Raw genomic sequence first — 72,089 nt, forward strand, 5'->3', positions numbered from 1 at the left:
TTTTATACATCAGAAGGAATGTAAAAATTGGTGGAAATATTAACCTCTGAATCCTGATTACAAATTTCTCTTGCTTTTTTGTGTAATAGGTTACCAAATTGGGGTATAATTTTCATTAACTCTATTACCAATATGAGTTAAATATGGCATCAGAACCAGAGTCATTATCTGTCTCGTTAAAATCTGAAGAGGATTTTCATTCTTGGGTATTGAAAGCTGTATCATATTCAGATACAGGACGGACATCACATTTACTGGAGTCACTTTTATTTAGGCAGTAATTCTGAGAGTGGTATAATCCTCTTCATCTAATGCTGTTCTCCGTCTATGTTTCTTTGATACCGGCAGTGGGGAAGCAGATGGATCCAATTCTAGTTAAATATACAATGTAATATGATAACAACTGGTGCCTAACCATAATTACTACAGGAGGTAAACAAATAGGTCATAACTATAAATAACATTTTTCTTCATACCTTAAAGCAGCTATTCGTGACCGCTAGCACTGACAAATGGTAGTGTGTGTATTTTAAAGCAGCTATTCTTGCCTTGAAACACTAAAAAATGACAGTATGTCTGTTTTTATATCGAAAAGTATGTGCTCTGTTTTTTGTAGCGTTTGGTGCTAAAAGAGCAAAGCAAAACAATTGGGTCACAGGATGATCTTAACAACCGAAACCCAGCACGAAAATATGTTACCAGGTCACTAGTTGGCCACACAGAAGCAATAACAAATTTGAATTATTTCTCAAATAGCTAGCCTTTTACAGCAGAGAACTTGTAATAATCGTTTCTGCCATTTCAGGGAGTCTCGAAATCCATGCCAATGACGTGGCGCAGCGGTTAGCACACTGGACGCACATTCGGGAGGACGACGGTTCAGTCCCGTGTCCGGCCGTCTTCATTTAGGTTTTCCGTGATTTCTCTAAATCGTTCCAGGCAAATGCCTGGATGATTCATTTGCAAGAGCTCGGCCGACTTCCTTCCACGCCTTCTCTAATTCGATGAGACTAATGACCTCACTGTTTGGTCTCTTCCCCCAAACAACCCCATCCCCCCTCGAAATTCATGCTGATAGAGTGCAAAGAATTGTGTTGGGACATATGGTGGGCCAAGCTGCAGGGAACACATTAAAATACTTATGCTTAGCATTCTGAAGAAAAATATCAGCTATTGTACCAGAAAGACAATTTCCTTATTGCTAATTGCTTATTGTATCTATAGTTCTTGAACATATAACAGTTATGGGATAGTGTTCATTCTAATAATGTAATTAATTCTTCCATTTTAATCGCGCACATTTTAGCATGTGTATGCAAATGACGTTTGATAATTTCAATAGTTTCATTAACTAGGACATTAGTGTACATGTTAGTCATATACAAGAAAATAAATTTTGCATTCCTCATTACGTGAACATCTTTAACTTTTTGATCAGATCACATGAGTCCGCTGCGTGGAGGTTCCGTGCGGTTTGAGGCGCCATGTCACAGACTGCGCGGCCCTCCTGCCGAAGGTTCGAGTCCTTCCTCGGGCATGGGTGTGTGTGTTGTTCTTAGTATAAGTTCTTAGTATAGATTATTTAGTAGTGTGTAAGTCTAGGTACCGCTGACCACAGCAATTTGGTCTCGTAAGAATTCACACACATTCGAACATTTGAACACATGAGTTCTTTACTGTGTATAGATTACCATATACGTAGTTTTCAGAAAGAATGAAATTTAATTTTTCCCTAAATCAGTATGGAGGATTGCCACAAGTTAATTATTCGTCTGACAGGGATATGTGCTTTTTGAATAATTTGTTTGGATTGTAATTTGGGTGCAGATGGGTTCATCATGTTATGGTACAAGTTTGCTATTTTTTGAGTAATGAAATCATTTTTATTCATGACACTTTTAATTAGGGATTGGAACTTAATGGTTATGGCTTTTTCTATATTAGTAATGTAGTTTTTGCTGAATATTTCCAAGGTTTCGTTAATGTAGTCTGTTTGGGGCATGATCACAACCGTGTTCCCCTACCTTCTATGTTTGTTTTTATTTGCACAAATGTTCAACATTAACTAAAAACGAATAACTACAATCTGTATGAAACACAGTAGCTCTTGATATCAGAAAACATTTAAAGAATCGTATTTTCTAACCTGTATACGGAGACTAATGAAATATCCATTGACTAAAGGAAATATAAAGAAGAATAGCTAAAACTAATCATAATCAGCAACACTTATGTCTGAGAGCAACACACAAATTAAAATGAAATAATATGGCAACTTTACCTTAACAAGGACATACAGCGAAAACACAGTTCGTGATCATACAAAGTTTGAGGAAAATGTCAGATAAAACGAGACTTCAGAAAAACAAACTAAATATTGGTTAAAAAAAACACCTTCTGATCACAAATTCGTTATAACAGAAAACATCCTGCAAAAGTAGACGAAAATTCAAAACGGTATTTATCTGCATCTGACTGGCGCATAATTGTCTTCATTTGATACACACTTAAAAGTAGTAAACCACACAACCAGTGTCATGACACAACGAATATCAGCTCTGCATATGGCGGAAAAAGGCAGCTTACGAAATATGTTGGAAGAGACAGACCTTTCCACATACACTCCTGGAAATGGAAAAAAGAACACATTGACACCAGTGTGTCAGACCCACCATACTTGCTCCGGACACTGCGAGAGGGCTGTACAAGCAATGATCACACGCACGGCACAGGGGACACACTTCGAACCGCGGTGTTAGCCGTCGAATGGCGCTAGCTGCGCAGCATTTGTGCACCGCCGCCGTCAGTGTCAGCAGTTTGCCGTGGCATACGGAGCTCCATCGTAGTCTTTGACACTGGTAGCATGCCACGACAGCGTGGACGTGAACCGTATGTGCAGTTACGGACTTTGAGCGAGGGTGTATAGTGGGCATGCGGGAGGCCGGGTGGACGTACCGCCGAATTGCTCAACACGTGGGGCGTGAGGTCTCCACAGTACATCGATGTTGTCGCCAGTGGTCGGCGGAAGGTGCACGTGCCCATCGACCTGGGACCGGACCGCAGCGACGCACGGATGCACGCCAAGACCGTAGGATCCTACGCAGTGCCGTAGGGGACCGCACCGCCACTTCCCAGCAAATTAGGGACACTGTTGCTCCTGGGGTATCGGCGAGGACCATTCGCAACCGTCTCCATGAAGCTGGGCTACGGTCCCGCACACCGTTAGGCCGTCTTCCGCTCACGCCCCAACATCGTGCAGCCCGCCTCCAGTGGTGTCGCGACAGGCGTGAATGGAGGGACGAATGGAGACGTGTCGTCTTCAGCGATGAGAGTCGCTTCTGCCTTGGTGCCAATGATGGTCGTATGCGTGTTTGGCGCCGTGCAGGTGAGCACCACAATCAGGACTGCATACGACCGAGGCACACAGGGCCAACACCCGGCATCATGGTGTGGGGAGCGATCTCCTACACTGGCCGTACACCACTGGTGATCGTCGAGGGGACACTGAATACTGCACGGTACATCCAAACCGTCATCAAACCCATCGTTCTACCATTCCTAGACCGGCAAGGGAACTTGCTGTTCCAACAGGACAATGCACGTCCGCATGTATCCCGTGCCACCCAACGTGCTCTAGAAGGTGTAAGTCAACTACCCTGGCGAGCAAGATCTCCGGATCTGTCCCCCATTGAGCATGTTTGGGACTGGATGAAGCGTCGTCTCACGCGGTCTGCACGTCCAGCACGAACGCTGGTCCAACTGAGGCGCCAGGTGGAAATGGCATGGCAAGCCGTTCCACAGGACTACATCCAGCATCTCTACGATCGTCTCCGTGGGAGAATAGCAGCCTGCATTGCTGCGAAAGGTGGATATACTCTGTACTAGTGCCGACATTGTGCTCTGTTGCCTGTGTCTATGTGCCTGTGGTTCTGTCAGTGCGATCATGTGATGTATCTGACCCCAGGATTGTGTCAATAAAGTTTCCCCTTCCTGGGACAATGAATTCACGGTGTTCTTATTTCAATTTCCAGGAGTGTATTTAAGGGAACAACTTGACATTGTTTTAAATGAACTGACTGATCTTTAAAAAAAGTCTAAAATTTCTCTAGCATTCATTAGTGATAACACAAATCTTTTTTCTGCTAACAGAGACAGTGGAAACCAGAGGTAGCATTAAATACATTATATGATGAAGAAAAATTACGTTTGCATATACAGCAATTGCTGTATACTTTTCTAAAACTACCTTACGCTGATTTTATATATATTCACACAAGATAGTATTATCGTATGATTATTACCAGTTATCGTCATATATATATAATAAAAAGCATTGCATGTATGGCAAGTCATACTACAATGATATTGAAAAACGCATAAGCAATACGCATAAAAACGCTACTGTGTATACTATCAACGAAACGTTTAAAGGAATATGTGTCTTTTGTAATACAGATACTTCTGATGATTGGAAACACCCAAAACTAGTTTCACAGAGTAAACAGCTTCCAGCAAGTGGCTTATGTCTAGGTTAATTAACAATGTGACACAACTATGATTACTACAAGTTGCGAAGTACCAGATGTACAAAGTAGAATTTATGGAAGCCCTTTCAGAAATCTTTGAAATAAAGTCAGAAGTAAGATAGGGAGTGGGCTTGTTGCTACTACTTTTTAGTTGTGCATTAGGGAAAGTGGTTAGATAATCGAAGAAGATCATAAGTCCGAAGGATGTACAACTAGGACGAATGATGAACAAACTTACTGTAGATATTATACCACTGCATATAATATGGCACTCCTTACAGTCTCTCTTGCAAATGCACAAGAAAAAACTCACAGAGCTGTTGTGTCAAGAAACAAAAGTGGAAATACAAGCTATAATTTCAAAAAACACGGTCCTTGACAAATATCAGTAATTCACTTTCCAAACTTAAAATAAATAACAACACAATATCTAAAGTAGACTGCTTTAAATTTGTAGGAGAATGGTGGTCAAAGAACATGAAGGAAAAGAGAGCAGAAGATTCTAGACCACATAAATTGGAGAGGTTCTTTCAGATAAGAAGGAACATCTATGATAAAAGACTTTATTGTTGAACACAAAACTGAAACATTTTGATACAATGCAAACACAATAAATACTCCATGCATCATAAACCTTTAAACTGCCTATGAAGGAGCAGATTTAACAATTAGGATAAACTAAAAGAAGAATCCCAAGAAAAATACTGTGTCTCAAAAGCAGGAATGAACCAGAATACAGATTACGTCCTAAAATAAAGTTGTATCTGAAAATTCAAAAACTACCAGATGCAATAAGAAAAAGGAGATTACTATTCTTTGAACACATATACAGGATGAATACTGACAGAGTAACAATCCAATTTGACTTACAAAACAATTACAAATCCAAAATCACTGTGCTAGAGATTTAGGATAAAATGTGAAAAATGTGGGTGTCGACTTGGGTACAGTTGTGTTGTTATTGTTGCTGTGGTCTTCAGTCCTGAGACTGGTTTGATGCAGCTCTCCATCCTACTCTATCCTGTGCAAGTTTCTTCATCTCCCAGTTCCTACAGCAACCTACATCCTTCTGTATCTGTTTGGTGTATTCATCCCTTGGATCACTCTACGATTTTTACCCTCCACGCTTCCCTCCAATACCAAATTGGTGATCCCTTGATGCCTCAGAACATGTCCTACCAACCGATCCCTTCTTCTAGTCAAGTTGTGCCACAAGCTTCTTTCTCCCCAATCCTATCAAGTACTTCCTCATTACTTATGTGATTTACCCATCTAATCTTCAGCATTCTTCTGTAGCCCCACATTTCGAAAGCGTCTATACTCTTCTTGTCCAAACTATTTATCGTCCATGTTTCACTTCCATACATGGCTACACTCCATACAAATACTTTCAGAAATGACTTCCTGACACTTAAATAAATACTCGATGTTAACAAAATTATCTTCTTCAGAAACGCTTTCCTTGCCATTGCCAGTCTACATTTTATATCCCCTCTACTTCGACCATCATCAGTTATTTTGCTCCCCAAATAGCTAAACTCCTTTACTACTTTAAATGTCTCATTTCCTAATCTAATTCCCTCAGCATCACCCGACTTAAATCGACTACATTCCATTATCCTCGTTTTGCTTTTGTTCATGTTCATCTTATATCCTCGTTTCATGACACTGTCCATTCCGTTTAACTGCTCTTCCAAGTCCTTTGCTGTCTCCGACAGAATTACAGTGTTATCGGCGAACCTCAAAGGTATTTTTTTTCCTTCTCCATGGATTTTAATACCTGCTCCGAACTTTTGTTTCCATCACTGCTTGCTCAATATACAGGTTAAATAGCATCGGGGAGAGGCTACAACCCTGTCTCACTTCCTTCCCAACCACTGTTTCCCTTTCATGTCCCTCGACTCTTACAACTGCCATATGGTTCCTGAACAAATTGTAAATATCCTTTGGCTCCATGTATTTTACCCCTGCCACCATCAGAATTTGAAATTGAGTATTCCAGTCAACATTGTCAAAAGCTTTCTCTAAGTCTACAAATGCTAGACACGTAGGTTTGCCTTTCCTTAAACTCGGGCGCTGAAGACTACACTGTTGAGCGCCCATAACACCAAATCCATCCCATTTCCTTAAACTAGCTTCTAAGATAAGTTGCAGGGTCAGTTTTGCTTCACGTGTTCCAATATTTCTACGGAATCCAAATTGATCTTCCCCGAGGTCGGCTTCTACCGGTTTATCCATCCGTTGTCAAGAATTCGCGTTAGTATTTTGCAACCGTGACTTAGTAAACTGATAGTTCGGTAATTTTCACATATGTCAACACCTGCTTTCTTTGGTATTGGAATTATTATATTCTTCTTGAAGTCTGAGGGTATTTCACTTGTCTCATACATCTTGCTCACCAGATGGTAGAGTTTTGACAAGCCTGGCTCTCCCAACGCTGTCAGTAGTTCTAAGGGAATGTTGTCTACTCTCGGGGCGTTGTTTCGATTCAGGTCTTTCAGTGCTCTGTCAAACACTTCACGCGGTATCATATCTCCCATTTCATCTTCATCTACATCCTGTTCCATTTCCATAATATTGTCCTCAAGTACATCACCCTTGTATAGACCCTCTATATACTCCTTCCTCCTTTCTGCTTTCCCTTCTTTGCTTAGAACTGGGTTTCCATCTGAGCTCTTGATATTCATGCAAGTGGTTCTCTTTTCCCCAAAGGTCTCTTTAATTTTCCTGTAGGCAGTATCTATATTACCCCTAGTGAGATAAGCCTCAACATCCTTACATTTGTCCGCTAGCCATCCCTGCTTAGCCATTTTGCACTTCCTGTCGATCTCATTTTTGAAACGTTTGTATTCCTTTTTGCCTGCTTCATTTACTGCGTTTTTATATTTTCTCCTTTCATCAATTAAATTCAATATTTCTTCTGTTACCCTAGGATTTCTACTAGCCCTCGTCTTTTTACCTACTTGATCCTCTGCTGCCTTCACTACTTCATCCCTCAAAGCTACCCGTTCATCTTCTACTGCATTTCTTTCCCCCATTCTTGTCAATTGTGTTTTGGTTGGCAGGAGAGCCAACACCGTGTTACTAGAAGGAGGCCGAAAGGCACGCGTTTTTGCTCAGGCAGGCTGGCGTGAGGTTTGGAACAGGACAAGGAAATTATAATTTAGAAAAACGGACGTAGCTGGTGGAATACTTAACTTTAATCCATTAATGAAGAACGTCGGTCTTGACGGTAAATGAATCAATATCAATAGTAACTGATAATGGCGCCTTACTAGGTTGTAGCAAAAGACGTAGCTGAAGGCTATGCTAAACTATCGTCTCGGCAAATGAGAGCGTATTTTGTCAGTGAACCATCGCTAGCAATGTCGGTTGTACAACTGGGGCGAGTGCTAGGAAGTCTCTCTAGGCCTGCCGTGTGGCGGCGCTCGGTCTACAATCACTGATAGTGGCGACGCGCGGGTCCGACGTATACTAACGGATCGCGGCCGATTTAAAGGCTACCACCTAGCAAGTGTGGTGTCTGGCGGTGACAACACAAATTGTTCCCTTATGCTCTCCCTGAAACTCTGTACAACCTCTGGTTTAGTGGGTTTATACAGGTCCCATCTCCTTAAATTACCACCTTTTTGTTGTTTCTTCAGTTTTAATCTTCAGATCTTAACCAACAGATTGTGGTCAGAGTCCACATCTGCCCCTGGAAATGTCTCAAAATTTAGAACCTGGTTCCTAAATCTCTGTTTTACCATTATATAATCTATCTGAAACCTGTCAGTATCTCTAGGCTTCTACCATGTATACAACCTTCTTTTACGATTCTTGAACCAAGTGTTAGCTATGATTAAGTTATGCTCTGTGCAAAATTCTACTAGGCGTGTTCCTCTTTCATTCCTTACCCCCCAATCCATATTCACCTACTACGTTTCCTTCTCTCCCTTTTCCTACTGACGAAATCCAGTCACTATCTGAATAATTTCTTTTATTTCATCATACATTACTTCAATTTCTTCGTCATCTGCAGAGCTAGTCGGCATATAAACCTGTACTACTGTCGTAGGCTTGGTCTTTGTGTCTAACCTGGCTACAATAATGCGTTCACTATGCTGTTTGTAGTAGCTTACCCGTATTCCTATTTTCCTATTCATTATTAAACCTACTCCTGCATTACCCCTATTTGATTTTGTGTTTATAACCCTGCAGTCACCTGACCAGAGGTCTTGTTAGTCCTGCCACCGAACTTCACTAATTTCCACTATATCTAACTTTAACCTATCCATTTCCCTTTTTAAATATTGTGACCTACCTGCCCGATTAAGGGATGTGATCAGTAGAACCCCAGTTTTCTTTCTCCTGATAACGACGTCCTCTTGAGTGGTCCCCGCCCGGAGATCCAAATGGGGGACTATTTTACCTCCGGAATATTTTACCCAAGAGGACGCCATCATCATTTAACCATACAGCAAAACAACATGCCCTCGGGAAAAATTACGGGTGTAGTTTCCCCTTGCATTCAGCCGTTCGCAGTATCAGCACAGCAAGGCGGTTTTGGTTAGTGTTACAAGGCCATATCAGTCAATCATCCAGACTGTTGCCCCTGCAACTACTGAAAAGGCTGCTGCCCCTCTTCAGGAAGCACACGTTTGTCTGGCCTCTCAACAGATACACCTCCATTGTGGTTGCACCTACAGTACGGCTATCTGTATCGCTGAGACAAGCAAGCCTCCCCACCAAATGGCAGGGTCCATGGTTCAGGGGGGGGGGGGGTACAGTAAGAAACCGAAACACATTTTAATAAAAGCTGTCGAAATTTAGGCTTTCACAACACACTATACATCAAAAACTGGAAGAACAACATTCTCAAAGAATGAAAGAAATACGGGCGCTAAGGAAACTGCAATTGAAAACAAAGAAGCAGAAATAATACTGATTTATCGTTCCTTCTAAATGGTTATTCCAAATGAAAAAAAAAGAAAGGGAAGTACACTCCTGGAAATGGAAATAAGAACACCGTGAATTCATTGTCCCAGGAAGGGGAAACTTTAGTGACACATTCGTGGGGTCAGATACATCACATGATCACACTGACAGAACCACAGGCACATAGACACAGGCAACAGAGCATGCACAATGTCGGCACTAGTACAGTGTATATCCACCTTTCGCAGCAATGCAGGCTGCTATTCTCCCATGGAGACGATCGTAGAGATGCTGGATGTAGTGCTGTGGAATGGCTTGCCATGCCATTTCCACCTGGCGCCTCAGTTGGACCAGCGTTCGTGCTGGACGTGCAGACCGCGTGAGACGACGCTTCATCCAGTCCCAAACATGTTCAATGGGGAACAGATCCGGAGATCTTGCTGGCCAGGGTAGTTGACTTACACCTTCTAGAGCACGTTGGGTGGCACGGGATACATGCGGACGTGCATTGTCCTGTTGGAACAGCAAGTTCCCTTGCCGGTCTAGGAATGGTAGAACAATGGGTTCGATGACGGTTTGGATGTACCGTGCACTATTCAGTGTCCCCTCGACGATCACCAGTGGTGTACGGCCAGTGTAGGAGATCCCGGGTGTAGGCCCTGTGTGCCTCGGTCGTATGCAATCCTGATTGTGGCGCTCACCTGCACGGCGCCAAACACGCATACGACCATCATTGGCACCAAGGCAGAAGCGACTCTCATCGCTGAAGACGACACGTCTCCATTCGTCCCTCCATTCACGCCTGTCGCGACACCACTGGTGGCGGGCTGCACGATGTTGGGGTGTGAGCGGAAGACGGCCTAACGGTGTGCGGGACCGTAGCCCAGCTTCATGGAGACGGTTGCGAATGGTCCTCGCCGATACCCCAGGAGCAACAGTGTCCCTAATTTGCTGGGAAGTGGCGGTGCGGTCCCCTACGGCACTGCGTAGGATCCTACGGTCTTGGCGTGCATCCGTGCGTCGCTGCGGTCCGGTCCCAGGTCGACGGGCACGTGCACCTTCCGCCGACCACTGGCGACAACATCGATGTACTGTGGAGACCTCACGCCCCACGTGTTGAGCAATTCGGCGGTACGTCCACCCGGCCTCCCGCATGCCCACTATACGCCCTTGCTCAAAGTCCGTCAACTGCACATACGGTTCACCTCCACGCTGTCGCGGCATGCTACCAGTGTTAAAGACTGCGATGGAGCTCCGTATACCACGGCAAACTAGCTGACACTGACGGCGGCGGTGCACAAATGCTGCGCAGCTAGCGCCGTTCGACGGCCAACACCGCGGTTCCTGGTGTGTCCGCTGTGCCGTGCGTGTGATCATTGCTTGTACAGGCCTCTCGCAGTGTCCGGAGCAAGTATGGTGGGTCTGACACACCGATGTCAATGTGTTCTTTTTTCCATTTCCAGGAGTGTATATGGGAGTTTCATCTAATTACTGAATTAAAGTTATAATCCTTAATTAACCCAATTAATTACAATCGTTATTAATAAGCAGTTAGACTCTCAAGGAAGTGACAATTAATTACACATTAGTGTGAGCTATAAATTTCAAAACTACCAGTTATGGACACTGGAGCACACTTTAATCATAGGTACATTGGTTTGGCAAAGCCCACAAGGAACAAGCAAGGTGGAAGTGATCCGTGTTATGTCATTCTCGAAATATATACCCACGGATGGGGGTCCTGTGGGAAGCTCAATCATGCCAAGAAAAGAAATATCGAAACCACACGCAACGGACTAATGGACGAAACAATGAATCCCTAGATAGGTTGTAGGCCCCAGAACCTAATCAAGTTGCCTAGGCAAGGGCATACCCGTGGCTTAGGGTTAGCGTCTTTGATTTATAATCGAAACGTCCTCGGTCTCGTGTTCGATCCCCGCCACTGCCTAAACTTTGATAAATAATCAGCATTGGCGACCGAAGACTTACGGCATAAGAAGTCAGCCTCATTCTGCCAACGGCCTTATCAATGAGGGCGGAAAAGCGGATAGAGGTTCAGGGCACTCTCTTGCCTTAGGCGTGGGAAATTGCCCCTAAAGGCAGAAGAATCAGCAATGATCAACGACAAGAGGATGCAGAAGGCAATGGAAACCACTGCATTAAAGACACGTAACGTGTATCCACAGGACATGTGGCCTGTAATGGAAGAAGTGTCATGATGATCTCTCCATTGGCAAAAGATTCCGGAATAGTCCCCCGTTCGGATCTCCGGGAGGGGACTGCCAAGGGGGAGGTTACCATGAGAAAAAGATTGTATAATCAACGAAAGGATAACGTTCTAAGAGTTGGGGCATGGAATGTCAGAAGCTTGAACGTGGTACGGAAACTAGAAAATCTGAAAAGGGAAATGCAAAGGCTCAATCTAGATTTAGTAGGGGTCAGTGAAGTGAAGTGGAAGGAAGACAAGGATTTCTGGTCAGATGAGTATCAGGTAATATCAACAGCAGCAGAAAATGGTATAACAGGTGTAGGATTCGTTATGAATAGGAAGGTAGAGCAGAGGATGTGTTACTGTGAACAGTTCAGTGACCGGGTTGTTCTAATCAGAATCGACAGCAGACCAACATCGACAACAATAGTTCAGGTATACATGCCGACGTCGCAAGCTGAAGATGAACAGATAGAGAAAGTGTAAGAGGGTATTGAAAGGGTAATGCAGTATGTAAAGGGGGACGAAAATCTAATAGTCATGGGCGACTGGAATGCAGTTGTAGGGGAAGGAGTAGAAGAAAAGCTTACAGGAGAATATGGGCTTGGGACAAGGAATGAAAGAGGAGAAAGACTAATTGAGTTCTGTAACAAGTTTCAGCTAGTAATAGCGAATACCCTGTTCAAGAATCACAAGAGGAGGAGGTATACTTGGAAAAGGCCGGGAGATACGGGAAGATTTCAATTAGATTACATCATGGTCAGACAGAAATTCCGAAATCAGATACTGGACTGTAAGGCGTACCCAGGAGCAGATATAGACTCAGATCACAATATAGTAGTGATGAAGAGTATGTCGCAGTTCAAGACGCTAGTCAGGAAGAATCAATACGCAAGGAAGTGGAACACGGAAGTACTAAGGAATGACGAGATACGTTTGAAGTTCTCTAACGCTATAGATACAGCAATAAGGAATAGCGCAGTAGGCAGTACAGTTGAAGAGGAATGGACATCTCTAAAAAGGGCCATCACAGAAGTTGGGAAGGAAAACATAGGTACAAAGAAGGTAGCTGCGAAGAAACCATGGGTAACAGAAGAAATACTTCAGTTGATTGATGAAAGGAGGAGGTACAAACATGTTCCGGGAAAATCAGGAATACAGAAATATAAGTCGCTGAGGAATGAAATGAATAGGAAGTGCAGGGAGGCTAAGTTAAATTGGCTGCAGGAAAAATGTGAAGATATCGAAAAAGATATGTCGGAAGGACAGACTCAGCATACAGGAAAGTCAAAACAACCTTTGGTGACATTAAAAGCAACGGTGGTAACATTAAGAGTGCAACGGGAATTCCACTGTTAAATGCTGAGGAGAGAGCAGATAGGTGGAAAGAATACATTGAAAGCCTCTATGAGGGTGAAGATTTGTCTGATGTGATAGAAGAAGAAACAGGAGTCGATTTAAAAGAGATAGGGGATCCAGTATTAGAATCGGAATTTAAAAGAGCTTTGGAGGACTTACGGTCAAATAAGGCAGAATATATAGATAACATTCCATCAGAATTTCTAAAATCATTGGGGGAAGTGGCAACAAAACGACTATTCACGTTGGTGTGTAGAATATATGAGTCTGGCGATATACCATCTGACTTTCGGAAAAGCATCATCCACACAATTCCGAAGACGGCAAGAGCTGACAAATGCGAGAATTATCGCACAATCAGCTTAACAGCTCATGCATCGAAGCTGCTTACAAGAATATAATACAGAAGAATGGAAAACAAAATTGGGAATGCGATAGGTGACGATCAGTTTGGCTTTAGGAGAAGTAAAGGGACGAGAGAGGCAATTCTGACGTTACGGCTGATAATGGAAGCAAGGTTAAAGAAAAATCAAGACACTTTCCTAGGATTTGTCGACCTGGAAAAAGCGTTCGACAATATAAAATGGTGCAAGCTGTTCGAGATTCTGAAAAAAGTAGGGGTAAGCTATAGGGAGAGGCGGGTCATATACAATATGTACAACAACCAAGAGGGAATAATAAGAGTGGACGATCAAGAACGAAGTGCTCGTATTAAGAAGGGTGTAAGACAAGGCTGTAGCCTGTCGCCCCTACTCTTCAATCTGTACATCGAGGAAGCAATGATGGAAATAAAAGAAAGGTTCAGGAGTGGAATTAAAATACAAGGTGAAAGGATATCAATGATACGATTCGCTGATGACATTGCTATCCTGAGTGAAAGTGAAGAAGAATTAAATGATCAGCTGAACGGTATGAACAGTCTAATGAGTACACAGTATGGTTTGAGAGTAAATCGGAGAAAGACGAAGGTAATGAGAAGTAGCAGAAATGAGAACAGCGAGAAACTTAACATCAGGATTGATGGACACGAAGTCAATGAAGGTAAGGAATTCTGCTACCTAGGCAGTAAAATAACCAATGACGGACGGAGCAAGGAGGACATCAAAAGCAGACTCGCTATGGCAAAAAAGGCATTTCTGGCCAAGAGAAGTCTACTAATATCAAATACCGGCCTTAATTTGAGGAAGAAATTTCTGAGGATGTACGTCTGGAGTACAGCATTGTATGGCAGTGAAACATGGACTGTGGGAAAACCGGAACAGAAGAGAATCGAAACATTTGAGATGTGGTGCTATAGACGAATGTTGAAAATTAGGTGGACTGATAAGGTAAGGAATGTTGAGGTTCTGCGCAGAATCGGAGAGGAAAGGAATATGTGGCAAACACTGATAAGGAGAAGGGACAGGATGATAGGACATCTGCTAAGACATTAGGGAATGACTTCGATGGTACTAGAGGGAGCTGTAGAGGGCAAAAACTGTAGAGAAAGACAGAGGTAGGAATATATCAAGCAAATAATTAAGGACGTAGGTTGCAAGTGCTACTCTGAGATGAAGAAGTTAGCACTGGAAAGGAATTCGTGGCGGGCCGCATCAAACCAGTCAGTAGACTGATGAAAAAAACAAACAAAAAAATGTGTCCTCCGCCATGCCTCCAAAGTTCGAGCATCTGTTCCTCGACATCACCAACCTCCTAGTGTCTACTTCCGTGTCTCCATGCTGAGTATCCCGAGAATTCCCTCTTTGGTCTGCATAAATCTGCACAAAAGGATACTCCTATGATCGGGAAGCTCCGCTAAACATTGTCCAGTTAATATTTGTTTGAAACAGGGATGCAAATCCTCACAGAAAATGTTTTTTAAATTAGACACTGGGATCCTATCTGGTGCATACATTTCTGGGAAAATCGAGTTCCAGACTCCCACGACACAAATATCTTTTTACATTACTTCACATCCGAAATTACAGGAATACGTCATCTGGAACTCCTCACGTATAGATACTGTTTTAGATCCTCCAATGCTCTCCAGTTGTCGTATTTCCTCCCCCACAAAAGAGAAGAACCATCTTTTAACGGCAAACAGTCAACGAGCTTCTCACGAGAAAACAAGAATGACTGTCTCCTGACTGATCTAGCACAAAAATGGTTCAAATAGCTCTGAGCACTATGGGACTTAACATCTGTGGTCATCAGTCCCCTAGAACTTAGAACTACTTAAACCTAACTAACCTGAGGACATCACACACATCTACGCCCGAGGCAGGATTCTAACTTGCTACCGTAGCAGTCGCGTGACCTACCACAAACCGCGCTTCTAGGAAAAGCACTTCTGGCGAAAAACAACGTCCCATACAGGTGAATTTTGAGCAGAAAGTCTGACATGCATAAGTAATTTATTGCTCAGTGGTTCGGCTTGTAACAGGTTTCATTATAGCGGTCTTTTTCAGACTGTGTTGAGACACCACATAGTGCGGCTGTGGCCATTGCAATCTTGACCACCAGTCCTGTGCCATTGCCGAGCCAGACAGTACAGGGTTCCACAACTGCCGACCTGACAACCACTGCTCTGCTCTCCGTGGCCTGGATCCTACGAACTGCCAATACTTCTTAAGGACCTCCGGAGGTTGGCGGCCCGCGACCCCCCTGACTCTGGAGGTACTTTGGAGATTTAGCAGCTACTTGGGTCCATTCAAGACTGCATCAGATTCATACGTCACAACAAGCACAGGGCCGGCCGGAGTGGCCGTGCGGTTCTAGGCGCTACAGTCTGGAACCGAACGACCGACGCGGTCGCAGGTTCGAATCCTGCCTCGGGCATGGATGTGTGTGACGTCCTTAGGTTAGTTAGGTTTAATTAGTTCTAAGTTCTAGGCGACTGGTGACCTCAGAAGTTAAGTCGCCTAGTGCTCAGAGCTGACAAGCACATGCCCGCTGTAAATGGATCTATATTATGACTTCTGTACACGATCTGAAAAACCAACTTCAAAAATGAAATATCTAACTAGTCTTTTCCTCAAAACAGATTATGTACATTCTGGGCTTTAATCAACAGCTACATTATTATCAGCCAGCTCACCTATACTAATGCGCTGGCAAAAAGAGAAATCATAATTATTTAAATCTTTACCTTGCTTACATGAAGACTTCTGCTTCCATGTTCAACAATATTGACGTACCTCCATTAATGTAATTCTTGGTGGCTTCACACAGCACACCATAAAAACTGCCTACTCCATGGTCTTTCCCTCAAAGACAGCTACCTATGACTAAACGCCCATCACGCTCTTACTCCAACAAAGCAATATCTTTGGCTCTGTGGTCGCAGACACTCAGCGATCCGCATTATCGAGCCTATAAGAGACATTCATCGTTTATAGTACAATAATTTCATTTAATTTATTAGTGTTCTTGTCTTATTTTGATGCCACATACAATTGTATTCCATTATACTCCTTTCACAACCCTCCAGCAGGGTTTAACAAATTTGACACATATTTAGAAACACCTTGTACAACAAATTTGTGGCAAATTTGCTCAATTCTATATAATCCCAGTAAATTGTCTCATAAACAAGGTTTCTGGCAAATTAATCGTATACAGCAGAATCAATATACAATCGTAATCGTTAAGATAATAGGAGAGGATTGGGCAAGGGAAAGGAAGAGTCATGACTGAAGCCTATGGGCATGTTGCATCATAAAGCCCATATCTTTTGGTTTTGCATGGGTTCAGCAACGGATATTGACCCATGTGGATTGCATTCAGTGAACCAAGACATGTGAACTCCCTACTATTTTCCTAAGTTATGAGCTGAGACACAGGAGGTACTTGGCAACAGATTGCCGACAAACATGGTTTGCGATTACCATAGTATTAGTAATGTGACGACGACCATCATCACTGCTTTTCGTAGTAGACATTCTTCTGGGATCCAAACAACATATATAGCCGCTCCAATACCATGAACAGAGATAGGAGACTGGATAACTGACTGTACAAAAAGGTAGCAAAGATGAAGTAGTGAAACATGACTATTTCTACCTATGTCAACTTCGAGTAATTTGTCTGTTCGGAAGAAGTTCATTATCCTAATCGAATTACAGATTGGATGAAGAACAATGGTATACTTTAGAATGAATAGGCAAAACTAAATGTTAGCTCTGAGTAAGACATCATCAATTAGACATGGAGTAACCAAACATTACACAGAACGTCACGTGTTCGTAACATTATACTGTGCTCACAGTGGCCTTCTATGCAATAGTGTGCTATGATTACAGAAGAAACGTGTCAGTCATGAATTGAATGGCTGCAGGTGGCCTTGTACTTAGAATACATGTAAATCTTAGTAACCCAAGCAACTGTATAGAAAAAAGTCAGTCAAAGGTGCCAATAGGCCTTTCCACATACATGAATGCTGCTCTTAATAGTTATAAAATGTTTAGGGCTCCAAGTGGCCCAGTAAATGAAATACAAGCAAATCTTAATATCTAAAACAATTGAATAGAAAATGTCAATGAGAAGCGTCAAGTGGCTTTTCTACATACATAAACGCTCATCTTGGTAGCCACAAAAATGATTCGGGCTCCAAGTGGCCTAGTTTTGCAAGAAGTAATAGCTAATCGTAATAACTAAAAGGTATGAAAAATGTTCTTTGAAGCACACAGTGATCTTGTTTTACCTGAAATGAATGCTGACCTTAATAACTAAAAGGTGACAGAAATCTTCTTTGAGGGTAACAATGGCCTAGTTTTACATTAAATAAATGCTGACCTCAATAACTAAAAGGTGACAGGTGACAGAAAACATGTTTGTGGTTCAAGGTGGCCTAGCTTTATACTGGGTAAACATCAAAGCTGAGGAAGTATCATAAAATATCTTTTACTTGTAACTTTATACAGCACTCAGAGGCCTATGAATAGTTCATAATAAGAATATGTAACTCGAAATGGTTTTTACAGAAACAAATTGCATAAATAGCAGTATTACATGAAAATACAGTTCTGTAGAGCCGGTATGAATGCTTATTACACAAGCAGAATCGTAGAATCAAAGTATGGAACCATGTGAGTAAAGACACAATATTTATAGGTTGTGTAGCACCCTTGGGGCTTCTATCTATTAAATGACATACGTCTCTAACAATACGCATATCTACAGAGAAGGATATGGGAATGGTTGATAAGGGCAGTGCATTTTATCTGTGAAGAAAATGATTAAGAGTCAATCGACATTCGTCTTGAGGCAAGATCTGCTACATCCAAAGCAAAGAAAAATTGTGATTATAGTATATGCGAGCATAAAGACAGGAGTACTAAGAGCAATATAGCTTACTGGCTAGGGAAATTTGAAATATCACAGTAAATCAAGATATAAATATGCTAAGATGAGGTTGAATGGAATAAATAGTGGAACCTGTAAATGTGATTATTACCCTGGAAAGAAAAAAAAGCAGCCATGCTGTTAACAAAAAAAGGCAGTGTCATAAGCAATCTTAAAGGAATGGTGGAAAAAAATTGTGTAAAGCTTCTGTGACAGTCTCCCACAAACACCTCTAATCATGTGTCACAAGGTAGGACAGATTTTCCTAGAAAGTACACAACATACAAATAATACATATTACCATCATAGACTATCATTAAGAAGAATCATCATTATTGGAGTGCAGCTCATGGCATGATTACTCATTAAATATAAGCATTCCATCATTATCACTAAAAAGTGATTCAGTTCAGGGCATGAACACTCATTAAATATATCAACAACAGTCTTATGTCTACCACAAAATGCAATCTGGCTAATTTACCTAGTACACTAAGAGGAAACTGGTTATAAAAAGACCTGCCAGGAAAGAGTGTGAGAAGTGTCAATGGTTTTTAATTCGCTATAGGCTGCTTATATCGTGCCTTCTATTTAATTCTATTTATGAGCATTATGTCTCGTTTGGATAGAATGAGACTTTGGTACATTGGTTCCGCAAAATATAGAAAAATGATGAGTATATGCAATGGACATGGGTTACGTTGATTTCTTAAATCTACATAGCTGAATGCAAGTACAAAAGATGTAGCAAATTAGAGCACAAACTGAGCGTAAATGATACATGGCAACATTACAAAGTACAAAGAGTGACTAACCTAACAAAAAATGTAATGATAATTCATTAGACAATAGCATAAATGCCAGTAGTCATACTATCTTGCATAGGGTGTGCAAAAGTGGGAAAGTGAAATAGTGTAGCCTCATAAAAGTGGCTCATTTCATGGTATCAGTAAAGACAAAATAGCATCAGGAATAAGTGAACATAAATTATATAGTCGCTACATTTAAAAAAATGCTACAATTTGCAGCGGTCAGACCACCCAAGGCGTGTGATCCGCAGGGCACATGTCAGAATAAATGTCGTCTCTTCCAGTTGTTGTTTTCTTGTACTCCGGTATGAAAACAGAAAAATGTGCAAGGCCCTATCTTACAGTAAGAGAACCGACCTGCAAGATTCTCCCTACCACCCACGTCGCCACCTAATGAAATGTTGAATAATCGCGGAATCGTGAAAACAAGGTACCAATAGAATTTGAATAAGCATGGGAAATTCATCAGGATAAAAGATTTGTGTTGTGTCATATTATTAAGTTCACTCATATGAAAATCAGAATAAGCATGTATGAAGGCTGGCAATATAAATACGCACGTCTGTACAAAATTTGACAGTTGGCAGAGTTCCTGGAAAATAGCAAAAGAATTTATACAAAGCTGAAAAGTGTTTAAAGTATAAGCAGCAGTAATGTAATGGCTTCAGAATGCAAGACGTCGAACTGAAGAAATAATTTATGTCGTCAATACTGGTGCATATCTGTAGCGTAAATAACGAACCAGGTTACACAGAAATTTCGTAGAATAAATGCCGACATATTTTCTTTTCAAATTCTTGCTGGTGAAATAAGCGTCCATATAATTTCGTTCATAATCACAGCCGTACTCTTGGCGCTAAAACTTACCTTATTGGTAATTCAGTAGTTTCTCATTATTGCTATACGATGGAAATTGAAATTCAATACTTATTCAATACATATTCAGGTGCTGCATAGCTACAAAACACGTAAAAAATAGACAAATTCAGTGCACAATGTCAAAATCATGTGTAATGTCGCAGTCCAGGAAAGTAAAATCGTATAAAAAATAATTTATATGATGACAGAATCTACTATGTTGTATTTACATAGCGCAATATAAGTGATCCAACTCTGTGTTTGTCTGGGCATAATATTTTTGAGATGAATGTAGCTGTGAGTAGTTTTGTAAATCGATGTTTTCTAATAAATATGGTTGACAATTAGTTGATGGTAATACTGAACCCTGGTTATTTTACTGTTGACTGATTTGCTTCTGATGACTTAGCGAATAATTTCATAGAATCTATCTGTCCACTGCTGTTACATGAGATGGGCATTGCGTGTAAAGGGAAGCAACTTTGACGTCAGTGTGCCTGATATATGCGGAGTAGAGTTTACTTTCGTTCAGTGTAGCGCTACATTGCTTTGAAGTAAGCTGTGGTGTGCCGTTGTGCGTCCCGATGGTATAGTCAACCGCGCCGCTGCTGCTTTCATTGCATGCACTTACCTGTTGCAGTATCATACCCTTGTCTATCCGTGGCCTGTATGTTTTCAATAGGCTGTAGTGTCCATTGTCCTTTTTCTTGACTAATTTGTAACATTTGAGAAATCTTAGCGTTATCAGAGCTGTTTACACATTGTATAGGATAACTGTGCGGGGTCAGTATATCGGAGTCTATAAGATTTCACTCTGTATTGAATATAAAATATTTCCTTCCCCTTGCGTAGTATGTCGCGAAAATAATTTCGAACTGATTTGGCATTGTCCTGACGGACTGTCTCGTTAGATTGAACTGATTGCTCGTAGGTAATAAAATGCTATTCATACAAAATGACATCTGAAAATATACCGGTCCACTAAATATCCATCCTACGACGTTGCTTTCGTGGCCTATGATTTTCTGTACAGGTGCTGAAAGTATTACTCTGAGCGGTTTTACAAATTTTATCTGAAATATCAGAAATATTGCTTGACATTTAGGTCAAGTGTGCCAAAAGATAATTTCTTATGAAAGCTGCTGTCAATTGCAGTACTATAACGTAATCAGAGTGAATATGCTGTTTGGTAGAATTAGAAGTGGGCTGTTGAATTAAATTCGAACTGTTGTGACCATCATTCTTACAAGCTGTGACATCAGATTGGGCTGGCTCATCGCCGATGATAAAATTCTGTTTTCTCAAAATAACATCTTTATCCGTGCTGAAATTCTGAACGTGACTTCCATGAAGTTCCTGTGTTTTATTTTCTGTAGTAATGGACAGCGTCTTGTTGTAGCTGTTAATTTGGAGTTCTGACTATGTGTTGTCGCGATCGTACATATCTGGTTTGAAAGAGATGAACGGAATACTGATATACTGCGAGGTTTCACAGGACGCCGTAGCAATAGTAGACTGAACAGAAGTGTTGTTAGAAAAATTTTGCTTCTCAGAATGGGCTGCTAGGTACGAAATTCGGCTGTGAGGCGTATACGTAGTTTCTTTTTGTGCAATATTAGTTGCACAATCCAAAGATTCAGTATCAAGGAAATCATCTTGTTCTTCAAAACATTTAGCGTGGTGACGGAGTGACAATGTAATATTTTTGGTATGCGTCGCGGAAGGAAACATTGATCTTTGATTGTTCGCATCATTAATCTGATTGAAATAGAGGTTATTTTATTTTGCTGTATGAATCCGGTTTGCAAACAGATCGGTGGGGAATAGCACTTATCAGCACAAAGTTTGACTGGAACAGAAGTGTTTGCACGCGGTGAAGCGGAAAGCTGTGATGTGAACGGAAGGTTTTCAAGCAAAAGGCGCAATTGTGTGTGCCATTTTTGTTTTGACTGAAAACATCTTTAGTGTTAGTCTCTTGACGCTTAATATGGGGCTTCACAAGTTCACTATTGACCGTTTGAGACTGCCTGGTAACTCAACAGAGCGGTCATGGGCATCACTCCAGACGGTTCAAATGGTTCAAATGGCTCTGAGCACTATGGGACTTAACATCTGTGGTCATCAGTCCCCTAGAACTCAGAACTACTTAAACCTAACTAACCTAAGGACATCACACACATCCATGCCCGAGGCAGGATTCGAACCTGCGACCGTAGCAGTCGCGCGGTTCCGGACTGAGCGCCTAGAACCGCGAGACCACCGCGGTCGGCACTCCAGACGGTATTGTCAGTATCAATGGAATGAAATGAAACTTCTGACGTGGGAAACGTAACCTTGTTATCAGATTTGGTAGGCACAATGGGTTCATTACTGTTATCCGAGATTACCAAACTGCTGTCACAGTCGGTAGCGTCGGAGGGGAAACTGACAATGCCATGCTGCTTAATGGAGGTGATGATTAGTTTCTCACTAAAATTTTGTTCTGTATAGGTTTTTTAATAGGTTGTGAGATTTGCGCTGTGGCAACGTTTGTAACCAGCTCAACGGAATTATTTTCAGTGGCCTTAATATCTGCATCTACCAGCTTGAAACCGTTATCAGTCGTTTCTGTGCCCGCTTTAAGCTCGTTACGTGTGATGGAAAATTGTTCATCGAGTTGAGTAAATCGCTCATTCATCAAAGTAATGAAGGCATTTTGTTTTCCTCGTATGCTGGAAAGTTGTTCGTTGAACTGAATATTCAGTTTAACCATTATTTGCGTGAGAGTTTGAAGCATCACCTCCGTATTCTTTTCAATTGATGCGTCGGGTGCCACCTGTGCTTTGTGATGTGGAGACATCATTTACAATCACGGACGTTTCGTTTGTTGCATTATCTGCACAATTACCTCTAACGGACTCTGACGGATGTTTAAAAACAGACTCAGCGCTTTGAGCTATTGTTTCCCCTTCCATGCTATTGGCAATCTGATTAATTGATTAACCGTGTGAAAAGTAGGCAAATCACCGACCTCTTTCGGTAAACAATCAAGTTTTGAATTTTGCATATCAGCCATGTGCAGATCAGCGGCGTACGCAATAGGGGAATATGCCGTCTGATTACTAGTCAAATTAGTGGGTGAAATTATACTGTCAGGAACCTGTACATTACTTTTGAAAACCGAACTCACGTATTCTGTATTGCTTCGCAATAGTTGTGCCGCAGAGTGGTCATTATCATTCTCAACACTGTAGTCAATAATAGGAAAATCCTCTATTTCGGTATTTCTAATTGTAAAATTTGGAAATTTGTGGTAAGGACTTATGGGACCAAACTGCTGAGGTCATCGGTCCTTAAGCTTACACGCTACTTAACCTAACGTAAACTAACTTACGCTAAGGACGACACACACACCAACGCCCGATGCTCGACTTGAATCTCCGACGGGGGCACGCGAGCGGACCGTGACAAGACGCCATAGACCGCGCGGCTACTCCGCGCGGCCTCTAATTGTGAGATTACACACCGGAACCTTTGCAGTGTTGCGCAGTATCGTAAATCACATACACGATGCCAATCCAAAGACAAAAATTCAACACTCAACTCAATGAAAAAGAAAAAAAAAAAGACGGAGCATAAGAATGCCGATGAACTGTGGAAGAAATTTTGGACAAATTAGTAAACTAAGTTGCGACAAAAATCTAACTACTATTATCGCTACAGAGAGGTTGAGAGAACAGAGTATATATACATGACTACTTTAATATTAAAAGTTTCACAAAGCGAACATCCTGGTAGAGCTGTCGCCAAGTGTAACGTTCTTCTTAAAATAAATAAAACTTTACCATTACGTTGAATGAAATCTGAACTATGGAATGGATACAGAACTCTAATTGACGTGGTGCGAGTTGTAAATGCAAGTGGTGTGCCTACTCTGTCTTACTGCTAGGAAACCTTTGCGAATCGATTGGGTAATGCAACTCCCAATGCCAGTAAAGAAATGTAGTCACTACAAAATACTCAGCCCGTCAAGCACTGAGTCCTAAGGCCCTGTTCACGTAACAAATAAATTAAATTGTCTTACCTCTAGAGCAGCAACGGAGTAACACGATATAATCTGGTCTCTCACTAAAAAAAAAAATTATTATTGCTAGCTTCAGGCTCAGCAATGTGCAATGCTGTCCATAATACTTGAAATGCGCATGGAATTCATTTGGTTGATAAACGAGAACATTTAAGAATATCCAACTCCTTTGAAAAACATTTGACCTGGACTGGGAGGCCGTACTGATTATGGTGAATTATTAAGTATCAGTTTTTTTTAGCAAAATTACGTTGCAAATTAAGTTTGGCTTTTCAAAAACATCTGACAATGGCAGTTACATTACTCACAATTGATTCACAAACAGCAAGTATTATCTAATTTCATTAATCCAACAAGAATGCAAATTGTCAAATTAAACATAGCTCTATTGACAAATCTTAAAGGCATTACAAAAATGAAGTATCGAACTAGTCTTTTTCTCAAAAGAGTTCACGTACATTCTGGGGTTACTCAACAGTTACAAATTATCAGCCAACTCTTCTACACTAGGCGCTACAGTCTGGAACTGCGCGACCGCTACGCTCGCAGATTCGAATCCTGCCTCGGGCACGGATGTGTGTGATGTCCTTAGGTTAGTTAGGTTTAAGTAGTTCTAAGTTCTAGGGGACTGATGACCACAGATGTTAAGTCCCATAGTGCTCAGAGCCATTTGAACCATTTTTGTGCTAGGTCAGTCAGGGGGCAGTCATTCTTGTTTTCTCGTGAGAAGCTCGTTGACTGTTTTCCGTTAAAAGATCGTTCTTTTCCTTTGTGGGGGAGGAAATGCGGCAACCGGAGAGCATTGGAGGCTCTAAAACAGTATCTATAGGTGAAGAGTTCCAGATGACGTTTTCCTGTAATTTCGGATGTGAAGTAATGTAAAAAGATATTTGTGTCGTGGGAGTCTGGAACTCGATTTTCCCAGAAATGTATGCACCAGATAGGATCCCAGTGTCTAATTTAAAAAACATTTTCTATGAGGATTTGCATCCCTGTTTCAAACAAATATCTAACTATTCGTCTAACGTACAAAGGCTATGCGTAAGTCTTGGCACCCAAACGCTGGAGTTTGGTGTGGAGTTTTAAAGAGTGGGTACTCTGGTAACTATGCAGGAGAAGTGTTATTTCACATACCTCCAGTTCAGCAGTATCAGCTCAGCGATGAGTTTCACTTTGTGTTTGATTGTGAATCTGTTCCCAGTTGTTAGATTTAATGTGTGTGAGAGCTGGATACACTATGTTTATGTTTACGTTTGTGAACCCACGTTAACCCATGGACTTATGGGTAACTGTATACCTGACAATCTGGTATCACTGAGATATTAGTTCTGCAGTCCTGCGGAGCATGAATTGCCGTATGGTAAAGCTGTAGCACCTATATATACTACGTGTAGACGTTTTGGTCACTTGGCTCTTGATTGTTCAGAGTGTTCAAAAATGGTTCAAATGGCTCTGAGCACTATGGGACTCAACTGCTGTGGTCATAAGTCACCTAGAACTTAGAACTACTTAAACCTAACTAACCTAAGGACAGCACACAACACCCAGCCATCACGAGGCAGAGAAAATCCCTGACTCCGCCGGGAATCGAACCCGGGAACCCGGGCGTGGGAAGCGAGAACGCTACCGCACGACCACGAGATGCGGGCGTTCAGAGTGTAAAAGGGCGATGGCATGCTGAGGAAATCACGTTGTAACCTCTTCTTTTATTGTTTCAGTGGATTAGTTGGTTATTTGTATTTCTTGGTATTAATTAAAGTAGCAGTAAGTTTCGCAAAATGGGAGAAAGACTTACTGCTAATAGTGTGGAGTTTGCTGCTGCGCTACTAAGGCAAGTGCGTGTGTTTCTCGACTGGGGAACTGATTCGTACATTTGAGGCTTTGGAAGCCGTTCAGTTTCATTCACAGTCTGAGCCAATGGAAAATAAGACAGAATTGGAGAGAATCGTCTTCTTTTGATCTGGCTGTAGTACTTCTGCGGAAGATGTGTCAATATCCATTAGTGACATTACAGCTACGCTGCAGCGGGCGCTTGGTCAGACGCAGTCGTGGCTAACTTGCGTTTAACAGGGGAATCAGCTATATGAGCCCGTCCGTAAATCACAGTCGTTTCGGTGGTTGGACTCTGAATCGCACCAACGTCACCAAAACCAAAACAGCGCACGTTTTAACTGGGAGATAGTACTTTTTCTTTGAAACATAATCTATCGGGGGAAGTCGTTTCTAACAGAATTTAGTTATTGCAATGCGCAGACGTGTGTGCCAATGCAGAAGTTACAGCCAATAAGGTGTAACTGCAGGGAGCAGAAAACAGAGCGTTAGACATTTTTGCTCGGAAACGTCACGAACAGTTCGCACTGAATCTCATGATTACTTAACGGCAGCTCTCAGATTTTCGGGGTAGTTAGAGAAGATAGATTTTTCGAGGAAACGACAGGTAGATAACCGTGTATTCACTTCCGAGGTCAGATGTTACAAATGTGGACCTAAGGGCTATATACAGAATCAGTGTCAGCAAATCGAGATTTAGCCGTGTGGAAAAGTAGGCCACCGAGAATTGGATTTTCAGAATAGGAAAACAGGGAAGCACCGTCGCGAGAAGTAGTCGTTCAACCAAAACGGGAATGCTTCGACCGTCGGAAACTTGTCTCGACAGACTGTAACACTGCACAGGTTAGTGCACAGACAGAATGCTACTTAATGGACTTAGTGTGTGGTATAGAACGAAGGTTTACTGTAAGTATGGAAGAGCTTATGTCAGTTATTTGTGTGCACCTGGTGAGCTGGAGGAGAACATGGTATAAGTTACGTGGAGTCGATAATAACAGTGTTGGATCATTGGGTACTATGGTACCAGTAGCTTAATGAAGGTATGGAAGTTCTCCCAAATGTGGGTGAAGATTATTCAATGATTCTTAGGGTAGATTCTCTCTACAAACATCGTGCTACGATTGATCTATGGCAACACCACAAGGTTCAGCTCAGCAAAACTTTATTTCAATTGATGCAAACAAAGCAATGTCGTTAGTTTCACCTGTCATGAAGGTGATGCCAGCTAAACTACCGACGACTGTGTAGATGACCGACCAAGAGGATTAAATAAAGGCAGGTATGGGAAAAGTAGTGTGGGTTTCGGTGGGTGTCAATTTTCCTCGTGAGTCTTCGTGCGTGGTTCAACCACTCTCAAACAATAGAGAGTTGGATGGTGCGCATTGTTTTGAGAGCAGAAGTATAGCATTCGCATTTTATATTAATGGAGAATACGTGGTTTCAGTTAGCATAGATAACTTTGGTAGAGGTGAAGTGAACCTGTCAAAGGGTATAGTAATGGCCACTATTGCAGCCAGTATTGGAGGACGAAGACTCCGACAGGCCGAGTCTAGACGTAAGCAAAGCATCGACGCAGCAGCGTTATCCGAGAAAGTTGGTCACTTGAAGTGCAGTGATCGCACTGCCGTCGAGGACGTATTATTGATGTTTAGCGACTTGTTTTGCGCAGTTGGGTGGTTCACAGCAACTCCGGTATACCTACAGGCGATAGTAAATTGATGTATAGAATACTGTATCACATAGCGAGACATTTACAGCCATTAATGAAGAAAGTCATTGCACAGAAATTACGAGATGTGATCGTAGAACTTAGGGGCAGCCCCTGGAGAGCGAATATAGTTATGGTGCCTGGGAACTCTCTAGATGGAACAAAGAAATATAGAGTTTGCTGTGATTGTAAGTATATGAATGTGCAATGTTTATACATTCACGAACATTGCGGAAAACGTGGATAATTTGGGATGGTATTATTACTTTACCACACTGGATCTTAGAAGTGGTTATCATCTCTTAGAAGTAGCATCTGAGGTTTGTTCAAAGACATTATTTATGATACCATGTGGACGTTGTCCGCGTAAGTAAATGCCGTTCACTTTAAAGAATGCACCAGCTACTTTTCAGTGGTTGTTGTATGGTGTTTTAAGGGGTTAAGACCTAAGAACGTTATGGTTTATTTAGATGACGGAACAGTTTTTGCAAAGGTTGTACCGGATCATGTGATTCGATTGGAGGATGTGTTTTTAGTAAATTACGATCGGCACGCTTGACGCTGAGCATGAACGAGTGCCATTTTTCTCAAACTCGATTTTTCTATCTGGGACATGTAATTAGTGAACACTGTGCGCAAACCAATGCTCATCTTATTGAAGCGATTCATAATTTTCCAACATCACAAACAACCATTCATATATGAACATTCATTGGTATGTAACCACTACCATAAATTCGTAAAGGATTTCCCACAAATAACTGAACTTTTGTAGAGATTACTCAAAAATGGCGTAAAGTTTCAGTGGACACAAGTGTTTGAGCTAGCGTTCGAAACATAGAACGAGGCATTGATTTCGGATCCAGTATTGGTTTTTCTCACTTTCGAAAAAATAATTCATTCTCTCAGGTGGCCCTCCTTAGGAGCAGTCGGCTATATGTTGGGTCAGAGCAGGAGCATCCGGTGATATACACTCCGAGGAAGCTGAATGAAACAGAGCACAGCTAATCAGCAACTGGAGAGGAAATGTTAGTAATCACATATGGTATTACATATTTCCGGTGTTACTTACGCACTGATCAGCCATAACATTATGACCACCTACTAATAGTCGGTACGTCCACCTTTGGCACAGATAAAAGTAGCGACGCGTCGTGGCACGCAAGCAGTGAGGGCTTGGTTGGTCGCTGGAGAGAGTTGGCACCACATCTGCACACACAAGTCCCCTAATTCCCGTAAATTCCTGGGAGGAAGGCGATGAGCTCTGACACCATGTTCAATATCATCCCTAACGTGTTCGATCGTGTACAGACCTGGCGAGTTGGAGAGTGAGTAGATCAATTGGAAATAGCCACTGTGTTCCTCGAAAAAATCTGTCACACACTTGGCTTTGTGACACGGAAAATGAAACTGCCATTAAGAAGCATGATTGCTGTGAAGGGGAGAACCTGGTATGCAACCAGTGTAGGATGTTCCCCAGAGCGTAATGGAGCTGCTGCCCACTTCTATCCTTTGGAAGACAACGGATCTACGCCCACTTATGATGAAGAAGGTATCGGGATTCACCAGACCATGCAACGCTCTGCCACTGCGCCAACGTCCAGCGCCGACGGTCACGTCCCGTTTCAGTCGGAGTGTTAACATCGGCACATGCGTGGGTCGTCGGCTGCAGAGGCCCCCCTTTAGGAGTTTTCGGGACACTGTGTGTTCAGACACACTTGCACTCTGCCCAGCATTAAAGTCTGATTTAGCTCTTCCACAGTTCGCGCCTGTCCTGTTTTACCAGTCTGTCCAGCCACTGACGATTGACGTACGTAGTGACAGGTGGCCACCCACTCCCACGACATCTGGAAGTGGTTCCACCTTTCTTTCACCACGTGTTGAAGACACTCACTTCAGCGTTGCTCGAAAACCGAACAAGTCGTGCAGTTTCCGAAGTTCGTGCCGAGCCTCCGGGCCATCACAGTTTGCCCTTTTTCAAACTCAGATAGATAGCGCGCGCCTTTCATTCTGCAGATCGACAGCACAGTAATTGATACTACAAGCACCGTGCGGGTGTCTGACCAGCAGTCATGTCTCGCCAGGTGACGCTGCTATTGGCTGGAGAGTTTTACACCGATACTAGGTCTGTGGTCGTAATGTTCTGGCTGATCAGTGAAGGGCAGAAAATTTGAAGCTCTGATGGTTTTTTAGTCTAAAAGATCCTTGAAGTTGTCTAACACATTGGGCTCTCAAGTTAAGTGAATTTGATTAAGGGGTCATCCATAAGCCAGGTAGAAAACATAGAGACTATGGGGAAAGGGTGTGTACAGCAGCTAGCACAGGTAGAGGATAAAGATTGTTAGGCCTTTAATTCACAGCCACACTACATCGTACATAGGGACTAGTGGTACAGAGACACGACATGTGGACCATATGTCATAGTAGTCGACGACAACACGTACACGTACCGCAGAACGGTTTTGGTGGAAATACAGAAGGCTCGATACGGAGCAGTATGTCAAGAAATGTGTACCATGCACACAAAGACCAGATATTTCGAATTACCAAATCTCTTTGCAGACGTTACCAGAGTCATCATAGCCATTTGAAACACTTGGACTTGACATCCACCGACCATTCTACCAAACTTCTGTGCGGTATAGATGTGTGCTTTCACGAATGCTAGCAATGATTGCAACTCCCGACGAACAGGAAAGTACTGTAGCACAGGCATCTGTTAGCAGTTCGATATTGAAGTTTTGAATATCTGATACCTTCGTCTCGGATCAGGGTATGAACTTCATTTCAAAACTTTTCAAACTGCTATGCCATATGTTACGTTTTTGGAAGTTAGGAACGAGCCTGTTCCAGTCTCATACCAACAGTAGAAAGTACTACATCCATAAGGCCATTTATAAAATGTCTTTTACATGAACGCTAGACATGACGACTGGGATACTTATCTTCCAGATGTGGTGTACGGGACGAAGAGACTGCCCTCCTTAGGTGTCTCAATTCTGAAATCTGAACGGGTGGCGGATCGGTAAAGAAGTTTGTGAGGATCATGCGGAAAGTACAGAAAAACATGAAAACCGGAAACAGTCTCTCGTAAGTCAGCAACGGCCAAACGAATGCATGGGCAGACTACCACAATGTCTTATAGGGCAGTGAGTATTAATCACTAATGGCCATACACCAAAGGGAATGACGAAGGAGCTCTTGACCGAATGTCACGCACAGTATCAGATTCTGGAGATGACTTCATTAGCTAATATAAAATAACAGTGTTCCATCAAAACGTAGATCTCTCATGTCACTCGGATAAATCCATTTAAAGGTATGATGAGATGGATACCAGAATTTTGAGCGATTGATCTACTACGCAAAGGTGCATTAGGCGAAGGGAAGAACGTCTAGTGATTAGACAGCGCAAGGCACATGAGATACCTTATGCTCTAAGGTCACGTAGTTTTTTATGTTGTTGGAGTCTTTGCAATGTTTTGTGGTGTATTCTCGATATTTGCCATTGAAGGATATGTATTTACATCGTGCTTTGTTCGGATGGATTTAGTATTGTTTCTTTTTATCATTGCCATGTGTATTTTTCTTTTTTAGTGTACGGTTACTGCCAAGCTTCTTTTTGTGTTATTGTTTCTTGTTTTCTAACTGTCGACAGTTACTCGTTTCGAAAGAAGAGAGGGGATGGTAGATGATTTCTTTCCTCAGGTAGCGAGATTGTGGGAACATCCTGGGTGAAGGAAATGGTTCTGGTTTGGCCATACTTCATCGGCAGTATAGCAGGACTCTTAATTGTAGTTCAGCAGTTGGAATCAGGTGTGTTGTTCTCTAAACAATCGAAGGTGTTGCTTATGAGTCATAAATTGCCTTTAGGATCACCAAAAGAGATTTGGAAAATTAAGGAATGCAATTCGGGGATTGCAAAATTTTCTTCGGAATTGTATAAAGAGACAGAGAGAAGACATTTTTTGGGAAGCACAAGGGGAGTACGATGAATTACAGTTTACCTGTGGTAAGTTAAGGGTACAATTGACACAGGTGGTGGATATTGTGCCAAGGACCATAATTCGGAGGAAGAGGGGTTGCTTGAAAGAGGCAGGAAATTGACTAAAAGCGGTGTTTGGAACAACGTGTTAGGATGATGTTCAGGAATTGAGACGTCGAATAAAAACATCCAGATTTCCACTTGTTATTTTACAGTATTTAGGCTTCAGTTTTAGCTCTACATTAGGCCAGATTAAATCGTACACTTGATCAGGTCCAGAATATGTCAAGCCCTGTGAAGGGTGTCGTAGAATGTCAAGCAACACGACAGTCCCGTTTGGAGCAGAACGTATTGGGCAGTACGAGGTTAGTTCAAAAGTTAACATTGGGGTTCACTTGGTACAGCAGTATTACAAAGGAGATATTGAATAGCTAGCTGAAAAGCACGGTGGCAGTTACGTTTACTAGCTACCAAACTGGCCACTGCAAGATAATTCCGTGGAACAATGGAACATCGGTGTGGTGAAGCAAGAAATGAGGTAACGTTATTGCTGGAAGCGATGTATCATGCGTTAAATGGATGGCTCAGCCCAGTGTTGATTCCACCAGGTGAGTTTATATCAAGATGACCCTTCACAGAGATGCATTTCCAACCAGAATTAAGATATATAGTAAAAGGCACAAAAAGTAAATTAGCATTGTTTCTTCGTATGAATAGGATAACAGTAAGAACAGATAGAAACACCATCCCCCCCGTATCCGGTGAAATGAGGATAATAGGCAAATGGATACGAATACGGAAGCAGGAGGTACTGTTGATTTCAGACAATAAAGAAGGTCATGTAGTTATGTCGTTAGCGGATTTTGAGAAATGCACAAGAGTGGATATTGTTGTATGTCGACATGGACTGGTGCAGACCGATATGTGAGCACGTGAAGCAAGTATGTTTTTCGGGAAAACGATTCCGAACAGTTGCGAAAGCGTATTCTTGTGTACACGCTCTTACTTCCAAAAGGTAAGGATGCAGGCTGTATTTGGTCTCTTCCCCAGAAGCTATGTTGGCAAATTGGTATGCAAAAAGGGAAACATGAGGGTATGAAAAAGTTAGAGTTACAGTTCATTGGTGTTTATCGTAAGCGGTGCGACTTGTGAGATGGTCGGAACGGATTTCCGCCTTCCGGCTACGCTCACTGGTATGACTGTCGTATACCGACGTAGAACACGTTCTATTGTCCAGAAGGGTCACTAAGGGTAATACGCACCAAACATTTAACTCATCTTAATGCAAACTTCAACACTGAACTTACGCATTCATTAGACAAATTTATCGAATCACAATAGGGGAAAATTTCAATGGAGCAGATGTTACTGCGTATCCCATATTTTCGAGAAAATCGTCATCATAAGATCATATCCATAAGGATCTTAGCTACCAGTTGTGGCACGTTTCTACTAGGTATTTGGGTATTTTATTTCTGTAATAAATGCAGACACGAAACACATCAGTTGACAGGCGAACTGCCAACCGGCATTGGCCAGCGGAATATTTAATGGAAGCAAAACCACTGCAATTAAGTATCATATGGCATTAGATGAAGGAGTGCTTATTAATAAACCGCTGTTTAACAGGAAGCTAATGTTAATAGTAGGTAAGGGAGGAACCGATATTGGACAGCTCGCTGTAAAAGCTGGGTGTTGCCCTCAGCACAGTAAATAGATTTCTGGCTAAGAGTAATTTTAATAAAACACTCATCTTGGAAGATTCTGAAGGCGTGCTGCACCCAGATGGGTTTGATACACCACCCATGAAGCGAAGCGCACAGTACAGTGTCGTAGCATAGTACGACCAAGTGTGAAGTAACATCTTGTTAGTTGCAGTACTAGCATGCTATGGAAAACTCACACGTTGAAATAGGACCACGCCCAGGAACTCGTATTCGGTGTGGAGCCCAGGAGTGAACCAGGAGAAGCTGACGGTATAAATAATGTGAAACAGATCCAACTGTCTCCGCCCCCCTCCCCCCCCCCCCCCACCCCCCACCGCCAAATAACACTACGTCAGAAGCGTTGCAGTAAGTGTACAAATAATCAAGCCTATAGACTAAGGGAATTCCGTTGTGCTGCTATTTTGTATATGTCTTGAACTGGAAAGACTGACGGTTTGTTGAGTGTAACAGAAACCACAACCAACATTTCAGTGAAGCTGATCCGCTGACTGCAACTTGTCTACGATCCTGCTGAGAGGTGTGCGCCCTTGTGGCCTCCTAGCGATCCACACGTCGTCGGCCGCCGTTCTGATCATCCTCCGGTGGGTGACCGAGGCCACTGCTGCTCGACATCGAACACTTGGTATAGGCTATCGCACCAAAGTGCGCGACATGGGAACCACGTGTATGCGCATGGCTGCACAGCCGGCCAAATTCCTGAGGCCTGATTGTGGGCAACAAGTCGCCGTAGGGCGCCATCGGCATTGGCGCGTTCCGCGATCAACTGCGCCTGCGCAGTTGATCGACAGCCTAGAGGTTGGCCGTCGCGCTGTACATTGCTGCACGAAGTGATCACTTGTTGATGCTATCACTCTTTCACTGCGTGCCCAAGCGTGAATCAGTCCTCTTCCACTCTGTTTCTCACCTATACTGACGTGTAGCGCCCCCTGAATATGGTGGGTCGGTACACTACTTCGAGTTGTGTATGAAATGTTTAAGTGAACTTCTGCTGTGAAAACAATTAAGTAGTATAGAAACTTCGTACAAAAACGGAATCCAGATGAGTGACCCATTTGGTAGTGTTTGCACCGCAGCCGGCCGGAGTGGCCGTGCGGTTCTAGGCGCTACAGTCTGGAGCCGCGGGATCGCTACGATCACAGGTCGAATCCTGCCTCGGGCATGGATGTGTGTGATGTCCTTAGGTTAGTTAGCTTTAAGTAGTTCTAGGGGACTAATGACCACAGTAGTTAAGTCCCATAGTGCTCAGAGCCATTTGTACCGCAAAAGCTGATTTCCGCCGCCTTGCTTTTAAATTTTCGCGAGTTTCCCCAGCAGTTTTGCGAAACTGGGAACGTTAGTAAGCTTTGTATCGCTGTGGTCGTTGCATGAAGATCTTTAAACTGCCATTCTAAAACTGTATCCCCCCATTTAAAACAGAAGTTGAGCAAAAGTCTTGTGTGTTTTGAACTGAATGTTCGCTCTGTTATCCAGCTGCACTTCGCAGTAATTAGATGTATGGACTTGAGGATGATCTGTATCATAGACAGAAAGCAGCAATCCCAATGAATCATACACTAAGGTGATGAAAGTCAAAGGACAGCGATATGAACATACAGACGCACGCAGTATCGCATACTCAATGTATAAAAGGGTGATGCATTCCGAGAGCTTCCGTGTCAAGAGTATGCCGATAATACTAAATTTCAGGCATTACCTATCACCACGAACAACGCATTAGACGACGGCCTTCACTGAACGACCTAGAGCAGCGGAGTTAGTGTAGAATTCTCAGTGCTAAAAGACAGTCAACATTGTATGAAATGACCACAGAAATCAATGTGGGCCGTACGACGAACCTATCCATTAGGACAGTGGGGCGAAATCTGGCGTTAATAGTGTGGCTGCAGACGACCGACGCGGGTGCCTTTGCTAACATCACGACATCGCCTCCAAGGCCTCTCTTGTGCTCCTGACAGTATCGGTTAGACCCTAGGCGAGTAGAAAACCGTGGCCTGGGCAGATGAGTCCAGAGTTCAGTTGGTAGGAGCTGATGGTAGGCTTCGAGTGTGGTGCGGACGCCACGAAACCACTGACCCAAGCTGTCAATAAGGCACTGTAAAAGCTGTTAGGTGGCTCCACAATAGTGTAGCCTGTATTTACATTGAATGGACTGGGTCCTGTGACCCAAGTGAACCGATCATTGACTGGGAATTTTTATGTTCGGCTACCTGGGCGCCATCTACTGCCATTCATAGACTTCATGTTCACAAACGACGATGGAATTTTTAGGATGACTATGCTCCCTATCACCAGGTCCCAGTTGTTCGTAATTGGTTTGAAGAACATTCTGGACAGTTTAGGTGAATGATTAGGCTACCCAGTTTGCCAGACACGTATCCCATCGAACATTTATGAGACATAATCGAGAGGTCAGTTCGTGCACAAAATCCTGCACCGACAATACTTTCGCATTTATGGATGGCTATAGAGGCAGCAGGATTTAATACTACTGCAGGGCACTTCCAATGACTTGTTGAGTCCAAGCCATATCGATCTGCAGCACTACACAGGGGAAAAGGAGGTCCGACACGATTTTGGGAGGCATTTGATGGTTTTTGTCATCTCATGGTAAAATGGATCCAAATGGTGGCCTCTTTATTTATAACTACCAGTGATGACCACTGACCTAATCACAGCCGGCCGCGGTGGCCATGCTGTTCTAGGCGCTGTAGTCCGGAACCGCGCGACCGCTACGGTCGTAGGTTCGAATCCTGCCTCGGGCATGGATGTGTGTGATGTCCTTAGGTTAGTTAGGTTTAAGTAGTTCTAAGTTCTAGGGGACTAATGACCTCAGATGTTCAGTCCCATAGTGTTCAGAGCGATTTGAACCATTTTTTTTTTTTTGCCTAATCACATTTTAGTTCACGGCGCCTCAGTGTTTAATACTTGTGTTACTCGAAAAACCTTTGATCGCAATTTTTTTATTCCTTTATTTGATGACCGGTGTCAATGTACAAAGTCATCGTCAGATACGTATATCTTGCTAAACCAATGAGGAAATATGAAAAGAATGCGATAAAAGACCGTTTGAAATTCCAAAAATAATAATTGTAATAGTAATGCTTCCCTGAAACGTCACGTTTACAATTACGACGTTAAAAAAATGGTTCAAATGGCTCTGAGCACTATGCGAGTTAACTTCTGAGGTCATCAGTCGCCTAGAACTTAGAACTAATTAAACCTAACTAACCTAAGGTCAACACACACATCCATGCCCGAGGCAGGATTCGAACCTGCGACCGTAGCAGCCGCTCGGTTCCAGACTGTAGCGCCCAGAACCGCACGGCCACTCCGGCCGGCACGACGTTAAAGATAGTTACGCAGTACTTTGGCAGTGAGAGGTTTATCGCTGAGTTTTCATGCCGGATAGCACGGCGTTTAACAGGGACGGGGCACAGCTTGTTAGCTAACGGGGGCCGTGGAAGTTGAGCGCTCCTGTTAACGTGGCCGAGCGGAAACAGGTGCTCTGCTGTGTTGCAAGTATCACGGCCCGGCCTTTGTGCTGCATGGCCGACCGCACCAAGGCTAAGCTTCCCAGCAGCAGACCGCCGCCATACTTATTGGCGCTTTCTAGCTCGCGGCAGACGCCGCCACCGTCACCATCAGTGTCTCCTAACGGCTGGCGACCAACTCTTTCCGAGGAAACAGTGGCAGCTTCTCAGCACACAACCGTCAAACTTTGCTTTGAACACCTCGTTCCATTAGTCATGGTTTCATTTCAGTCTGTCTCATGGACTGAACCTATGAAAACGTGTTTGTAGTGGTAATCATTCAGATGACTGGTTTGAAGCAGCTCTCCACATCAGACTATCCTGTGCATGCCTTTTCACCAGTACAGACTGCATCTATTCCCACAAGCTTGCTGTAGTCCAAGTACAGTCCCCTCCAATTACCAAAATTACGATTTCTTGATTCTTCAGGATGTGTCCCACCACTGAAGTGTTTCATTGGTCATGGTCTTGTAGTGTCACCGCCAGACACCACACTTGCTAGGTGGTAACCTTTAAATCGGCCGCGGTCCGTTAGTATACGTCGGACCCGCGTGTCGCCACTATCAGTGATTGCAGACCGAGCGCCTCCACACGGCAGGTCTAATCTAGAGAGACTCCCTAGCACTCGCCCCAGTTGTACAGCCGACTTTGCTAGCGATGGTTCACTGACTACAGACGCTCTCATTTGCAGAGACGACAGTTTAGCATAGCCTTCAGCTACGTCATTTGCTACGACCTAGCAAGGCGCCATATTCAGTTACTATGTCTTCTGAACAGTTCTACTGTAAACTACTTTCCTAACCAATTCTATTCAATATCTCTTTATTAGTTGTCCCAACTACCCTTTCATCAATATTCTGTATCAGTAGATTTCAGAACCTCCTGTTCTTATCCTGTCTGAAGAGATTATCATCCTCGTTTCAGACCCCACAAATACCTCCGTAAAACAATTTTTCACTTGAATTGGATGTTAAAAAGTTTCTCTTTCCTTTTAATTTCTTGTACACTCAACACAGTATACTCTCCAAAATTGTTCTTGTGCCCTGAAGTGCGGTCCAGTTGGCCAGTTGTAGTACATTCTATACAGGATGAATATTATTAAAACCGACTAACTGCATGGGCGGATTCGTGACAAGAAATAAAGATGAAAAGGTCCTATGAACAAGTATCCGAAACTGTTTCATTGCCACTGTAGCAACAGAATGGTCTGTTATTCATGCAGGCAACAAGCCGAGATGATGTATGTGTACGGCCACACATGTGGAAACGGTCCTTTCAGACGAAAGAACTTGCAACGAGGCGGAGGCGGCATACACCAGATTTGGAGGACCAGGTTCTACAGGATATTAAGAAGGAATCTTAGTACAACGTCCAGGCGAGTGGCCCGCCAATAAGGTGTAAGCCAAAGTACAGCTTGTATCTCTGTCTGCTGTAACTAGTGTAAGGATTATCAGCAGAGGATTTGCCTCTACGGAACGGACTTTGTTGATAGTTTTTGTGCCAAACCATCACACTTATGGGATTTCTGTCATTATTCCTCTTTACAGTCGAAGCAACTTTCACCGGAAATGGCATCACCCACATGCATAACTGTCATCCGTGAGCTACAGAAAATCCTTGAGGAATGGCTGAGGCGTCTCATCAGCATCGGTTCAGTATCAGTGTGTGGGAAGGGATTCCCTGCGACCACTTGCTTGGACCGGTCATTATTTCACAATGTACTTGAACTTCCTGCGGAATACTCCGTCTGGGCCCGCTTGACAATGTGCCTTTCGCGATAGGTTTGTGGTTTCTGCTTCGCATGACGGAGCATGACTCCACTTTCACGTTGCAGTTCGCCGACACCTCAACAACTCCTTATCCGGACGTTGGATAGGAGGCGGGCGCCTTGCAGCTTGGTCTGCTAGATCATCGGACTTGAACCTCCTGGATTTCCAACTCTGAGGCATTTGATAAGTGTCATGTATGCTTAACCAGTTCCTGGTATGCAGACCCTTCAACAGCGTGTTCACGACGCCTTTGACGTTATTCGGAGAGATGCCGGAACGTGCGAAAGAGTAAGGAAGTCCACGATGCGACTTGTGAACGCGTTCATTGCGTCCCATGGACGCAACTTGTTGTGTCGTTGTTGCGATGCAGCTGTGTACTGCGTTCCAGGACAACCTGCTGTCGTTGCAAGCAGACTGTTCATTTCTCGTCACATGTTAATAGGACCTTTTCACCTCTGCTTCCAGTCAGGAATCCGTCTCTGTAGTTTTTCGGTTTTATTAATGTTCACCCTGAATATTCCTGACATGGTCATAGCTCAGTCTGGTGGTCTGGGGTAGGGGGGATGGGGGGGGGGGGGGGTTCAAATGGCTCTGAGCACTATGGGACTCAACTGCTGTGGTCATTAGTCCCCTAGGACGTAGAACTACTTAAACATAACTAACCTAAGGACATCACACACATCCATGCCCGAGGCAGGATTCGAACCTGCGACCGTAGCAGTCGCACGGTTCCGGACTGCGCGCCTAGAACCGCGAGACCACCGCGGCCGGCCGATGGGGGCGGGGGGGGGGGGGGGCGGGGGCAGTCTGCAATGTATGGTTAAAGAAGAAAAGTCCACAAGCTGAGATCGCTAAAAAAACATTTCATTGGAGACCGGTTTCGGTAGAGCTTTGCTGTTATCATCGAATTTTAAACTTTTGAATTTTTACTACATATTATCTATCTGAGTCACAAATTACTGAACATTGCGTATGCACTTTCTATTACCATAAAGATAACCACACATCGGGATTTGGAATGTAAATGTTTACGTTCGTACTCAATATTTTTAAGTTTGACGTGCAGATGTGCGTGGTGGAGGGGGGGGGGGGGGAATATTTATGATAGCGGGAATTGCATATGCAATTTGAGCAATTTGAGGAGATTGGCAACACTGATGGACAATACGGTGTAAAACATCAAAAGCATAAGAACGAATGACGACGGCATACCTGTCGAATCAGATTATCCAATTAAATGCTTTTTTTAACGACCTTGGCTTGTTAAGTTTTTTTCATTTACCTTCCACAACATTTCTCATATTATGATGTCGTATTAGATGGAAGCTCAGTATTGTTGCATTCCATCGGTCCAATAATACGGGGTAGTTCCGAAAAGTAATGCCTTAGAGTTTCTTATGCGAAACTCTTAAAGCTATTTAAATAAAACAGACAGTATTAAACGTAACTTGTAGGCTTTCATGGCCGGCGTCTTAATTAATTAAGACTTCCGGGCTAAGAGGCCGTGGTCGAAAATCAAAAATTCTTCATCCTGAAGATTCGTTGCCAAATGTGGGCAATGTTGCCCGAAGTTGTCAACGAAAACTCATGAGGAAGAATTTCTACTGTTCGACCACTGCCTCTTAGCTCGGAAGTTTTATTTAATATACACCATTAAAGTTCTACATCTTTATTCTTCAAGTCTACATGTTTCCAGAGGGCTGCAAATATACAGACACGCCGCTACAGGGCTCCGAATTGTAGCGTGGAAGATAGCAGTGTGTAACGTAACTATGTCTGGGCGTAAGAAGCAGCGTGCTGTAAACGAGCTTCGAATTCGAAGGATTCGTTCACAGATGGACACCGTCTTCTTCAACAAGACGACAATGCCAGACCAGACACGAACCCTGCGTCATCTACAACAATCCGAAGACTTGCTTTCACTGTCATCGATTATCTTCCACATAGTCTTGACTTGGCCCCATTCGATCTTCATGTGTTTCCAGAACTTGAAGAATGTCTTCGAGGACTTCTTTCTAATGGCGATGAAGCGGCGCAAGCAGAGGTGAGGTTGTTGCTCCGTCAGCAATGTCAAACAATCTGTAGAGATGATATCAACAAACTTGTCTCTCGTTGGGAGAAATAAGTATGTAGGCAATAAGTATGTAGAACACTATTAACACTCATTTTAACTAAAAAGCTTTAAGAGTTTTCGTATACTCATATCGGAGGCATTACTTTCATCACGCCAGAGTTATTCTTCCAGCCTGTCTGATTTAAGCCGACCACATTCAGTGGCACGCAACACTGAAGTTTAATTACTTTCCTTATTTGAGTCGAAAAATTGATATTCCTCTATACTTCTGGAGTAGCCACCTATTTTTGTGATACCCAGAAAAATTCGTAAGTTTGACTCACTATGCATTTCAGTTCAGACGAGATGCCGATGCTCCCTGAACAGCCTACACAAGCAGTTCCTGGAGCTTCGGAAAGCATGGCTATCTGCTAACCATGGTCACCAGCAACAGATACCGCAGTGCGGCGACTACGGATCTTGGAGTGATGTTAGAATAACTGAAATTTTAATTTCTTATTTGGCGCCATTAAAAATGTACTCGTATAGTACACATAGTTTCGTGTTATCTTGATGCCATAAGCAGCCTTAACAGGTTACAATATCCACCATAAAGCTATGCCGCTGTTGGCGTGAAGGTAAATAAATATGCTCTCTGCATATCATACTGCTGAATGGCGAACCATGGATATTCAGGCAGGACTGTGCCATAGTATGGGAATCTACCGCAGTATTTTTATGCCCGTAGTTGACGACATGAATATAATACGGCTGGATAGACCTACAACTGAATCATGCATGGTAATGATAAATGTTCCTTATGGCTTTTTCATACGCAACTTTACAACAGGAAACTCACACTTGTTCTAAGTGTCTGCAGTCAAAGGAGTGTCAGTCAAATACAGAATGACTGTATAGCCTCTAGTACCCCCATAAATAAAATAAGAAACAAGTTAAGTGAACTGAGTTTTGTGTCAGTTATTCTGGATGAAAACATTGATGTGTGTATTTGCTGGCAAGTCTCCTCAGTACTCTCCTATGTCTCAGCTGTTGATCAAGACCCTGAAAGATTCCTGAAATCCCTGAACATGCTAAAAGTTACGATGGAGCCGCAGTTATGGCAAACAATTTGCAGGGATTACAACAAGGAATGATGAACCCATTATCTGCGCCACGTTCATTCACCGTTTTGCTTATCAACTGAACTCCATGCTGTCAAAAATTGTTGAATTTTGTGTTCTTTTTGAATATATTATATATTTTATACTATTTTTTTGAGTCAACCAAAATACCCTGGATTCTAGATGATGAAGTAAAGACTCGGCTGGTAGAGTTCTGAGTCTTGCGTGAGAAATACCTTATGCTTCAGTGAACCGGTACCACTTTTCAAGAAGATAATAAACCAGGTCAAAAGTGAGACTACGAAGCCTGTCACTCGTGCATTTGAAAACATGGAGCTAGATTGCAGTTTCAGTTCCTTTGTGCTTATTTTTGCAGATGGTTTGCCTTTCTCTAACGTCTTACCTGATATACTCCAAGCCTTTGCTTAAGATATTGGTTATAAGTAGTAGCGAGATGGCGGCAAGGGTGCTATTTTGTTATCAAATCGATGTCCAAACTAATTAAATTGATCACTGAATTCCCCCCTCTCCGACTACGCCCACCTCCACCCCGACCACGCCCACCCCCATCCCCGGATGACGTCATGTGTTTTCCTCAGCCAGCACGTAGGTACCAGCCCCCAGCCCCCCTCCCCCCCCCCCCCCCTGCCACCCTCCCCCATCCCCCTCGCCGTCCCCAATCTATCGTACTGAATGGAATTTCGAATTTTGGTGGGAATTTCTTTGTCCCAGGGTACAGGACTGTAACATTTGAATTTAACATCAATGCGACTCCTATAATAAAGCTACTACTAAAAACAGAAAACACAATCGCGATGATAATAACTGTTCTCTTTCCACGAAAATAGGCACAGTCCATTTTCTTTTAGTTTTATGAGAAAACTCGGTATAGTTTTCACGTTCAACTGGTGGATGTAATTCGCATCTCATTATTTTGCAATATCCAGTGAAGTGCACCGTTGCCAATCACAGATGATGACATGTGTATTATAAATATTTCAGACACGTGAAATAACATAAGAGAATACAGCCTTTCACCCCACTAGCTCAAATGTCAGGAAAAACACTATCAATTTATCTTTGACAACAAGAAGCCAATTCAAGAGGATGTAGCTGTTTTGTACACGATGGCTGGTCTCATTTTACCATTTCAATGCTATATCGTTTAGGCGTTTACGAAACAAATCGTGAGAGTCTGTCTTGTAACAGAACCTCCTATACAATTTTCCCACGCGTCTCTTCCATTACATCGAAACCATTTACCATTTGCATGCTTACGTTTGACATTTTTTATGTATAACTCATTTCTACCGAAATGTCTGTAAAGTTTCTGTCATACGGCAGCAGATTCTAGAGTTCCAGTTTTGTAAGCAACTTGATCATCAAAACCTGTTTCACGCAATCTACTCACATGTCGGGAGAAAAACACTATAATTTCTAAATTCCAAAACGAGCTATAATTCAAGTGGTGTCTACTTTATAATTAGAGGTTATGAAGTATGAAATAATGCCTACTTTTTTAAACACGGGTTATGAAATATGAAATAATGCCTACTCTTTTAAACACCCAATTGTGACGATAATATTAAAAAAGAACAATCATGAATCCACGAGAAGAAAGACAGCCTATTCCTATTAGTTTTATGAGCAAAACCGCTGTAGTTTGAGAGAACTATCTGCATCCAAACTTTAACCAGCCATTGCACTCCTTGTAACAGAACCTCGTATAAGACTTTATCACATCTCTCTCTTCCGATATATCGAAATACAATCATCGTCTGCGTGTTGCCTCTGAACATATTACATATACCGTATCGCTCTATTAGAGATGGAGGCCAATGCTCGAAGTCCATCGCGCAGATCTGCACAAAGTTTTGTCGTCTGTACTGGAAAAAGACCATACCCAGTAAACTATTAATAATTCTACAGGGCTCCTGTATTATTCCTTCATAAGGAAAGAACAGAATAACTGTTGTGTTGTGTTTAATAACGTTCTGAAATTTGTGGACTGGGATAATAAGAATGCCCACAAATTTGACAGATGTACGAGTAAGTCTTCCAGATACTACAGACAGAGAAAAGACTATCAGCTTTGTTATGTCCGCATATAGTTTTAATTATCTATCTATAAACTACGTGGAGATTCGTAACTCTGACTCCAAAAAGACAATGGAAGTAATATACAGAAGTCTAATGTTAAAATGGGAGAAACTTATTTTTCTCAGTCTAGAACATTGTTCTCCACAATACCGTCCGATATAGATATTGCAGAATTGGGATTGGTTGACATGAGCAACATTATTCCACAGGTCCTAAGAAAAAGAGTAAATGTATTACACAGATTTAAACCACTTCCGATTAAAGAAATTACACCTTTAAGTACAGTTAGTGTGTCACGTGTACGAGAAGGAAACTGGAAATGGAAGACATCGAAGTAACGAAAAGAAAACTAGAGTATACAGAGAATACAACTGCTATAAAGGACGAATATTAGCTGCAAATTGAAATGGAAGAGGTTAATGTGGATGTGTCGGCCCGGTTTACATATGGCTTTAAATACTGAGTATGAAGAAATCTGGCTACGACTGGGGAATAGAAGATAATAGCATTTACTGAAAAGAACAGTGGTAAGTGGCCGTATGTTGGAGTACTGGCCGAAAATGACGGACTATGTTAAAGGACACACGAAAATTCTGTTTATCAAATTCCTCCTTGAATCTGCTTAAAAAAGAGGGATACATTACGTCGAAATGGGGTGGGCTTGATGTCACACGCTTAGCAACAGTACAACCGTTTGCAGAGCTTAAAACCAACGGAATAAAAACGTTTCACGGCAGTTCGTTTACAAAAGTTGAAAACTTAAAGTTGTATACCGAAATTCCGCAAGATTGTACAGCAGAAGAACTGGCAGCCTACACCGAGGAAGACGTGGAATGTTTATAACAACAGTATCCTACAGGAAGTAAGAGGAGAAATTAAAATCCCTGAATGCTCTTGTCTAGAAGAACTGCCTGAAGGAACAAACTTATTGTTAAAGTCATAAAAGAGGTAGTTTACAAGAAAAAAATTAGATGTATACTGGAGTTCGAAAATATACCGTCTCTGTATTTGTCAAATTACTGGCTGGAGAAAGGAATTAGATGATTCAGATGTGGATTTAAGTTATAAGTTAAAAATTAAATTGGACATTATTAAAGCTACACCTAACAAAAATAAGGAAAGAGTGGTTTTCTCTACATAAATGTAAATGCAAAACTTAATAAAGATTTGGTACTGTGATATTTGCTTTTCTTATTCACTAATCTACCAAAAATCGTAAGGCATTCGCTATGTACAGTGATCCATGGGCATGTAATCGGTTGTGGAAAAGTCGGATGACCTTGAGAAGAAGTTAACAGTAGGTAGCTAAAGTATAGTGACCCCAATTTCGTACCTATATGAGTTGTATTGTGATTTTAGGCCTTCATCGTATATACTTGTGTAATTAGGCCCGATCTTTATGATTAATTTCGTAATGTCTATCTTTCATTCATTTTCCCGACCAAACTAAATAACGTACACTTTCGTTCATCTGAATAGTTTCCATGTGTTGGGGGTTTCACTTGGGTTTCCATCCAGTAGAACCAGAAAGGGCATATCCATTTTTAGTTTTCTGTCAATTCCAAGAGCCTCTGGCGCTATAATTGGGTTAGGAGCGCGCACTTTGGCTTTCTGTCCAGATGTACCACGGTTAGAGGGCAACACCAATTTATTTTCCCGTCGATTTCTGGGTGGGGGATGGGGTAGGATTTCAGCACAGCCCCAGGACAAAGAAATCACCGCCAAAATTCGAAATTGCCGCAAATAGGATAGATGTGGATAGGGAGGATGAGGGAGAGGGAGAGGCTCGGGCCCTTGTCATCTGGGGGTAGGGATGGGTAGGGTTTGTGTTAGGGGTGGGCGTGATTAGGGGTGGGGTGGGTGTGGTTTGAGGGGATGGGGCGAATTAGTTGCTGAAGTTAATTAATTTGCATGTCAATTTGATACCAAAACTGCGCTGATGTCGCCATCTAGGTACTACTACCGCACATCAAAAATCAACGAATTCCAGTAAATGTTGAAATACAAGGGTGACAGAAGGAATATGGGAAAAGAGTCATACATGGGCAACATATCGATGTACCAGTAACTAAACATCCTAGGCATAACGCTGCAATCAATTTGGAAACTAGATTTAGAAGAATCTCCTGTAAACGTTTGAACATTGATGGACCAGTTACAAATTAGATTGAGTGTCCCACCAACCGAACTGTTTCATTGGTCAAGTTCTAGTATAAATTACTTTCGTAACGACTTCTGTTCAATACTGGTCACAGATCTTCTAAATGTACACAATTTGGATCAATATAACAGTGTTAAGCTCAAGTTACTAAAATACTGCAATGGACCATATTTTTATTTTTTTCATGTTTAACTTCAGAGCTATCGATTGCATATATTCGAGGAGGAATGTATGATTAAGGTGCAGCTGATTTACTGAAGTTAATTATTAAATGAGCTCCATACAATAGACTGTGAAACGGTATAACTTATTTTGATTATATGTAAATCTACTGTCTTAGTTGAGAGAAGCTCTTCAGCAGAAGAAAGAATAATAAACTATCGGTGTAGTTCATAATCTCAGCTGCCGTTTAAACACAATTCTGTTATCGATAGTGTAGCATCTCCTGTGGCAGCTGAGATTTGAGTTTTACGTATGGTGATCAACTAAATCGTCTAAAACAAAGGAAGATCCAACTTTATTATTTCTAAGGTAATTTCATATGTAAAAATGACATTTTAATCTCTTGTTACTGGTTACATTGACGAAAATATCACTACAAGCCATGACCACACTCCATTACCCTTGTTATACTTTTGTGGATTTTACTATCTCTTTTGAAGTTACTATCCATTGTACTTTTTATTTATTTATTTATTGTTCCGTGGGACCAAATTAAGGAGAAGTCTCCATGGTCATGGAACGAGTCAATACATGAAATTATAACGCGATATTAGAAACAGATAAAATGAAATATAAAAAAACATATTCACGTGACAAGTCGTAAGTTTAAATAAAGAAAATCAACAATGTAACACTGGAATTTGCTTAATTTTTTAGCTCTTCCAGGAGCTCCTCGACAGAATAGAAGGAGTTAGCCATGAGGAAATTCTTCAGTTTAGACTTAAAAGAGTTTTGGCTACTGCTAAGATTTTTGAGTTCTTGTGGTAGCTTATTGAAAATGGATGCAGCAGAATACTGCACTCCTTTCTGCACAAGAGTCCAAGGAAGTGCATTCCACATGCAGATTGGATTTCTGCCTAGTATGAACTGAGTGAAAGCTGCTAACTCTTGGGAATAGGCTAATATTGCTAACAACAAACGACATTAAAGAAAATATATACTGTAAGGGCAATGTCAGAATTCCCAGACTATTGAATAGGGGTCGACAAGAGGTTCGCGAACTTACACCACATATAGCTCGAACAGCCCGTTTTTGAGCCAAAAATACCCTTTTTGAATCAGAAGAATTACCCCAAAAAATAATCCCATACGACATAAGCGTATGAAGATATGCGAAGTAGACTAGTTTTCGTGTTGAAGTGTCACTTATTTCAGATAGTGTTCTAATGGTAAATAAAGCGGCATTTAGTTTCTCAACAAGATCCTGGACATGGGCTTTCCACAACAGCTTACAATCTATCCGAACGCCTAGGAACTTGAACTGTTCCGTCTCGCTTATAATATGCCCATTCTGTCTGATCAAAATATCGGTTCTTGTTGAATTGTGAGTTAGAAACTGTAAAAACTGAGTCTTACTGTGATTTAGCATCAAATTATTTTCCACAAGCCACGAACTTATTTCATGAACTACATTATTTGATACTGTTTCAATATTACACACAAGATCCTTCACTACCAAGTTGATGTCATCAGCAAACAGAAATATTTTTGAATCACCTGTAATACTAGAAGGCATATTATTTATATAAATATGAAACAGCAGTGGCCCCAGCACCGACCCTTGGGGAACGCCCCACTTAACAGTGCCCCATTGGGACTGAACATCACTAACACTCTCAATATTGCGGTGAAATATCTTCTACTTTCTCTTCTTAAAGAAAGAGGCGAACCAATTGTAAGCTGCTCCCCTTACTCCATAATGGTCCAACTTCTGCAGTAGTATTTTGTGGTGAACACAGTCAAAAGCCTTCGTTAAATCAAAGAAAACACCTAGCGTCCTCAATCTTTTATTTAATCCATCTAAAACCTCACAGAGAAAGGAGAATACTGATTGCTCGTCCAAGTTTTTCATCAACTGTCAGGATTACAATATCATAAGCTAACTCAAAACATTTTTATTGATTCTGCCTGAACTACAATTCCTTTTCAGAATTTCCCTTGGTTTCCTTCATAGATTTCATAACATCGAGGATAGGCAAGAACCCGGTCACGCCTCCCTTTCATCTGCAGCTTCTCTTCCATGTCCTTCACCTCCTATAACTGCAGTCCGGCTTCTGCACTGCTTGCAGATAACCATTCGCTCCTTGTATTTTATCCATACTGCCTTCAGAATCCAAACCAGTGTGTCCCGGTCAATATTTCTCCAAACCTACAAGTGCTTTATACGTTTGCCTTTCTTATTAAGCCTAACGTCGGAGACAGGCGCTCATCGTACGGGTGAATTTGAACCACCGTCGTTAATTGCGCACAGTGCTGCTAATCGCTGTGGTGCGTCGTTGCGGCTGTTTCCCTGGAGATGTGGACGAACTCTCTCCCTGAGGTAAGTTCCTCTAGTGCCACCGAATATAGGCTGTCAGCCGGCATCACCAGCGACGCCCCGGAGAAGTGTATATTTGCGTTTATTACTTTATGTGAGGCGTGGAACATATGTGTGTCGTGCTGACAGGTTTTCTGTCGTCATAGTCAATGAAACAGTACACTGTCTGCCCTACACTGAAAAGCCACAGATACTGGTACACCTGTCTAATGTCGTTTAGGGCCACGGTGAGCACGCAGAGGTGCCGCAACACAATTTGGTATGGACTCGACTAAAGTCTGAAGTTGCTCTGGAGGGAACTGACACCATGAATCCAGCAGAGATGTCCATATATCTGTAAGAGTACTAGGGGATGGAGATCTCATCTGAAGAGCACGTTGCAAGGCATCCCAAATATGCTCAATAATGTTAATGTGTGGCGAGCTCTGTGGCCAATGGAAGCGTTTAAACTCAGAAGAGCGTCCCTGGAGTCACTCTGTCGCAATTCTGGGCGTGTGGGGTGTCGCATTGCCCCGATGGAATTGCCCATGTCTGTCGGGATACAATATACATGAATGGGTGCAGGTGATCAGACAGGATGCTTACGTACGTGTCACCCGTCAGAGTCGTATCTAGACGTATCAGGGGTCCCATATCACTCTAACTGCACACGCCCGACACCATTACAGAGCCTCCACCATCCTGAGTAGTCCATGGATTCATGAAGTTGTGTCCAGACCTGTACGAGTCCATCCACTCGATACAATTTGAAACGAGACTCGTCCGACCAGGCACCATGTTTCCAGTCGTCAACAGTCCAAATTCGGTGCTGACGGACCCAGGCGGGGCGTAAAGCGTGTTGTGCAGTCGTCAAGCGCACACGACTGGGCCTGCGGCTTCAAAAGTCCATCTCGATGATGTTTCTTTGAATGGTTCGCACGCTGACACTTGTTGATCGTTCAGCACGGAAATCTGCAGCAATTAGCGGAAGAGTTGCACTTTTGTCACGTTGAACGATTGTCTTCAACCGTCGTTGGTCCCATTCTTGCAACACATTTTTCCGGTCGCAGCGATGTTAGAGAGTTGATTTTTACTCGATTCCTGATATTCACGTTACAGTCGTGAAATTCTACAGGAAAATCCCACTTCGTCGTTAACTCAGAGATGCTGTGCCCCATCTCTCGTAAGCCGACTATAACACCATCTTCAAACTCACTGAAATCTTCATAATCTGCCATTGCAGCAGCAGCAGCAGCCAGTCTAACAACTGCGTAAGACACTTGTTGTCTTATATAGTGTTCCCGACCGCAGTGTCGTATTCTGCCTGTTTACATTCCTCTATATTTGTATATGCACACCTGTACCAGTTTCTTTGGCGCATCAGTCGTGTATGACGCTGTGCCAAGTAGGGACGGGGAAAATTTCAGAAGTATCGATGTATATTGTATCGATATTTTTTAAAGTTGTCAATATTGCCGACACAAGGATATAGAAGACACACAATGTACTACAAAATCACTTATTTACCGACAAAACTTAATAAAATCAGTAATCGTAAGCGACAGATATTAATATAATTCTTTCTTTAATACGGCCTCTTGTCAGTGTGCTTCTGTTATCAGGCATAACCAAGTTATTTAAGGAAGCCACTCCGACGACACAGAGGAGGCTTGATATATAAAGTTTTATTGGGGAATTTCTGACAAATATGTGCAAAGCGAAAACTACCAGTCCACAACAGAAATGTGGTTGATCTAGGTAGCATTTTAACTGAAGATGGCTGTGTACCATGCTATATGTTACCAGAATAAATACGTCTGCAGTGTGGAATTTTTTTTTCAGAATGGGGCAACATGGAACCGGTTCCTGTAAGTTGTGTGGTAAAACCTATAAAACTTGCGGTAACATAACCAACTTGGCTACCCATTTGAAACTTAAACATCATTCGACGTATTTGCAGTTGGTGAAAACAGAAAAATCGTTGTAGTCGGTGCCAACTCCATCAACGTCTGCAATTAAACAAATGACTTCTACTGACGACGATGCAGATCGTGCATCTTCAAATGTTTCAGTGATGGGACAGATAGATGATTTTACAGTAAGTATGATGTAATGGTCATAAAAATTAATGTTAATATGTTATTTACGTTAACATGAAAACTTTATTTTACTTTCCTGTGCGTCTCGAATAATTCCCGCCATTCTCATGCACCGCTGTCCCTAAACGTGTGCATCTTGCACATTTCAGTACAGATATATTCATGTTCAGATCGAGTGCTCATTTATAGTACTGAATATGCAAGTGAATGAAGCCCGTTGTAAGATATTTGCTGCCTGACTGCAAAGATTGGTAGGACACCAGCCGATGAGAACAATAGTGCCTGCCACTCAAGAAAAGACTGACAATAAATAACATTTCTGTCGATATCCATTATTTAGATCGATAAATAGATAGAAAAATATCGATATCCGGGTATGTCTATATCTGTCGCCGATCCCTGGAGCCAGAGCCAGTAGTTGTTTTGTAGTTAGTGGTCCATTGGTGGTTGCAGACTGTTGTGAGTCGTATGCGTCAGGCGTATTCGGCCATTTTGTTTAGAGCTTCCCTCTTTACGTTAGGAACTGACTATCTAACCTTTATGCAAAGGCTGTCATTGTGCTTAAGTATATTTTCTGGAGCACAGCGTCATCGCATATGGGGAAGTAGAGTGTTGCTTCGTGGGCTATTTCCAGTATTACGTGAAGTTGGTTTTTCAGATCGTGTACTTTTATTATCACATGCAAGCCTCCTGGAAGCGCAATTGCTAAATGCATTTGTCAGTTACTGTGCATTTTCTGCTAGTAATTGACAGTGTTGCTTAATGGAGTATGAGCATGACTTATTTCCACGGCTTTGTATCTCGTGGCACATCCCACACAACCCAACTACCAGGATCATTTGCTACCCTAGGACGCAACTTGTGCATATTCTACTGCGCGCATAAAATGATTCTCAACTTGTTATCGGGTAGAAGTAAGTAGAAGGCAATGGCTGTTAATGGGAAGTTTCACTTTATCATCACGGCACATACCAGTTTATTCCGAGACGCTGCAGCAACTATGTCCTCTTTCATCTAAATCTTCCATTTCAGTTAACCGAGTATTTCTGTAACAGTTTCGTATGGGCTATGCCATATATTTGAAAGAAAGTTGAAGTTTTATGTTCCATGTTTGAGATATCATTTACGCAGAAGGATCATACAAACACACCGTCCTTTCTCTGCTGTTCAGTCTCCCGCATGGAGGACATAGGAATATGCTCCGCCGAGCCGAGAAGCAGCTGCAAGGTCCAGATCGAATCCCGATTCGGATTTAAACAGAGTTCTCTGTGTCATTGGCCCCTTACTTGTCTTGCATTTATCGCGAACCTCTCTCCCAGCGCAATGTACCAAGTGACTGGAAATAGCGCAGGTGACTCCTGCATTTAAAAAAGTAATATCCTCAACATCGATTTCCTCCACAAATGCTCAACACAGTCAGTGTTCGAACATTATATATGTTCTTGAGAAAGAAAAGCTTCTGCTCACAAGTGAGAGCGGATCTAGAAAGCATCGCTAGCGTGTAACACAGATTGCCATTTTCTCACCTGATATCCTACGAACCGTTGAAGTTAAGAGGCATAATCCATATTCTTAGATTCCAAAGGAAACGTTTAACAAGATGCACTACTACATATTGTTCACGCAGGTCCGAGCATACGGTTTAAGTTCCCAGATGGGTGAGTAGGACGAAGCCCATGGTAAAACAGTCCTGTAGGGGAGAGTGGGGTCATGGTAAATACTTACGGGACAACTGAACTAAAAGAAAATCAGAAAAAGTTACGAATACTAAACTACTGGCCATTAAAATTGCGACACCAAGAAGAAATGCAGATGATAAACGGGTATTCATTGGACTAATATATTGTACTAGAACTGACATGTGATTACATTTTCACCCACTTTGGGTGCATAGATCCTGAGAAATCAGTACCCACAACAACCACCTCAGGCCGTAATAACGGCCTTGATACGCCTAGCCATTGAGTCAAACAGAGCTTGGACGACGTGTGCAGATACGGCTGCCCATGCAGCTTCAACACGATACCACAGTTCATCAAGAATAGTGAATGGCGTACTGTAACGAGCCAGTTGCTCGACCACCATTGACCAGACTTTTCAATTGGTGAGAGATCTGGAGAATGTGCTGACCAGGGCAGAAGTAGAACATTTTCTGTATCCAGATAGGTCCGTACAGGACCAGCAACATGCGGTCGTGCATTATTCTGCTGAAATGTAGGGTTTCGCAGGGATCAAATGAAGGGTAGAGCCACGGGTCGTAACACATCTAAAATGTAACGTCCACTGTTCAAAGTGCCGTCAATGCGAACAAGAGGCGACCGAGACGTGTAAACAATGGCACCCAATACCATCACCCCGGGTGATACGCCAGTATGGCGATGACGAACGCACGCTTCCAATGTGCGTTCACCACGATGTCGCCAAACACAGATGCGTCCATCATGATGCTGTAAACAGAACCAGGATTCATCCGAAAAAATGACATTTTGCCATTCGCTCACCCAGGTTCGTCGTTGAGTACACCATCGCAGATGCTCCTGTCTGTGATGCAGCGTCAAGGGTGACCGCAGCCATGGTCTCCGAGCTGATAGTCCATGCTGCTGGAAACGTCGTCGAACTGTTCATGCAGATGGTTGTTGTCTTGCAGACGTCCCCATCTGTTGACTCAGGGATCGAGACGTGGCTGCACGATCCGCTATAGCCATGCGGATAAGATACCTGTCATGTCGACTGCTAGTGATACGAGGCCGTTGGGATCCAGCACGGCGTTCCGTATTACCCTCCTGAATCCACCGATTCCATATTTTGCTAACAGTCATTGGATCTCGACCAACGCGAGCAGCAATGTCGCGATACGATAAACCGCAATCGCGATAGACTACAATCCGACCTTTATCAAAGTCGGAAACGTGATAGTACACATATCTCCACCTGAAACGAGGCAACACAACCGCTTTTCACCAGGAAACGCCGGTCAACTGCTGTTTGTGTATGAGAAATCGGTTGGAAACTTTCCTCGTGTCAGCACGTTGTAGGTGTCGCCACCGGCGCCAAGCTTGTGTGAATGCTCTGAGAAGCTAATCATTTGCATATCACAGCACCTTCTTCCTGTCGGTTACATTTCGCGTCTGTAGCACGTCATCTTCGTGGTGTACCAATTTTAATCGCCAGTAGTGTATTTATTACAGAAATTTACTTAAATTAATCAGTCTTAAGGACACAAAATTAATGTAGATAAATTTTCATTATAAAATCACAATTATCAAGGAAACAAATCCTTGGTGTCCTGAATTGACCCACAGTGCGGGGTAGTTACGGATGGTATGTGCGGATGGGGGGATCACGGACCCACTTTAATCAACACATACGTCACAGATAAATCTTCTTGATATACTTTCACCATTCTTGCAGTTTTGTGGACCCATAAATTACAGTTGTAGGATTTTATCCAGTCTTCAGTGGGACGATGTTCATTCTTATCTTCACAATTTTGGCAATAGCATTCGTTCTCCATCGCTGCTCCTTCACTGGTCTACTTCTTTTTGCGTGATATAGCCTGTTGTTGAACCTTCATCTTAATATTATCATCTACCAACGCTTATACCTGACAATCGGACTAAACTATTAGTTGGATCGTTTTACCGACACCACGACTCAGAAGATATAGTTGCTAAACCGTTCAAAGAAAACTTGAGTCTCATTTCAAATAGGTATATCACTCATACAACTATAGTCGGTGGCGACTTCGATCTACCTTCGATATGCTGGAAAAGATATACAATTAAAGCCGGCGACAAACATAAAACGTCATCCGATATTGTACTGAATGTTTTCTCAAGAAACGCAAAGTATATCTATTTAAAAAAACTGATAATAATTCTCTTGACGCCTTTTTCAGAGACAGTCTTCATTCCTTCCTATCTGATCATGTATGCGTAGAAAATTTGTGGAATGATTTCAAAGAGATAGTGTCGGCAGCAGTTGAGAGTTATATACCACATAAGTTAATAAATGATTGGACTTATTCCCCATGGTATACAAAATGGGTCAGATCGCTGTTACAGAAGCAGCGCAAAAAGCATGCCAAATTTAAAAGAAAACGAAGTCCCTAAGACTGGCAAAGTTTTGCAGAGATGCTTTTAATAATTTCCACAACGAAATTCTGTCTCGAAATCTGGCAGAAAACCCAAAGAGATTCTGGTCAAACATAAAGTACACCAGTGGCAAGAAGCAATCAATACCTTCACTGCGCGATAACAACAGTTAAGTCACTGATGACAGCGCCAATAAAGCAGAGTTATTAAACACGGTTTTCCGAAACTCCTTCACCAAAGAGGACGAAGTAAGTACTACTGAATTCCAATCAAGGACAACCTCCAAGATGAGAAACATTGCAGTAGATATCCTCGGTGTAACATAGCAGCTTAAATCATTTAATAAAGCCAAAGCCTCTGGTCTAGATCGTATACTAGACAAAGAAAAAAATGGTTCAAATGGTTCTGATCACTATGGGACTTAACATCTTAGGTCATCAGTCCCCTAGAACGTAGAACTACTTAAACCTAACGAACCTAAGGACATCACACACATCCATGCCCGAGGCAGGATTCGAACCTGCGACCGTAGCAGTTGCACGGTTCCGAACTGAGCGCCTAGAACCGCGAGAACATATACTAGACAAATTCCTCTCAGAGTATGCTGGTACAATATCTCCATATTTAGCAGTTATATCCAGCCGCTCCCTCACAGAAAGATCCGTACTTAAAGACTGGAAAACTGATCAAGTCACACCAATACCGAAAAAGGGAAGCAGGAGTAATCCGTTGGATTACAGGCTCATATTGCTAAGTCGATTTGCAGCAGGGTTTTGAAACAAATACTGTATTCGAACATTATGAAATACCTCGAAGAAATCGATTTATTGACTCATAGTCAGCACGTGCGGTCTAACGCGCTGCTTCCCGAGTGGGAAGGTGTGCAGATCCCCGGCACGACTCCGCCCGGCGGATTAGTGTCGAGATTCGGTGCGCCGGCCAGCCTGTGGATTGTTTTTTAGGCGGTTTTCCATCTGCTTACGCGAATGCGCGCTGGTTCCCCTTATTCCGCCTCAGTTACACTGCGTCGGCGATTACTGCACAAACACCGTTCCCACGTACGCGCACATCACGCAAACATTTGGGGTTGCACTCGTTTGGTATGAGACGTTCGGAGCAGGGGTCCACTGGGGGGGCCCAACTGCACAATAGCCCTGGGTTCGGTGTGGGGTGGCGAAACACAAGTATCTCTCTATACTCATGAAGTAATGAGTGCTATCGACAGGGGATGTCAAATTGATTCCATATTTTTAGATTTCCAGAAGGCTTCCGATAGCGTTCCTCACATGCGTCTTCTAACCAAACTGCGCGCCTATGGAATATCGCCTCAGTCTTGCGACTGGATCTGTGATTTCCTGCCAGAAAGGTCACAGTTCGTATTAATAGACGGAAATTCATGGAATAAGACAGAAACAATACCCGGCATTCCCCAAGGAAGTGTTATAGGCCCTCTATTGTTCCTGATCTACAGGGTGTTTCAAAAATGACCAGTATATTTGAAACGGCAATAAAAACTAAACGAGCAGCGATAGAAATACACCGTTTGTTGCAATATGCTTGGGACAACAGTACATTTGCAGGCAGACAAACTTTCGAAATTACAGTAGTTACAATTTTCAACAACAGATGGCGCTGCAAGTGATGTGAAAGATATAGAAGACAAAGCAGTCTGTGGGTGCGCCATTCTGTACGTCGTCTTTCTGCTGTAAGCGTGTGCTGTTCACAACGTGCAAGTGTGCTGTAGACAACATGGTTTATATCTTAGAACAGAGGATTTTTCTGGTGTTGGAATTCCACCGCCTAGAACACAGTGTTGTTGCAACAAGACGAAGTTTTCAACGGAGGTTTAATGTAACCAAAAGACCGAAAAGCGATACAATAAAGGATCTGCTAGAAAAATTTCAACGGACTGGGAACGGGACGGATGATCGTGCTGGAAAGGTAGGGCGACCGCGTATGGCAACCACAGAGGGCAACGCGCAGCTAGTGCAGCAGGTGATCCAACAGCGGCCTCGGGTTTCCGTTCGCCATGTTGCAGTTGCGGTCCAAATGACGCCAACGTCCACGTATCGTCTCATGCGCCAGAGTTTACACCTCTATCCATACAAAATTCAAACGCAGCAACCCCTCAGCGCCGCTACCATTGCTGCACGAGAGACATTCGCTAACGATGTAGTGCACAGGATTGATGACGACGATATGCATGTGGGCAGCATTTGATTTACTGACGAAGCTTATTTTTACCTGGACGGCTTCGTCAATAAACAGAACTGGCGCATATGGGGAACCGAAAAGCCCCATGTTGCAGTCCCATCGTCCCTGCATCCTCAAAAAGTATTGGTCTGGGCCGCCATTTCTTCCAAAGGAATCATTGGCCCAGTTTTCAGATCCGAAACGATTGCTGCATCACGCTATCTGGACATTCTTCGTGAATTTGTGGCGGTACAAACTGCCTTAGACGACACTGCGAACACCTCATGGTTTATGCAAGATGGTGCCCGGCCACATCGCACGGCCGACGTCTTTAATTTCCTGAATGAACATTTCGATGATCTTGTGATTGCTTTGTGCTATCCGAAACATACAGGTGGCGGCGTGGATTGGCCTCCCTATTCGCCAGACATGAACCCCTGTGACTTCTTTCTGTGGGTACACTTGAAAGACCAGGTGTACCGCCAGAATCCAGAAACAATTGAACAGCTGAAGCAGTACATCTCATCTGCATGTGAAACCATTCCGCCAGACACGTTGTCAAAGGTTTCGGGTAATTTCATTCAAAGACTACGCCATATTATTGCTACGCATGGTGGATATGTGGAAAATATCGTACTATAGAGTTTCCCAGACCGCAGCGCCATCTGTTGTTGAAAATTGTAACTACTGTAATTTCGAAAGTTTGTCTGCCTGCAAATGTACTGTTGTCCCAAGCATATTGCAACAAACGGTGTATTTCTATCGCTGCTCGTTTAGTTTTTATTGCCGTTTCAAATATACCGGTCATTTTTGAAACACCCTGTATGTTAACGTCATAGGATAAAATCTGAGTAGCCGTCTTAGATTGTTTGCAGATGATTTAGATAAGGTATCTGCAGTGAAGTTATTCACATGAGCACTAAAAGAAGTCTGCTAAATTTCGATTGCTCTATAAGTCACACAAAGCTGAAGGCTGTAAATTCAACTAAACACTTAGCTATTACAATTACAAATAACTTAAATTGGAACCGTCACATAGATAATGTTGTGGGTATAGCAAACCAAAGACTGCGATTCACTGGCAGAACACTTAGGAGGTACAACAGGTCTACTAAAGAGACTGGAGTATTGCTGTACTGTGTGGGATCTGCATCAGGTGGGACTGACGGATGACATCGAAAAAGTGGAAAGAAGGGCAGCTCGTTTTGTACTGTCGCGAAATAGGGGAGATAGTGCCGCAGACATGATACGTGAATTGGGGTGGCAATCATTAAAACAAAGGCGTTTTTCGTTGCGGCGGGATCTTCTCATGAAATACTCACCAGTTTTCTCCTCCGATTGCGAAAACATTCTGTTGGCACCCACTTTCATAGGTAGAAATGATCATCACGATAAAATAAGAGAAATCAGGGCTTGCACAGGAAAATTAAAGCGCCCGTGTTTCACGCGCGCCACTCGAGAGGGAACGGTAGAGAGACAGCTTGAAGCTGGTTCATTGAACCCTCTCCCAGGCACTTTATAGTGAATGGCAGAGTAGAAGGTTTTCACAACTTCACTACTTTCAGTAGATCGTACTGTCTATTCACTTTCGTTCATCTGTTCCTTATTGTTTTCTTCTTTATTCTTTTCTTCTAAAATACGAGGGTTGGAACTTTAAATAGTGGCAACTATTTCTTTACAGCTCGTACAAAATAGATACGTGTTTCAAAGTCTTACTGACCTTCAAAGTAGTCACCAGCACTGTGTGTAACCCGTTGCCAGCGATGTGGAAGTCATAGGATACTCTTAGCAATGCCAGTTGTGTGAGAGTTCGAGCTGCGGCTGCGCGGTTCTTTCCGTCCCTTTACGTCGGCCGGCCGGGGTGGCCGAGCGGTTCTAGGCACTACAGTCTGGAACCGCGTGACCGTTACGGTCGAAGGTTCGAATCCCGCTTCGGGCATAGATGTGTGTGATGTCCTTAGGTTAGTTAGGTTTAAGTAGTTCTACGTTCTAGGGGACTGATGACCTCAGAAGTTACGTCCCATGTGCTCAGAGCCATTTGAACCACTTTTTTAACCTTTACGACGAACCTGCACCTACCAGTCCACATTGTCTCAGCATATCATCAGTAGGAAAGCCGAGTGAAACCTACTCTACTTCGACGTGAACCAGGCTGCAATTAAAGTCACTAATCTACGTTTCGGGAGAAATTTTTCACACGAAATGAAAGATTGGAAATTTTGTCCTCAAATTATATATTCTAAAAATTAGGTGAACAAGTTATCACTGCCCAGCCCGTGCTAGTCGTAACACAGACACTCACATTCCCTTTCACTCACGTTAGCAACTTTATGGTGTTGCATTTCCCGAACACGTAATAGCTACAAAAATACTGATTGTTTTTGATTTAGAATGCTCGCCAAATATTAAGTCTGTCGGTACCAAATGCAGTCACAGTTTTTGCCTCCGACCTGCTCAGTAAGCCACGAGGAATTTATGTCTTTTCTCGTCTCAAAATTCACTTACAAACTCCGAAATTTCTACACACCTACCGCAATAATTCTGCCGCCACTTTACAACACTTTTGACGTATGAAACACTGCTAGATCCGGCAACTTGCCATTTCCATCGGAACTACTACTACACACGTCTGATCTGTTTCATGGCTAGGCATCAACTCCCCTCTAGAATACTCCAATTCTTCTCTACCAGCAGAGAAAGGCGAGCGAAGAATACTGCTTTACCATTGATCAGTTTACTCAATAGCCAATAGCAAATCAACATTCTCCCGCGTCAATCCGCGCTTTTCATCAATAACCAATAGCAAAATAGTAAACCTAACGACTGCACTTTTCACCGACGTAATTATCTGATATGCTGAAATTTTGCTTATGCATACAGTTATTTACTATTGTTATTTATACCTGAATTAACTTTCCCTTTACTATAAACTTACTTTACAAACCTATTCTATAAAAATCCCCTTTGTCCATATCCATACTTCTTTGAAATATCCATACTTCCCACAGTAAATACTACTACATAACTCCTTAAACGATTATCTTCATATTAACCTTAAACCACACTCACGCATCATTCATACTGCTAAGACACATTTATAACATTTTACATACACAACAAGACATAATAACACTTTAGGAAAATACTAGAACAGTTTATGAGAAACATTCTATTACTTTAGTGCACTCTAGTAGGCACAATCGAAACTAAATCAGTCCCCCATTCAATATTGTCCTCTATCGGCTGATACATAAACAACGTGCGTATCCAGTCTCGCGTCATCATGTGTCACTATCCAGCTCGTGAGACTCATCTCCCATTTAACCGCCTCCAAGGCAGGATCGTTATACGGCTCTACGCCTCAGAGCGACCTGGTCTATTGCCTGACGAATTTGTAGCAGTTCTGAAGCGAATGCCGTGAAGTGTTTCCTTCAGGTTATTAATCGAGTTGAACTCACGAGAGCTTAAGTCAGGGGTGCATAGTATGTGGTTTAGCACTTGCCAGCCCCATCAAACAAACAAATCAGGAACAGCTAGCACTGTACGTGGTTGAGCATTGCCCTCCAAAATGAGGGTCTGGTCCTGTAGAAATTGTCATCACTTCTGTCTCTATGCTGTACAGAATGGTGCTTTGAAGGTCAGTAAGACTTTGAAACACGTATTTACTTTGTACGAGCTGTAGATAAATAGTTGCCACTATTAAAGTTCAACCCGCTTATCTTCCACAGGAGAACTTGTTATTGTAACTGAATGTCGTTTTTCGACATTTTCGGATGTGGCAGTTTCGCAACATTAGGCCTAACAGTATCTTCAAGTGGAATTGGTTTGTCCAAAACAGCTACAGGTGTTACTGGCCTCATCTGCACATTTAATGTGGGGACCAGGCCTATCTGCGTATCGTCACTGCTCTTCACACATTTGATGTCAATGCTACCTGTGCTTCAGATGTCACTAATGTCGCATCTACGAAATTTTCATCAAATTTAGTTGCATCTATTGGCCAAATACCAGCTGCCCGTAAACCGTTTGTTACTTTCTCTTTACTGCTGATGGTACTGAAGGCTTTCGTGAAGAGTTCGACAACCTCGTACTCTGTAATTCGTCTGCCTACATCTGAAGCCACGTACAAACCGCATTTTCTGTTGCATGAAGCCTTGATTAGTCCAAAATATGTCAGGCCCAGTGGTTGCATACGATGTGATGTATGCGGTGGAAGGAATAAAAATATTATTTCATTCTGGCGACAAAGCAGATAGCAGGCAAGACTAACGTGACTTTTACGATTGGCTATAATAAGTGGAATTGGTTCTGCAGCCGTTGGCTTATCATAGGAGACGAAGTGGTGTAGCAAATCTACGAAAAGGTTCTCTTTGGTCACTCATTCGGTTCCTCTTACTAATAAAATAAGAAGAACATGCTTTCCTGAAGCACTAACAGCTATAGTCGTAGTGCCTCTTTCACCATTTGTTGCCATGGCCACTAGTTTCTGCCCTTTAGTGCTGAAATCTTTGAACTTCTTTCGACATTAGTAATGCCTGTCTCGTAAATATTGTAAATAAGATTAAGAACGAAATGGTATTTTGAAACTTCCTGGCAGATTAAAACTGTGTGCCGGACCGACTCTCGAACTCGGGACTTTTGCCTTTTGCGGACAAGTCCTCTACCAACTGAGCTACCCAAGCACGATTCACGCCCCGTCCTCACAGCTTTACTTCTGCCAGTACCTCGTCTCCTACCTTCCAAACTTTACAGAAGCTCTCCTGCGAACCGGCACACAGTTTTAATCCGCCAGGAAGTTTCTTATCAGCGCACACTCCGCTGCAGAGTGAAAATCTCATTCTGGAAACATCCCCCGACTGTGGCTAAGCCATGTCTCCGAAATATCCTTTCTTTCAGGAGTGCTAATTCTGAAAGGTTCGCAGGAGAGCTTCTGTAAGGTTTGGAAGGTAGGAGACGAGGTGCTGGCAGAAGTAAAGCTGTGATGACGGGGCGTGGGTCGTGCTTGGGTAGCTCAGTTGGTAGAGCACTTTCCCACGATAGGCAAAGGTCCTGAGTTCGAGTCTCGGTCCGGCACACAGTTTTAACCTGCCAGGAAGTTTCATATCAGCGCACACTCCGTTGCAGAGTGAAAATCTCATTCTGGAAACATCACCCAGTCTATGGCTAAGCCATGTCTCCGCAATATCCTTTCTTTCAGGGGTGTTAGTTCTGCAGGTTCGCAGGAGAGCTTCTGTAAAGTTTGTAAGGTAGAAGACGAGGTACTGGCAGAAATAAAGCTGTGAGGACGGGGCGTGAGTTGTGCTTGGGTAGCTCAGTTGTCAGAGCACCTGCCCGCGAAAGGCAAAGGTCTCGATTTCGAGTCTCGGTCCGGCACACAGTTTTAATCTACAGGAAGTTTCATATCAGCGCTCACTCCGCTGTAGAGTGAAAATCTCAAATGGTATTTTGTTTGCAAAGCCTGCAAAGATGACTTTCACTTTCCGTTCCATTAAAAGCTGTAATTCTGTCGATAGAAGTGGAATCAGGTTTCCGTAGGGAAATATTAGGATGCATTTTTTTAAATCCGTAGAACCACTCTTTTCCTGCCATTAGGGATATTTTCTAAAAAATATGCTTAAATTCTTTACTTCCGAAAATCTGAAAGCTATTTTCAGCATGACCTCTTTGGTTAGTCCATAAAATAGTATATTGCGCTGTATGATATTGCCTCTTATTCTCCTTCTTGTTCTTCGGAAACTATAGCCTTACATCCAAGTCTTCGTTCCTGTATAACCTTTTTTTTGGTATGGTCACGTATAGTTCTCTTTAGAAAAGAGTACGTAGTAGCTCCTTCTCCTAGTGAACGTGTTTTGTTCTTAACACACTTAACGGTTTTTTCTAAGTCGTCTATTTGTATTTGGTATCCGTCTTTTCTGGGTAATTTCGTGGCATCTGAAACAGATGCGGTTAATTGTGTAGACTAATTACAGACGCATCCTTCTGTAACACAGCCATACACACTTGTCCGCCATTACCCCATGTCCGTGATTGCCGCACTCTCCCCTAAGTTGTCCTCTGTTATTTTCTTTATAAATAAATGATCTGACGGACAGGGTGAGCAAAAGTTTACGGATTTTGCTGACGACGCTGTGGGGTATGGGAAGGTGTCATTATTGGCAGAATATACAAGAGGACAGCTTGCTCTAAATGTAGAAAAAAGTAGGTTAGTGCACATGAGTAAGAAAAACAATCATGTAATGTTCAAAAACCGCATTAGTGGGGTGATGCTTGACACAGTCGATTAAATACCTAGGCTAAAGCTGCAAAGCGATAAGACAGAGGACGAGCTTACCAGATTGGAATAGGGAAGGCGAATGGCTGACTTCTCTTTCCTGGGAGAACTTCGGGGAAATATAGCTCATCAACAAAGGAGAAGACATACAGAAAGCGAGGGCTGCCCTTTGTTGAGTACTATTCGAGTGTTTGGGATCCATACCAATTCGGATTAGAGGAAGACACAAAAGCAAATCAGTGGCAGGCTGCTAGATTTTTTGCCGGTGGGTTCTGTCAGCACATGTATTACGGAGATGCTTCGTGAACTCAGATGAGAATCCATGGAGGGAAGTCGACGATGTTTTCTCGAGGCAGTGTAGAGGAAATTTAGAGAACTGGATCTTTAGACTGCAGAACGATTCTACTGCCTCAAAGCTACATTTTGCGTAAGGACCACGAAGATAAGACGCGAGTAGCTTTAGCTTGTACGGGGCTTATGGACAGTCGTTCTCTCTCGCTCTATTTGCTAGTGGAAAAGAACAGTAATAAAGTGGTAGTGGTATGGATTGTGGAGTATGTACGAGTATGCAAATGTGGATGTAAAAAAATGGGAGTTTTCAATAGCCCTCCTAACAAATCGATGTCTGTCATTCGCCTTCCCTTATTCTCATTTCACGTGATCGTTGAATTTCTGAAGGCTTCTTACAAGGAAACTCCCCATCGCACACGCCTCAGATTTTGTGGTAAGATGGCCCAGTCGATAGCACGTCAAAGCACGATACCACGAAAACAGGACGAAATTATACTGAACTGTGAAAAAAGCAAAACAGGAACAGTGAATGGTTCAAGTGCAATATTGAGCGAAAGTAAATAGTCGTGGGGTCCCGATTAGATGACACGATAGCTCAGCGTGTTCAGTCAGAGTGTTATCTGCTCTCTCTAATAAAAAAACTGAGTTAATGGATCAACGATGAACTTGAACGGGTGTCATGGGACGTCTTCACCGAACAAATATAACGTATAAAATGAGATTTTCTTTTTTTTAAAAAAAGGAAGTGGTTATGGTCATAGACAGGCGAAGGAGCCGTGTTAGAAACTCTCTAATGACATTTAATTAAATTTTTTCCCACAGTATTGTGAACTATTCTTTAGGTCACTGAAATGTTTGTTCTCTTTCTGTAGTCTTGGCGGTTATTTTACCACGCATTGATTATAGAGTATGAGTGATATAAGAATACGTCACCGTCGCAAGCAAACGTGATGAATTGTGAGAGCAGGCGAGATACCACATAGACCTCTCACAGAAATGAAACCTACAAATAAACGGGTATGAACTACGTTACAACAAAGGAATGCAAGAGTCAAGACTTCCAAAATGGAAAACAGCTCCAAAAACTTTAAAAGCATATGTTTTGAAAGAGCATAGAGAAATTGTGTGATTTTGAAACTGTGCGTTCATTTCTTGCAACTTATGTGAAAAACCACTATGCTTTCATCATTTAGCTGGCCGGTGTGGCCGAGCCGTTCTAGGCGCTTCAGTCTGGAACCGTGCGACTACTGCGGTCGCAGGTTCGAATCCTCCCTCGGACATGGACGTGTGTGATGTACTTAGGTTAGTTAGGTTTAAGTAGTTCTAAGTCTAGGGGACTGATGATCTCATATGTTAAGTCCCATAGTGCTCAGAGCCACTTGAACCACTTTTTTCCATCTTTTCCTTGGGAGTTGTCACACTCACGTTCATACGAGCACCTAAATATGGCAAGGACGTATATATCACTCACGTACCAGGCGTACAAATTAGGTGCGTCGGTAAGAGATTTCTATCATATGACACGGGTACTGTCTGTAATGCCGTGTATGATATACCAGCCATGGTTTCTGGTGGAAGATTCGGTTTACTTGTCGCCTTGTCACCAAACGTTTGTTGTTCCCATTTGAAAGACATTTTCTTTTGGCTGCTAATAGTGTAGTTGAGGAGAATCAACTGTCGTTATAGGTCTCTTACTTACACATCGCATTTGAGAACTGACGTTACACCAGGACACAGACGCAAATTTGCATACACCGAAAAAGAAAACCGACAGAGTTTGTATCAATTTTTTTTTAATGTTATTTTGTTTTGTATTGTTCGTTATTTTTGTTCGGGGCGGATGTCCGATGACAGCCGTCGAAGTTCATCGTTGATCCATTCAATCAGTTTTTTTGCTAGAGAGCTACTGTGCCGGCACTAACCACAACGTCACTGATCTGTTCACTTCTCTATATTTCACAGCCTTTCATGGACCATTCAGTGTTTCTATTTCGCTTTTCTTCAGTTCAGTACGAACCAACAAATGGCCTGTTGGTTTCTGTGTAGGGCTCTTCGGCTGTTTAGTTAGTTAGTTAGTTGGCTGCGTGCTCCATTGATCAATTGCACAGTACGGTAGCCGTTATGATGTGGAAATTGTCAAGTGCACAAGCAATGCACATATGAAACAAGATTTTTTAATATATACTAAAATACAGAGTTATGGTTCAAATGGCTCTGAGCACTATGCGACTTAACTTCTGAGGTCATCAGTCCCCTAGAACTTAGAACTACTTAAACCTGACTAACCTAAGGACATCAAACACATCCATGCCCGAGGTAGGATTCGAATCTGCGACCGTAGCGGTCGCCCGGCTCCAGACTGTAGCGCCTAGAACCGCTCGGCGACCCGGCCGGCTACAGAGTTATAGATTAATATTTCTATTATTTACCCGATTCACTTCAATGGCACAAAATGCATATACTACATTTATAGATTTATTTATTCCTGTTCAAGAATTCGTCTATGGTATAGAAGTTGTTGTCAAGGAGATATGATTTCAATTTATTTTTTAAGCTATTCCTGCTGTCTGTCAGACATTTTATTTCATCTGGTAATTTGTCGAAAACTTTTATAGCAGCATATTTTACCCCTTGCTCTGCCAAAGATAGGTTGAGTAAAGCATAGCGTAAGTTTTTCTTTTTTCTGGTAATAAAATAATGAATATCACTGTTGTTTTTAAACTGGTCCATGTTGTTGAGACCAAATTTTATTAGTGAGTAAATGTAGTGTGAGGCTGTTGTAATAATCACCAATCTTCAAATAGATGCCTATAAGATATGCAACTATGAACCCCACACATTATTCTACCCACTTTCTTTCGAGCAGTGAATACTTTTTGTGTAAATGTTGAGTTACACCAAAATATTATTCCGTAGATCCATGAACCATGGACCTTGCCGTTGGTGGGGTGGCTTGTGTGCCTCAGCGATACAGATAGCAACACCGTAGGCGCAACCACAATGGAGTGGTATCTGTTGAGAGGCCAAACAAACGTGTGGTTCCTGAAGAGGGGCAGCGGCCTTTTCAGTAGTTGTAGGGGCAACAGTCTGAATGATTGACTGATCTGCTCTTGTAACACTAACCAAAATGGCCTTGCTGTTCTGGTAATGCGAACAGCTGAAAGCAAAGGGAAACTACAGCCGTAATTTTTCCCGAGGGCATGCAGCTTTACTGTATGGTTAAATGATGATGGCGTCCTCTTGGGTAAAATATTCCGGAGGTATAATAATCCCCCATTCGGATCTCCGGGCGGGGACTACTCAAGAGGACGTCGTTATCAGGAGAAAGAAAACTGGCGTTCTCCTGATCGGAGCGTGGAATGTCACATCCCTTAATCGGGCAGGTATGTTAGAAAATTTAAAAAGGGAAATGGATAGGTTAAAGTTAGATATAGTGGGAATTAGTGAAGTTCGGTGGCAGGAGGAACAGGACTTTTGGTCAGGTGAATACAGGGTTATATATACAAAATCAAATAGGGGTAATGCAGGAGTAGGTTTAATAATGAATAAAAAATAGGCGTACGGGTAAGCTACTACAAACAGCATAGTGAACGCATTATTGTGGCCAAGATAGACACGAAGCCCACGCCTACTACAGTAGTACAAGTTTGTATGCCAATTAGCCCTGTAGATGATGAAGAAATTGATGAAATGTATGATGAGATAAAAGAAATTATTCAGGTAGTGAAGGGAGACGAAAATTTAATGGTCATGGGTGACTGGAATTCGAGAATAGGAAAAGGGAGAGAAGCAAACATAGTAGGTGAATACGAATTGGTGCCAAGAAATGAAAGAGGAAGCCGGGTGGTAGAACTTTGTGCAGAGTATAACTTAATCATAGTTAACACTTGGTTCAAGAATCATGAAAGAAGGTTGTTTACATGGAAGAACCCTGGAGATACTAAAAGGTATCAGATAGATTAAATAAGGGTAATACAAAGATTTAGGAACCAGGTTTTAAATTGTAAGACATTTCCAGGTGCAGATGTGGGCTCTGACCACAATCTATTGGTTACGAACTGTAGATTAACACTGAAGAAACCGAAAAAAGGTGGGAATTTAAGTAGATGGGACCTGGATAAATTGAAAGAACCAGAGGTTGTATAGTGTTACAGGGAGACCATAAGGGAACAATTCACAGTAAAAGGGGAAAGAAATACAGTAGAAGAAAAATGGGTAGCTTTGAGGGATGAAATAGTGAAGGCAGCAGAGGATCAAATAGGTAAAAAGACGAGGGCTAGTAGAAATCCTTGGGTAACAGAAGAAATATTGAATTTAATTGATGAAAGGAGAAAATATAAAAATGCAGTAAATGAAGCAGGCAAAAAGGAATACAAAAGTCTCAAAAATGAGATCGACAGGAAGTGCAAAATAGCTAAGCAGGGATGGCTAGAGGACAAATGTAAGGATGTAGAGGCTTATCTCACTAGGGTAAGATCGTACTGCCTGCAGGAAAATTAAAGAGGCCTTTGGAGAAAAGAGAACCACTTGTATGAATATCAAGAGATCAGATGGAAACCCAGTTCTAAGCAAAGCAGGGAAAGAAGAAAGGTAGAAGGAGTATATAGAGGGTCTATACAAGGGCGATGTACTTGAGGACAATATTATGGAAATGGAAGAGGATGTAGATGAAGATGAAATGGGAGATATGATACTGCGTGAAGAGTTTGACAGAGCACTGAAAGACCTGAGTCGTAACAAGGCCCCCAGAGTAGACAACATTCCTTTAGAACTACTGACAGCCTTGGGAGAGCCACTCCTGACAAAACTCTACCGTCTGGTGAGGAAGAAGTATGAGAGAGGCGAAATACCCTCAGACTTCAAGAATAATATTATAATTCCAATCCCAAAGAAATCAGCTGTTGACACATGTGAAAACTACCGAACTATCAGTTTAATAAGTCACAGCTGCAAAATGCTAACGCGAATTGTTTACAGATGAATGGAAAAACTGGTAGAAGCCGACCTCGGGGAAGATCAGATTGGATTCCGTCGAAATGTTGGAACATGTGAGGCAATACTGACCCTACGACTTATCTTAGAAGAAATATTAAGGAAAGGCAAACCTACGTTTCTAGCATTTGTAGACTTAGAGAAAGCTTTTGACAATTTTGACTGGAGTACTCTCTTTCAAAATCTTAAGATGGCAGTGGTAAAATACAGGGAGCGAAAGGCTATTTACAACTTGTGGAGAAATCAGATGGCAGTTATAACAGTCGAGGGGTATGAAAGGGAAGCAGTGCTTGGGAAGGGGTAGAGACAGGGTTGTAGCCTATCACCGATGTTATTCAATCTGTATATTGAGCAAGCTATGAAGGAAACAAAAGAAAAGCTCGGTGTAGGTATTAAAATCCATGGAGAAGAAATAAAAACTTTGAGGTTCACTGATGACATTGTAAATCTGTCAGAGACAGCAAGGGACTTGGACGAGCAATTGATCGAAATGGGCAGTGTCTTGAAAGGAGGGACATCAACAAAACTAAAACGAGGATAATCGAATGTAGTCGAATTAATTCGGGTGATGCTGAGGGAATTAGATTAGGAAATGAGACACTTAAAGTAGTAAAGGAGTTTTCTATTTGGGGAGCAAAATAACTGATGATGGTCGAAGTACAGATGATATAATATGTAGACTGGCAGTGGCAAGGAAAGCGTTTCTGAAGAAGAGAAATTTGATAACATCGAGTATAGATTTAAACGTCAGGAAGTCGATCTTTAAAGTATTAGTATGGAGTGTAACCATGTATGGAAGTGAAACGTGGGCGATAAATTGTTTAGACAAGAAGAGAATTGAAACTTTCGAAATGTGGTGCTACAGAAGAATGCTGAAGATTAAATGGGTAGATCACATAACTAATGAGGAGGTATTGAATTGAATTGGGGAGAAGAGGAGCTTGTGGCACAACTTGACTAGAAGAAGGGATCGGTTGGTAGGACATGTTCTGAGACATCGAGGGATCACCAATTTATTATTGTAGGGCAGCGGGGAGGGTAAAAATCGTAGAGGGAGACCAAGAGAGGAATACACTAAGCAGATTCAGAAGGATGTAGGCTGCAGTAGGTACTGGGAGATGAAGAAGCTTGCACAGGATAGAGTAGCATGGAGAACTTCATCAAACCAGTCTCAGGACTGAAGACCACAACAACAACAATGACATCAGAGAGTGAAAGTGTGCAAAGTATGTTAGCTTACTAATTTCTATACCCTCAAAATTGGCAATTATTGTGATTGCAAAAGTTGCTAAACCTAGTCGCTCTAGAAGATTTAAAATATGAATTTTCCAATTAAGATTCTCATCTATATGTACACCCAAAATCTTTGTATGCTCTACGCTGTCTACTGACTTTTGTTGATGTGTTACATTTATAGAAAGAACTGTACTTTTTGCAGCAGAAAATTGGATGTACTGTGTTTTTTCAAAGTTTAGAGCAAGCCCATTTACAGAAAACCCGTTAATGACTTTTCCAAAGACCTTATTTGCATAATTTTCTATTGGAGTGTCTTTTACTGAATTAATAATGATGTTTGTATCATCAGCAAACAGTGTCAGTTCAGCTTCCTGTTTCAGATAGGAAGGGATGTCGTACACATATATCAAGATCAGAAGGGGACCCATGACTGAACCAAGTGGAACACGTAATGTAATTTTACCCCAGTTAGATGAAGTGGCAAACTTATTTAAATCACTTGACCCATAGAAGGAAAATTTTTCTGCTTCCTGTTCTGTAGTAATAATTTAAACCACTCATATGCTATTCCATTTATACCATAGAATTATAATTTCTGTAACATAATGTCATGGTTTACACAATCAGATGCTTTGGACAAGACACAGAAAATTCCTATTGGTGACATTTTACTATTTAAAGACTCTGTTATGTGCACAGTGAATTTGTGTGTTGCTATCTCAGTGGAGCAGCAGTTTTGAAATCTGAACTGTGATTTACTAAGTATCCCATTACTGTTGAGATGGCTAACCACTCTTGAGTACATTACTTTCTCATAGATTTTTGAAAATACTGTAAGCAAGGATACTGGCCGATAATAATTGACATCTGTGGTGTCCCCCTTTTTGTAGAGAGGCTTGAAAATGATATATTTTAATCTGTCTGGGAAAATACCTTGAATTAGTGATGCATTACATATGTGACTCAGAACATCAGCTGTAATTGCTCCTTATTGCTTTAATATCTTCTTAGAGATGTCATCTACTCCAACAAAACATTTATTTTTCAAAGATTTAATAATTTTAGTTATTTCACATGAGATTTTTAGGTGAAACTTAATCTCACTAATTTTTTTCATAACACACTCTTCCACGTACTGCCTGGCTTTTTCTTTTTAAACTGTTCTCACCAATTTTTTCTGCTACACTTAAGAAATGGTTGTTAAATACATCAACTACTTGTGTATTGTTGGTTAGTATGGTCTCATTCTCTTTAATAGTAATACTACCTACCGCAGTGGTTACTTTTCCTGTCTCCCTCCTAACATCATTCCATATTGATTTGATTTTATTGCCAGAGTTGTTAATTTCTTATCTAACATGCATATTTCTTGATTTCCTTACAACTTTTCTTAGTATGTTACAGTAATTTTTATATTGTAAATCTACTTCTGCATCTTTACTAGTTCCTGCTGTCTCAAACAGTTTTCTTTTCCTTTCTGAAGACACTTTAATACCTGTAGTACTCCAAGGTTTCTTTGAAAAGTGTGTAGTGTTACATTTAGTAATTTTCTTTGGGAAACAATGTTCAAAAAGGGACATAAATTTATCAAGAAATATGTTGCATTTATGATTAGCATTTGGCTCATTGTATACTTCTCCCCAATTATCATTTCTTAAGCTTTCACTGAAGTGTTCTATAGATACCGGGTTGAGCGACCTCAAACTTTTACTTAATGGTTTCCAAAGTGTACACCCTGTTAGGTTTTGTAAGTTAGTCAATTGCGCATCATGGTCTGACAATCTATTTACCACAGGGAAAGCATATGTTTGTTTTACATCCACTTCTGTACAAATATATTATCTATTAGCGTGCTATTGTCCTGAGCTATACATGAAGGGAAATTAATCACTGATTCTAAGTTATATGTTGTTAATAACACTTCTAGTTCACTAGTTTTTCTAAATTTTCACCAGCACGAGTGCCTGGCCTTATGAAAGTTTTATCCACCATTGCTGGTGGTGGAATGGGGTCGGCCGTTCACTACAAAAGGGAAACCAGTATCTGTACACCTTTAGGCTTCCCTCATTCTTGTTGAACCTATTGTTATGGATTTCTATAGCTTCCCTGAACAAGAAGGTGTTGTATATCGTCCCAACAGCAAGAACTTCAATGTCGGGGAATTTTATTGTGTGGTCGATCTCTTACAGTACGTGCCACGCCACGGCTGATTTTCCCATATGTACCGACCTGCGCTGCTGCTTATGATCGGGGATCCTGGTGTCGACTGATAGTCCAGTCACTCGATCGTAGACTTTTCCACGTGTGATGGTTTGCGGAGTATTCCTGATATTGCAAACGGGTCCGTT

Source organism: Schistocerca americana, chromosome 3, assembly GCF_021461395.2.
Source record: "Schistocerca americana isolate TAMUIC-IGC-003095 chromosome 3, iqSchAmer2.1, whole genome shotgun sequence".
In the NCBI taxonomy this organism is placed as follows: domain Eukaryota; kingdom Metazoa; phylum Arthropoda; class Insecta; order Orthoptera; family Acrididae; genus Schistocerca; species Schistocerca americana.